This window comes from Corylus avellana, chromosome 2 (assembly GCF_965113065.1).
Source record: "Corylus avellana chromosome 2, dhCorAvel1.hap1.2, whole genome shotgun sequence".
NCBI lineage: Eukaryota > Viridiplantae > Streptophyta > Magnoliopsida > Fagales > Betulaceae > Corylus > Corylus avellana.
Window position 1 is genome coordinate 15,191,283 of NC_142491.1, and position 66,910 is coordinate 15,258,192.

Consider the following 66,910-nt stretch of genomic DNA (forward strand, 5'->3'; position numbering starts at 1 on the left):
TCATCACGTTCCATCTGACGATCTTGGTGATCAAGTCCTCTTCTGTGCTCCACCCAAGCTCTCTACCTTCTCAATCACGTGCCGCTAAAGTTTCTTGATCACGGAGCTGGACACACCATTCGATAGATTGGCCGCCGAACGTCTCAAATTTTCCCAAAACGCCACAAAAAAATGGTTCACGCGCCTCCTAGAATTTCTACCACAAACACCATGCGCTCCACGAGCCGCCGTCTTCTTCTGATCTACCAGGTTGCTGGACCGTTCCATAGATCAGCCGCCAGTCATCCCATATCCGCCAAGAACGCCGACATATCATCACCGACACACCTCCACGAGCCGCCTAGAGTTTCGGTTGTTCCGCCACTCCCACTCCGCCTTAGGCCGCCACAGTGGTCCGTTCACTTGGATTAGGTTGCCGTTCAACAAATCTCCTTCCCACGACTCCAGAATTGGCAAGAACGCCTCTGTCCAGTGCTGCACGCGCCCCTCACAGATGTGCATGTCAGATTCACGCGCTCAAGCACCGCCAGCCCTTCCGCGTGTGCACCACATGCGCCAGGGTCTTCAAACTACAACGTCAACCTTAGGGCCACGTCAGCATAGTACCACATCATCACATCTTCCACATCAGCATCCATGCCACGTCAGCACCACGGCCACGCAGTCTTGCGTTGACTGTTGACTTCTGCTAGAGTTGACTATTGACTTTTTAGTTGACTTTCAGAGTTGACTAGGTGTTTCCTACTCAATTTTTCGTCCTGATTTCAAATTTTTTGTCTGTTTTTGCTTTTGGCATCTCTATATGGCACAAAATGAGATTCTTAAAAAAAAAAAAATCCGAGTGACCACATCATGTGCGCCACGCACTGATCAAATTCGGTGCGCCAATTTGATAACCGCCCAAGTGGGCTCATTTTTCTTTTTATTTTTTGCCTAAGTCGGCCCTGGCCCATAGTCTGCCCTTTTTTATTTATTGTCACATTGACAGTCCTAGCCCGTTGTCGGCCCCTTTTTGGATTTTGGCCCATCGTCGTCCCCTTTTATTTTTGGCTCATTATAAGCCCTGGCTTGTTGTTGGCCCATTTTGGATTTTGGCCCGTCATCAGCCCATTTTGAAGTTTGGTTCATTGTCAGCCTTGGCCCATTGTCGGCACCTTTTGAAGTTTGGCTCATTGTCAGTCCTAACCCGTTGTTAGCCCTTTTGAATCTGTATTCACCAACCACTTGCCATCGTCGCTGGCCGCCTACCAGCCTCTATCTTCTCCGGCAGTCACCACCATCTACGGCTTGTTCTCGGCCTCCGCCACCGCTGTCATCATTGTTTCGAATTTCAAACTCAAGGTTTCAGAATATTATACCTTGAGTTTGAAGGGGGGATGTTGGAATATATGGAAAATATATAATATTTTGCGTATATTTCATATTTAGATTGATATTGAAATATTCTCTATTTATTGGTTGATTGTAATCATATATTAGAATTGTAATCAAATCAACGAGATTTGATTACTATACTTGTATTTAGACACTACCCTATAAATAGAGACCTTTGTATTGTAGACAAATAAAAGTTAATGAGCACAATGTAGCCATTAGGGGTATTCCGAGTGATGGACGTACGTGTCTAACACCGAACCACCCGTAAATTCTTTGTTCATTCTCTCTATTGCTTCCGCTCAATATTCCCACATCATCATTATTTCAACATGGTATCAAAGCTATATACTTAACACTTATAATCATGGTATTGAGCATTGGAATGCTATCTCTAAATTGTGGAGATACGTAAAAGGCACAACTAATTTTGATTTGTTATATTGTGATTATCCTTTTATATTGAAATGACATTGTGATGCTAACTAGATTTTTGATTCAGATGAACAATGCCTACTAATGGCTATTATGCGTTTACTCTAGTTGGAGAAACTATCTCTTGAAAGTCCTCAAAGTAGACTTGTATAGCAAGGTTTACTATGGAGTCAGAGTTAGTTGCCTTGGAGAAGGTAGGAACTGAAGATAAATGGCCGATGAGCCTATTGATAAATTAATTTGCTTTTATATGCTAATTTAGTTCCACCTGTGTTTTCATTGTGATTGACAGGCTGCCATAGCTTGAGCAAAGAGCAAAGCTTTATAGGAAAAAAGTGCACAATATTGTGAGACGGCTTATTGAGACTAGTGTAATGTCTATGGACTTTGTGAGGTCATAAAAGAATTTTACAGATTCTTTGACCAACCCACTAGCAAGAAGGCTAGTGAGAGAAGCATCGAGGGGGATAGGACTGATACTCAATTTATGACACTGTGATTGATACCCAACCTCTATGATTGGAGATCCCATGAATGAGGTTTAATGGGAAACGAAGTCACATGTGATTATATTTATTAACTATCTTGTTGAGAAGATTAGTGATGAGTCCATCCCTTTGGTGTAAGAGATGCAGAGTGTAAAGCTCTTCATGGGTCCATAGTCCCTACCTATTGGGATGGGGTGTTCCCTACACACACTCTTGATGGATACTACATATATGAGTGTAGATCTGCTATCTCCTATGAGACTTGGGTAGGTTTCTAGACCACTCATGAAAGCCATTTTATGGTAAAACAACAAAAGATGCAGAATGAGTAAGGATGAGTTTAAAACTAGTAATAGGTCCATAGTCTCTACTTGTTGGAATGAAGTGTTCTATACACACATTCTTGATGGACGCCACCTATGTGGGTGTAGAGGAGGTACTGCTTCCTATGAGACTTTGGCAAGTCTCTAGAACACTCATAAAACCCAGAGGCACATGACATGTATAAGGCGCCAACCCACTATAGAACAACCCAATTTTTTTTATTTGATTTGATTTGATTTTTTTTTTTTTTTTTTTTTTTTTTTTTAGAAAGTTATATGGGTGATAAGTTTGGTCAACTTGTGAATTTGGTTAAATTTGGTTAAAAGAGTTTAACTCTACCACGATGCATTAAGTTCCTATTAATTTATCCTAGGTGCGGTTAAAACCTTCAGGTACCACATCAATGCATACTTTCAATCTCATTTTATTTTAGTGTTTGTAACATGTGGGGGATTGTTGTAATATATGTGTTACAAACAATTGTTTTCTTTTCTTTTCTTTTCAAACCCTTTTATTATTTATTTAATATCCAACAAGTGGTTTTCTAGAAATAATTTTGTGACCGTTTGGTCATTAAGGAGCATTTAATTTTTTCATATGTTTTTACCATGAGTCATCAAATCCATTGATTTTCACTTTAACAGTTTAGGGCCGTTGGTCATTAAAATATTTTATAGCTTTTGATTCTTTAATTGATATGGTCATTATTTTGTCTTATTAATGACTTTTAAGAGAACCACATCATATTTATTTATATATATCACCAAAAGAGTATTATATAGAATTACTTCTTTGGTTCAAATGATTTGATATATTGGCTACGTACATTTGGTTTTGAGCTTTGTTTTGTTTCTCTGTTTTTGCCCCCACTAGCAATGATTTTTTTGCTGTTGCATTTTATAATTCACGTTAATCAAAAGAGTTGTTCTATTACTCTTTGTTATTGGAAGTGCGTCCATAACGAAGGTAGACGGGTCTAATCCTGATAAGGTTGCATGTCAAAGGATCCAATCGCACCAAGTTATATACTCTGGGAGGTACGAATCAACCTTTAAGGACAACGTTCTTGTGTGATTCTATAACATATTGTGAGATCTTTTTATACTCTTGTAACGACCTAGGGAAAAGCACTAGCCACATCTGCGCTATTACCTTAAAAGGACTAGTCAATTTAGAGCTTTCCTAGAATTCATTATAAAGCCCAGTTTCACCTAGTAACTAGGCAATGTGGGACTTAGCACCCATAACTATCTTTATAAACCATCAACTCTATGTGAGCTTCTTCTCATCTTCCCAATATGAGACTAGGGTGCTACAAACTCCATCTCTTAAATTCCTGACGTCCTCGTTAGGGTTACGTCATGCAGTGCTCCAGTACCACATGACCTGACGTTACTAGGTGGCTCTGATACCATTTGTAACAACCCAGGAAAAAGCGCTAGCCACATCTGGGCTATTACCCCAAAATGACTAGTCAATTTGGAGCTTTCCTACAATTCATTATAAAGCCCAGTTTCACCTAGTAACTAGGCAATATGGGACTTAGCACCAATAACTATCTTTATAAACCACACTCTATATGGGCTTCTTTTCATCTTCCCAATATGGGACTGGGGTGTTACAACTTTACTTTTCATCTCTTATATTTTATTTATTTTATTGTTAATTTTCAGAATGTAATTATTTTATATCAATGAGAATTTGTGTACTATCTAAAATTATTTCCAACAAATAGATGTCCTATAATGATTCAATCACAACCATGATCGAAGCCCATTCGAAAGAGGTTGTCATTGAGTGCCTGTTTCCTATTGCGTTTGTGGACCTCAAAAGTGCGTTTAACACCTTAAAAGTTTGTTTGAAATGAAAAAAAAAAAAATACTTGTTTGGTAAAAAAAATTCAAAGTGCTTCTGAAGGTCAAAAAGCCTAAAAATGGCCAAAACGCACTTTTGGCAAAAGCTTAAAAATGAAACTTTTGCCCAAAAACATTTTTATACTTAAATCTCTATTTCTCAAACACAATCTTAAATATGCACTGAATGCCTAAGACAATCCTAGAATACCTCTATTGCAAAATCACTCGCAAGCCATTTGAACGAGAGTATCACAGTATGCTCCAATCACAACTTCAATCGCAATTCATTTCAATGAAGCTGCTTAGAGTTTTAAAAATAGGTTTTTCTCGAGGAGATTGAGAGTTAAGGGTTTCAAAGGAATGGTTGAAGAAATTCGAGAGCCTAACTCATATCATAAAACCGTTTTTATAGGAGAGGGTTGTTCATTCCTTATAAACATGCCAAAGATCTTATCCACGGGTAATGTGAGATTATTCATCAACACCCTCCCTCACGTGCAAGCTAATATTTTTTTTAGTTCTTGTCATAGGGTAAGTAGTGTGGGCTCCATTCGTCTTGTGGTAGGCTCGAATACCATAAAGAAATTCGAGAGCCTAACTCATCTCATAAAACCGGTTTAATGGGAGAGGGTTGCTCATTCCTTATAAACATGCCAAAGATCTTATCCACATGCAATGTGAGATTACGCACTTAAATAACATACAATATATATATATATATATATATATATATATATATATATATATATATATATATATATATATATATATAAGGAAAATACACTTTACCCCCCAAACTTCCAAATTATTGCAATTCAACCATTCTGATTTTTTTTTTTCCCAAAATGCCCTCATCCCAAGTTTAAAAAAAAAAAAATTAAAAAATTAAGGGGTGGCTTCGGCCACCCCTAGGCCCAACTGGGGTGGGCGGCCACCCCTTAATTTAATTTAATTTTTTTTTTTTACTTTTAAATTTTTTGTTTTAACTTGGGATGGAGGAATTTTGGGGAAAAAAAAAAAAAAAAAGGTTAGAATTGTTGAATTGCAACAATTTGGAAGTTTTTTTTTTTTTGGGGGGGGGGGGAGGGGGAGTAAAGTGTCACTTTTTAAACATTGGGGTTAAAAGTGCAAATAGGTAGATAGTTCATGGGGTAAAATATATACACCCGGTATTTCCCGATTTTTATCGGGTGCCAAAAATCGGGACCAGAACTGGGGTCTCCGGTTTTTGCTTTTTTTGCAACCAGAATGGGAACCGGAACCGGATCCCCAATTCCCCGGTATTTTTTGACACCCCTAGGAGTGGTGGTGTCCTGATCCAACTTTCCCTCCGAGAGCTCATCCTCCCCTCCATTCTTAATAAAGCGAGAATGATTCTCTTTTATCTAGAGCTGTAACTAAGCATGCTCATTTTGCCAATGATGCTGAAAAAGCTATCTACATCGACCGCCTCATCACAGTCATCATTAATGCATCCTTGTTTTAGCAGTCCAACCATCAGATTGCATCACATACTGCTTTCAAGGCGACACTCTCTTCAACCTTTTGGTCAATAAATTATGATATCGGATTTGTTTCAATCCATTTCCAGCTTTATTTTTAGGTTTAATTTCATGCACTGTAATGACTATTTTGGAGGTGTTTGTTGCTGTCCCCACCCCCTCCTTTTGTAATTTTATTATTTTGCTCTGAAAAAAATAGTTATAAGCAAACTAACTCAATTAGACAAGCAAGTAAAAAGTTACATAAAAGCCCACCAAATACACACCTTTCCACACATTACAAAAGACAATAACATGGAATTGTCTATGATCAGTACCTTCCCAACATTAACTGAAAATTCAATATAATTCTCTTTGAAGAAGCCTATGATCAAATTAACCAGAAATGAAAAACCCACATCACACCATGCACAACAAATGCTTAAGCATCTCCTTTATTTCCCACTTGCACCTAAAAGTTTTTGCCTTCATTTTACTAATCTTCATTCTCGATATCCTCTTCTGCTTGATCTTCATTTTCTATATCCTCTGTGAATTTCAAATCTTCCTCAATGGGTGCTTTATCCTCTTCATCTCCTTCTTGATCAGCTAGTTTATTATCTTCTTCATCAGGGAAAAACACGTCATCAGGTTCAGCTGTCTTGGATTCTGTCGGTTTGACATCTACTTCTGTATTGGCCTGCTTTTCTTCAACAACAACAGGAGACTCCTGTGTTGTTTCTTCTTCTCTTTGGTTAGTCTCCTCTGGAACTGTTGCAGCGTTGGCCTAAAATATCACCATGTCATATAATTTATTAGGATCAAGAGCTTGTTGAAAAGGTCAGCCATTTGGAATAGAAATCCTATTACAAGAAAACTAATTAGTTTGAGAGCGTTATTTGACACTGCGATTTTACGAACTAAAAGTGTGGTTTTAAATCAAATCGTAGAAAATGTATTGTTTTGAGGGTACGTTTTTAAAAAAATTGCGATTTGAAAACATATACAAATCTGCGTTTTCATATTGCAAGCAAGTAGTATGTTGTTAAAAATATGCGATTTTGAAGGTCAGACTATAATTTTACCAAACGCTTAACAACATTTTTAAAAATCAAATTATTTTAAAAGTCGAGTTTTCAAAGCGCACGTTTTGAAATTGCAAACCTAAATAGACCATTTATGTGGCATATGAAGTTGTCTTTCATGCTATATTTTATGCTACCTAAGTAGAAAATATGTTTTTCAAAATGGATCCACATGTATCCATTCATCCCAACTCCAAGTCTCAAGTCTCAAATGGAGGTTCAAAATGGATCCACATGTTCATAATACACTCTCTACGATTATTTTAATGAGTCTTAATTAAAAACAAGATAGGTGCTACTTTCATAGTGAATCAAGGATTATTATGAAAATCATTTGAGGAAACGTTAATACTAACTTTCATTTAGGATTTCTTAGCGAAAAAAGAAAAAGAATAAAGAAAATACAACTTTTATTCATAACTTTGAAATATATAATTGTTAACGTTAATTTCTTTGTGTAACATGTAACATATATAGGGTATGCATTTACTGAATACCATGAAGTGGTCACTTGTTATCTTTTCTTTTATTTTTTGAAAGGACATTGACTTGTTATCTAAAATTTGGATTTTCTTCCGTTGAAATGAACTAGAGAAGATCATGCCCTTTAAAATGGAAGGGTAAAATTGTCCAAAAAAAGTGAAATGACAATTTTATTCTTCTATTTTAAAGGAATGACTCATCTCCAATTCATTATGATTCATGTTATATATATATATATATATATATATATATATAAAATAATAGCAATCCTTTTCAAAAAGCCTTTGCCGGACTAGCTAGTATATAAAAGCTAATCACTTTAGGTTCTTATGTGAAAATATGCTCATCAGCTTGCGTTATGAAATAATATATGTACTATTATATAGTGTTTGTTATTCGAAGAGATGAAATCTCTATCAACCAAATTCTGGAGAGAAGAGAGAGTCGTAAATAGAGGGAGAGAGAGAGAGAGAGAGCACCTGGAGGGAAGCCATGGGAGAGAGTTGAGGGAGAAAGATAGCAAAATAGAAAGGATAGCAGAGAGGAGAAAGTTGGAGGCACGTAGCTAAATAAAATGAATTAAGAAGGGTGATAGAGCGCCCTTTATATATTGCCCTAAAAGGGTTGATTATGTGGTCGAATCCTATATTCGACAAGTGTGTGTGGGTTCCATGGTTTCTTCATGCACACGCCTTCTCTCTCATAGTCTCTCCAATGTAAAAAGGAAGGAACAATTCATGAGCTTCGTAGACGACTTCTGGTGAGTTCCGGCTGTGGACAACTGATTCTGGCGAGCTCCGGCAAACGGCAGAGGTTTCCCAACTCTGGTGGCAACGAAAAATGAACCATGAGAGAAAGCATGCCAAAAAAAAAAAAAAGATAGAAGCTCAAATTTGAAAAATAGTTTACAGTCTAAAAAAAAAAAAGTAATATCATTTTAATTACCAAAATTAAAGGATGTTTTTCTAGTCATTTTAAAATGTTTTCAGTTTGACCATGATTTTCGGTCGTACCAAACACCGAAAAATAGAGAAAAAGATTTTTAGAAAACGTTTTACGTCGAATTCCCTAAATGAAATGATATAGTAAGAGATTTATTTGACGCATCAACATGTTTAATAGAGAAAACGATTTTCGGTTGTACCAAACACCGAAAAATAGAGAAAACGATTTTCCGAAAACGTTTTACATCGAATTCCCTAAATGAAATGATATAGTAAGAGATTTATTTGACACATCAACATGTTTAATTAATGGGAGCTGTACGTGTTTCATCAAGCCCTTCTCAAACTTAACCCTAATTATTATTATTATTATTTTAATAAGTAAACTGCTAATGCATAGTGAGAATACTACATACTACACCTCTGTCCCACCCTATCTTATTGGACAAATGTGACAGTACCTATCAATCCTTGAATCAACCTTTTGTTAAGAAAATTAACCAATAAAATAGGGGTATAATATATAGTATTATTCATTGACAACTATTCTCTTTAATAAAACAAAGATTTACTTTTTTTGAAAATATAAAGATTGTAAACGAAGAGAGAATAAAGAGGGTGGAAAAGCAACGGTAATGTTTGCCATCCCCTCCAACTCCATCATTGATTGCTTTAATCACTTGAAGAACCAATGCGAATCCACTTGCCAATAATCTAGTCGACATAATAGCAAAGCTGGAACAATTTCGTGGGTCCTGATGAGTTGAAAAATGCAAAGAAGAGGTGGTGGAGTTTCAGTGGAACCTTTTTATATGTCTAGGTTCTAATGCTAAAGTCTAAAAGAGATTTGTTCTCTTATAAGATGCATTGCCTGATGGAATGCCAACTTTTGCTGCTTTATGTACATTTCATAAAAACGATTGGATGCATGCTGCATGTGCAAATACATGGTCCATGGTTTCCTTTGCCACGTGGTTGGCCATAAATGGAACTAGTGTTGTTCATAATAAAATCAAGGCTACCCAAGTATATTGACTGTTCAAACTCGACTCGACAAATAAATATTTTAACTCAGGCTCGAATCAATCTTGACCACCCTTGTTTGAACTCGGCTTAGTAAAGTTTAGAAAGCTCGAGCTCGGTGAAAAAAAATTCAAACAAGTTGAGATCAAGCTTGAGTGACTTTACTTTTTAGCAATTCATGTGTTCATGATTTTAAATTAAAATAATAATAATAATAATAATAATAATAATAAAAAAAAAAAAAAAAAAAGGCAAATAACCGTTGTTTGAACTTGGCTTAGTAAAGTTTAGAAAGCTCGAGCTCAGTGAACAAAAAATTCAAACGAGTCGAGATCGAGCTTGAGCTAGTGACTTTACTTTTTAGCAATTCATTTGTTGATGATTTTAAATCAAAAAACAAAAAACAAAAAAAAAGGAGGGGGGGGAGGGGGGGAGGGGGTGCGCAAATAGGCAATTGTTCATTCTCAAAATTAATCTCAACATGCAAATGCTTAACCAAGCTTAAAAGAAAATAGAAAATAGATAAATCACAATGAACCAAGTTTTAAAATAACAAAAATCACATTCCATTAGAAAACAACATAATCTCAACATATGTGCATATAAAATTATAAAATCACAGCCCTAATTTTTTTTTTTTTTTTTAAATAAAAATTAAAGAGAGTAAAAATAACATGTTTTCAAGTCTAATTCACTAAGCGATGAGAAACATTAAAGTATAAGTCTTTGGCTTTAGCCTTTAGGCTTGTATATCGAATTTGAAGGTAACCCTTAAATAGGGTTGTAAACGAAAGCCAAGCTGAACTAAGTATTGGATGTTCGAACTTGGCTTGGTAGCATCATATGAGTGATCGAACCGACTAAATCTTGAGCCAAGTTTTTAAAAAATGGCCGAACTTGACTAGCCAAAAGCGTAGTTGTTCCCAATTGAGTTCGAGCAGCTAGAGCTTGATTGAGTTTTTTTTTTTTTTTTTTTTTTTAATTTCCAATTGCAAGATGAAAAAAGTTAAAATAAAAGTTAAATAGACTCATATAACAAATTTTATTAATTTATTATTGAAAATTATGAACTTTACTAATTGCCAACATTTTCTACATAAATGCACATTTTTAGTATCTTATTCATACAAATCACAATTTGCAAAGACAATCATTAAGGTTTTATGTAAATATCAACATCAACTTTGATGGTTGTCAAGACAATTTCCGGTACGGTGAATACAAGGGCAACTTTGTAATTTCCTTCTGCGCTTCTTCTTCAACTTGCAAGACAAAGGTTAAGAGAATTCACCGGGAATGTTCTGGTGGATCCTCCCCGATGATAAAGTTAGCTTCTCTCTTTACTTGTTCTAGAATCAGAAATGTATGGCGTACCTGATTCTTCATTGTGCAAGCATATTTATAGGCTAGGTTGCCTGGTGCTAACGATGGCAGCCGTGCTGAGAATCCGGGATTCTGGAGTAACCGACGAGTGAATTAATGATCTGATCTTCTGGCCGTTATGGGCTAATTATAACTGCCTTGATAATTAATGCGTATCCTGTGAATAGTTTGTAATCGCTTGGACAGTTAATGTGCATCCCATGAATGGTGCGTTAGTTTCTTGATGGGCAATGAATGTTCGACCCCTTCAATAAGCTCGGTTGTTTACTTGTCCCGAGCTTTCTTTCTACATACTTTATCTTATGTACCTGTGAATAGATGACATCCACCCCATTGTACTCTCCTCAGGCAATGCGAGTCCCGGATGGTACCGACCCCCTGTGGGTTTTGGGCTGCATAAATTATGTGTAACAGTTACCCCTCAAATTCCTGTTTTCTTAAGGACTAAGGAAAAAGAGAATTTATATGCCTCCTTCTTTCCTACCCAGGCTCTTTGTGTTCTTCTCAGGTCTTGGGATCCCTGAGAGAGCCCTACCCCATACTTCCATTGACCCGTTCTAAATATAGCTGTTACTCTTTTGACCGTTAACATTCTAATTCGACAGTTGTCTTCTAGAGATTCTTGCTTGCCCAGGATCTCTAAAGATCTTCTTGAATTCCTTCTTTTGGCGATACTTTAATGCTTTTGTTTGTTGCTCTTTAATGCGCTGCTGATTTCCCCACATGTCTTCTTCTAAGTGATCCGTGTACCTCTTTCTTTGGAACAATCGAGCGTGTGGGCTTCCGAGACAGGTGTAGGGAATTTGGTGGTTTCTCTTCCACGCCTTTTGCGGAAAATTTTAACGGTCATCTCGGTTCAACTCAAGTGCCTGCTTTTCATCATACCTCGAATAAAACGGTAGTTTGATTCACCCGAGGTCTCTTCCTTATAATTAAATACCTTTTCTCCTTCCTTCCTTCTGCCATTTCTCTTTTTTGCCTTCTGCGATTTCTGCAAGTTTTAGTCTTCCTTTGCCTGGAAACAATGTCTACCTCCAATCAACTAACTTTTTCAGATGAGCAAGTCTCCAGCGAACATTCCCCAGAGATTCCTCTGGTTTGCAAAGGAGCGAGTTCCTTGAAATCTCATTCCGCTGTTGAAGCACATCACTTGGACATTGGGTCTATTCTTTGTTTGGATCTCTCTCGCCGGCAACGATCCTGTTTTGGATAAACTTATCCTCAAACAAATATCTCAATAATGAGTAGTTAAAATAAGGGGCGCTACACTAGTGATTTGTGTCGTCAATGCGTCAGCGTGCCAATATCTTGAAAGTTGAAAGTTGAAGACTTGAGAAATGAAAAGTGTCTTCCACTCTTCTATTCCTTATGGCTTCTTCCTCTAAGTTTCGTTTCTAATAGCGTGAGTGTAGTGAAAATTTGAATATACTCACAAGTGCACAAATCGTTTCGAAATACAATGTTGCAAGTGCGAGGTCGATCACACAGGGAATTGTGTTTATGAAAACAAAATGTATCTAAACTACTTAAATCTTAACCTAGTTCCGAAAGGTGAGTGATTTTTTTCTTTTTCTTTTTTTTGAATCGAAAATAAAAAGCGTAAAATAGACAAATTGAAACTTATCAAATGACAAAGTAATAAGGTTTTGGAATGCACACTCACCAAATCATAGCTACATATCCTCATGATCATCTATACATCCAAAATTCTTTACATAACACTCTTGATTTTCATCAAGATTTTTATGAGCAATAAAAATCCTATGCATGTTCTACTTTGTGTAAAAGAATTAATTAAATTATCCAAAGTATCTGTCTTTTGTACAAATCACAATAGATATCCAATTTAAACTAAATCATCTATTGTATCCGTAAAATGGAACACAACGAAAATATCTAATATTTTGACAAAATAAAAATTCAAGCAATCAATTAAATGAAATTCCACTAATTGAATGGAAGTAGAACATTGGAAACATAAAACTTCAGAATGTATAAAATTACATGAAGATAAAGTAGCTATTCATTGGTAGGGCTTCATCCTCAACATTAGTTGACAGTTTAGCCTCTCATGGAAGTGAAAAAGATTACTAAAGCAATTGAAGCCATAGAGTTTGAAAAGTTTACATAATGAAACACCAAAATTGAGAGCATCCAATAACAAGAAAACCCTAAAAGCTTCTTCTATTTTTCTCTCTTTTTCATAGCCTCCAGCAGCTCCCTTTTTCTTTCTTTCTTTTTCCTTTTCTTTTTATAACCCTCTTCTAGGGCCTTTTTTCTTAAAAAACGTCGCTTTTGTGAAAAGGGCAGAAATTCTGGAACTGATGCATGTGCTCGATCGTTGGCTGAGTGCACTTGAGCGCACTTGTGCTTGTGGGATTCCTTCCTGCGGCACAGGCTCTCGATTGCCTGTCAGCTGGGCTCAAGTGCAGGTGCGCTCGAGCGTACAGTTGGGCGCTCGATCCCTTAACTTCTGGGTGGCTTTTTTTCTAGCATTTGTTTTTCTCACCTTAAATCCGCAATTTTTCCTTAACAACCTGCAAAACATCAAAATTACATAACTAACATAAAACATTATGTTATAATACAACTAAAGGATTAACAGATGCAAATTAAGGGGCTTAAATATGTAATATTTAGCACTTATCAGACCCACAAACTTACATATTGCTAGTCTCGTAGCAATTCAAAACTAAAAATAAAATGAAAACATGAAACAAAAATCCTTTGTCATGGGAGATGCGATTGCATTTGGCATATGCAACAAGCATTTTAAACCCCTAGGCATCCATAGTGAACGAGTGAAGTCTCGTGAGGGTTTATCATAAATGATACCCACAAACATTTTCAGTACTATGTTATTGAAAAGAATGAAGTTTCACATAAACAATGGTTCTTATTCATGAGCATGCTTAAAAAGGTCAACTCCATCTTCAAAATCTTTAAGACAACCAAAGTCAACTCACTTATAAATGGACAGTTGAGACATCATATGTTCTAATAGGTGCACAATGAAATTAGCGTACAATCATGAAGCTTCAATTTAATCTTAAGATAAATGGTTCAGTACCTCAAAATTCGTAGGACTTCTAATCAGATAAAACAACCAAGGCATTATGATTAAAAAGAAATGCACTTCTTTTTTTTTTTCTTTTGTGTAGGCTGTGCAATGCTTAGCTCCCTTAAGCTTTCTAATTGACCCGCATAATGAATGTTAGGCCAATGACTCCCAAGCCAAATGGCTTTAGGACACTAGATGTAGAAACATCCCTAAGGACTTTTTAACTCAAGTCAATAGGCCATCCAACACATCTCAAGACAAACATGATTAAGTTCAACTTTCATACCTCACAGACTATATGCTAATGTGCTAGTGATAATTCAACTCAAAACAGGTGAAGTCTCTCTTGCCCAAAAATAAGTCACAGGACTCAGATTCCTAATGAAATGACGATGTGTTCAAAACTTTAAGCTAGCCAATGAAGTGCAAATCACAGTTACAGCTTAACTCATATTCAACAACAACATAGCAACCTCCTTTTTTTTTTTTTTTTTTTTAAGAAATTGAAACAAACAATAAAAAGATAAAATAAATGGACAAAGGTGTCTTTCCATAATCCAAAACTTGAATCACACATTATCCTCAATGTGGCTAGAAATACAATACCGAGAGGAAAAGAAAACCTAGGTGTGAGGAGAGAGAATGTCCCCCAAACTTACACGTAAGAACACATGTCATGAAAATCACAAGAAATAAAAGGAAAAGGGGTTGCCTCCCACAAGAGCTAAGTTTACCGTCTTCAGCTAGACTCTCCACAGCGAATGATGATAATTCCTAATAAATAGGATCCTCCAAAAGCATCTCCTCAATTTTTGGGTTTTTCAGCTTCAAGAATGGTTTTAATTGTTGGCCATTCACCTTGAACACATTGCCATTCTTGGGATCCTCAATCTCAATGGCCCCATGGGTAAAAATAGTATGAACTTTGAAGGGTCTAGTCCATCGAGATTTGAGCTTGTCTGGAACAAATGCAGATGCGAATTGTACAGAAAAACTTTCTGACTAGTATGAGTTCGACACATTACATGTATGAGGTTACTACTCTATTCACATTATTACTGGTTTCTCATAGAGGATCGTTCATCAATTAGTTTGGCTATTTTGTGTCATCATAGGGATTTGTCCTCAAAATGCTCTGAATTGAACTAAAAAAAAAAAAAGAGAGGAGAAAATGAAGTGGGGACTCGTGCTTTTAGTTTTATGATAAGGATAATAGTTTTTACTCATTAGACTTTATTACGATTAGGGGAAAGTCCACGTATCCCCTCAAACTACCATTCAACTGACAATGTCCCCCGCAAACTTTTAATTGTAACAATGCTCACCCTAAACTATCAAAACATTATCAATGTACCCCTAAGGCTAGCAAAAATATAAAAATACCCCTGTAAATTTCTCAATACGACAAAAATACTTCTATAAATTCGAAAAATAAAAAATAAAAAATTTTAAAAAACTAAAATTTAGTTTTTTTTTTTAAAAAAAAAAAACAAAAAAATTAAATGAAAATTTGTATTTTTTTTTTTCACAAAAAATTTTATTTTTAAAAAAAGTTTTTTTAAAAAAATTATGTTTTAAAAAAAAAAAAGTTTTTTTTTAAAAAAAAATTATGTAAAAAAAAGTTTTTTAAATTTTTTTTTTTTTAAACCAAAATTTTTAAATTTTTTTAAATTGGAAATTTTAAATTTTTATTAAAACAATCTAATTTTTTTCATATAAAAATGAATTTTTTATTTTTAAATTTGACCACTCGTTGGATTTTTTTTTTTAGTTTTAAAATTTTTCTAGAAGTTTTAGTATTTTATGTTTTTATGTTTTTATTTTACTAATGGTAGTTTCGTCATTAAGGGGACATTGACAATGCTTTGATAGTTTAGAGAGGGATATTATCACAATTGAAAATTTGAAGAGGACATTATCAATTGGGTGGTAATTTGAGGGAAGTATGTAGACTTTACCATAAAATAAACCTATCAATGAGATAGTAGGCTTGAGACAAACGCGCAACATGAATTCTTTAAAACATTAAGCAAACTTTAGAAAGCATTAGCTTTAGCTTTTGCTGTTTTCATCATTTGCTTTAACACAAGTTTATCATAAGTTGATGCATCATATGATTTGGCAAAAACGACTCATGTTAGGCACAAAAGAGTTAAAATTGACAAATTCTCAACTGCTTAGAAAAAAAAAATTAATTAATTAATTAATTAAATTAAATCCTTATTTGTACTACAAATTTATTTTGTAGAAAGACCAAAATTTAATACTAAGATTAGAAATTGACGTGGTGCCCAATCTTTGTAGTTAAAAAGGACAGCAAGTGTAATCAGGCTTCAACAATCCAAGATGTGGACTCAGCTCTTGGATCCGTTTCTCTTGGTTCGGGTCACCGACTCAATTTACCCACCAATGCCACCATCCAGACATCCACTAGTTACTCATACGAATTCTTCTTCAACTTTATATAAAGTTCAAAAAATAAAAATAAATGAGAGGCAAATTAATAAAAATGGGCCTGGCTCTCTTCACTGGATCTTCATTTTTTTTTTTTTTTTTTTTTGACATGTTCGCACAAGGAGGAGGGAGGGAGATTCGAACTAGTGATCTCCGCTTCATTAAGTATGGTCCCAGCCGATTGAGCTACCTCTTGGGGACCTCTAGATCTTCATTTTGAACTCTATCCAACATGCTCTTCAACTTTCCAAGAACCTTAGATAAAGAGTTCTCTTGTTTATGTTAAAAAAATTGGGAAAAATATAAATTATTAAAAAAAAAAACTTTCAACTAACAGTCGTTTTTAAAAAGTTCAATATAGTTTAAAGTGTGCTAAAATAATACATTAAACTACTAAAAAATGTCATTTTTTATTTTAGTTTTTAAGAGAATAAGGATATTATAGGAATATAATTTTTTAAAAAATGGCATTTCTAACACTTTGGTAGCTTTTTTTTTTTTTTTTTTTTTTTTCAATGTAGGGGGAAGGGAAAGGGGAAATTACAAGAACACAAACAAAAACAACAAAAAAATCCTAATAACAGTCGGGAATGGGTCAAATAAATGACCCGGCCCATCAAGCGAACTAAAATGGCCAAAATAGGCTGTTATATATGGCAACATTCCGTAAGTGGAACAAAACCCCAAAGGGTTGCCGACACGGCCATCAATAGCCAAAAAATAAGAACAAAGCCGACCATCAGTAGTAGGAAAAGAGAGGAAAATCTCTATCAAAAATAGAAAAGATCAAATCAAGGATCTAGCCAAAACAAGAAACAAAGAGAACATAAAATTACATGGAAAAATAAAAAGACAACAAATACAATAAAGGGACAACAGCATAGGCAGAGGTGGGTGAAGGCAGCCAACCCTACGTGGATGCCGAGGGCCAAACAAGGTGAAGGAAGCTGCACACTAGTAGTGGTTGCCGAGAGGATGCCAAAGAGAAATAGAACAAGTTGTCGACCATGAGGACGAGCAGATGAAGGCTGCACTTGCTGCGCAAGGCGCTCCACGCGTCGGCTCGTGAGAGAGACGCGCCCGCGAGTAAGACCTACTCTCGCGCACGTATGGACCACGCGCCGACATGTGGTGATTGGATAGAGACAAGGCCGGTGGCATCTGGAAGCTAAGGGACCCAGAGTCGCGGTGGAGTGGCGCGTCTATGGGTATGGTTTCCTAAAAATGACATATGATTTTAAAAAAATCAAATAAAAAATCTTCAAAAAGGTTGCAAATTCGGGGCTGAGGAAGTCGAAGGAGACTAAAACCGAGCGACTAGCAGTTGAGGATGGGCTAATAGTGCTATTGGACAAAGATAAGGCCTCCAAAGAGGTGGATAAGACCTCTGAAGAGGCGGATGAGACATCCAAAGAGGTGGAAAAGACCCCCGTAGAGGTAAGAAAGGAAGGAAAAAGGGAGGGGGAGGAGAGAGCCATAACTCCCTCCTCCCTCAGTTGTCGGAAACTCAAGGGAAGGAGAAGGTTTTTTCAAGAGGGGAAAGAAGAGAGCGTATCTACTGCTAGCGAGCTTGACACTAACACTTTGGTAGCTTAGTGTACCACTTTAGCACACTTTAAACTTGATGAGGTTATTTCAAAAACGACTGTTAGGAGAGATTTTTTATATTTTTCCCTAAGAAATTTGTTGTTGTGATCAATAAATTCAAGATCTATATTATTTTGATAAACATACAAAAACTCTAAAGTCTCATAATGTCCTTCATTCAGAGAGTAAAAAGGAAAAAATACACATACTTCCCTCAAACTACCATCTCATTATCAATAATATACAATGTTGAAACACTTCTTTTCATGTAATTTTGGGCAATCACATAAAAAAATAAAAAAGATTATGCAGCTCCTAATATCCGATTAACTTCATATTTTGTGTGCGTGAAAGGGATTGAGAAGGGCGTGTAATCCAAATTGGATGTAGTGAAAAATGAAGCCCACAAAAAGTAAATTTAAAGGCATACTAATGACTACTTTTACAAATGGGTCTGCATGACAAGCTTGAGGAGGCCTTGTTAATCTAAATTGGATCTAATGAAAAATGGATCCTACAAAAAAAAAAAAAATTGAACAAAAAAAAAAAATGTAAGAATCACTACTTTTCACATTGTTGATTAATCCAGCTTCATCATAGCAAGAACAATATAACAAAATACAAAATGCAGTACTCATACCAGGCAATCAATCAATCCTCCTCCATCGGAACCTCTGGAATATCAAACCTGTCTTCTTCAATAGTTTTATTGATCACAGAAACAGGAGAGGGTATGGGAAGTCAAGGAAACAAGATTTTCTCGGGTCATTGAATCTAATGAAGAAAAAAACACTTAAACCAACAAAAGCAGCTCCACATTTGATGAATTCCTTGATGAATCATTACACTAAAAAAAGTTAGGCAAATCATGTTACCCCCTGTACGCTGTTCAACATTTTCACTTTTAACACCCCAGTATACAATTTGATAGATTTAAGACACAAATTTAGGTCCATTCTCTCTAACCAAGGTTGCCGCGAGTGAGTCACCGCCTCAGTTAGGTTGTGGTTCACAGCCAACCCCCTCAAGTAGGGGTGGCCGCAAGCCTGCCCTTAACAGAGGGCTGGCTCGCAAATGCACAAAACTAAAGGGTGGCTAAACCCCCCCTCTAACCGAGGTGATCACGAACCACTGTGGGCGGCTAGGAGCACGACTAGCTATGGCTGGGTTTCACCACCCATGACCACCACTGTGGCTAGCTTGGTCTGTGGCAGCACTAGGCAAACCCAACTTGTTTCTTTGGCATTTTTTTTTTATATAAGGGGCATAATTATTTTTTTAACAATCATTTATGACGACAATGCTGACTAAGGTCTCGAATTTAGAATGGACCCTAAACCTAAGTCTTAGTCTATCAAATTGAAAATGGGTCAAGGCCAAAATGGCAAAACAATTCAAGGGTTTTGTCACCTGATTTCCTCAAAAATTATTAGATAAAATTCAAACTTTAAGCAAAGCCTAGAAAAGACGAAAAAGGATATATATTGACATAAGATCATCCTCCTTTTCACCACGGTTGCGGCTATTATTTAGCTCCCAACGGATTTCAGGAGTAACCTACATTTGGAGAGGGCATACACATTTTATATGACATTAAATTAAATTAAGAGAATTTATGGAAGCAGCTACGACGTCAGGGACAATGTCCTTACTAGTTTGTGGTTTTGCATTTCAAGTAGATTTCTAAGGTTATCTTTATCCTCCTTCCGCAGGTCATTTTTGTACCTGCAAGGAATTTAGCAACAGTATATGAGAGGAAATGCAATTATGAATCAAACTAATACTATGACGTATATTATAAAAGCATAAAATGTAAATCCTAGTTACATGTTTCTCCTTTTCTATTTAAAGGACGGGTACATTTGATGTAGGGACAGATTTGATGTCAATGAATGGCTAATATGGTTATAGGGTTAGAAAGTTGTGGTTTTGGGGCTTGGGATGTTAGGAGAATCGGTACAGGGTTCAAACCCTAGCTATAACTAGAGAGAGAGATTGATTTTTCCTTCTTTTTTTCTCTATTGGGCAGACTGATTTGGAAGGCCTAGGGATGTTTTGCCTTCATTTCCCTCCCTTTCTCTCCTACCAAACAGATGCATTTTACCTATTCGTTCCTTCCCCAGCACCACCCAATCCTCTCCTTCCCTCCCTCCAAAAATAGTGGAAGTGAACCAAATGTATGTTCTATAGAACATATTATCCTAGGAAATAAAAATTCTTCTCGACACCCAATCAAGCAAGAGAAGACACTCTTTAGTAAAAGTTACTAACCTTTGCACAAATGCAAGTAGTGACTGGTGCCATATTACAGGCATTATCCTGGTATCTTCGAGGAATCTCATAAAATGAGCAACAGTAGCATCAAGTACACGATGTGGTAAAGCATATTTCTTCTCCAAAAGAAGCTTTATAAAATAGCTGCAATGGTTAAGAAGGAAACTTAGTCAAGTAGTTTCAAAAGCATTTGCAACCAAAAAGAGGTTGCCAACAAAAATCATAACTATTATATAATAAGTGAATTTTATTAATCAACCAATCAACATGAATACTAATCTCGAAGCAATATGATGATCTCAAAAATACCAATCACTTTGTTTCCGAAATTCATATTACCACTCTCTCCTTTCCTGATTAGTCATGTATCATAGAGAAATGTCAAAATAGGAAGTCAAACAGAATTATGTATTAAGTAAAAGGGATTTATCCCATGGACCTTCTACATCTTTTTACTAAATCAGCAGCCTTTAACATATATGGGTGTCTCCCCCTCTTAAGCCAATAAACCACATACTCTCAATGCATAGATAACCCTGTTCCATCACACAGTCTATCTGCTTGAAACTTCTAAGTAACAACATATTAAAAAGAGCTAGTGTTGTACATTTGACTGCATGCTGACAAGATATTACATTACAAACACATTGGGAACAAGCTTATGGCAAACCAGCTCTCTGCTGGACTTGATTTCTGTGTACCATGATTTCTAGATTGATCTTGTCGTCATTTCAGCTATTAGCATATCCAGATACCGACCATGTTAAACAAGGTTTTATCTGACACCTATTAATGCTTGTCTCTTCAAAAAACTTAATTTCTTACCAAGCATTATATCAAACTCCATTCCAGTACTCCGACAAAAGTGAAACAGATCCAAATAAGTGAAGGTTTGGAGTGCATATAAACATTAAAAATGCATAGTGCTGCCCAAACACCAATAAAGCATACCAAACATACATTGAACTTCTTTTTTATATAAGAAATCGAAATTTTATTAAAAATGAGAGGGCACAAAAAGAACACAAGAAGTATACAAGTGAAACGACTAATCACAAAAAGAAAATAGATCAAAAATATCATGATACCTAAAAATGTGTAGACAATCATAGGCAACTGTCCTGGTAAAGGAATTTAAAGGTCTTTAGTTCCACCACCAATCTGTTGAAATCCTCAAAATTACAATCATTTCTTTCTCTTTGAATACATCACATCAAGCAAGATGGGGATCATCTTCCACACTACTACCTTTGGAGAAGAAATTTGTTGCCCTCTCCAACATGCGAAGAGATCCACTACCCTCCTATTCATTTTTTTTTTTGATAAGTAAAGTAAAGACTATGAGTCAAAAAACTACCCCCCTATTCATAACCTACTTTTAACCCATATAGGTCAAAGATAGAACTCTGTAAGGCATAAGCAGTCTCACAGTGGAGTAGAAGGTAATCTACAAATTCCCCACTCTTCTTACATATGCAACACCAATTTACTACAATTAAATTCTATTTTTCCTCAAGTTGTCCATGGTGATGATCTTCCCTAAAGTGGCAAACCAAACAAAGAATGTGACTCTAGAGAGAACCTTATTGCTCCAAATACTCCTTCAGGGAAAAAGGTCACTATCATGGGTGGTAACGGCATTACATCAAACAACCCTCTCTTAAAAGGAGCTGAACACAACTTGTCTTCTCCACCCCGTCTTAGTTTGATGGAGTACAAAAGACCTAAGAACGTGGAGAAAAATTCACCTCCCAATCCAGCCGCTGTAATAAAATGGACATTCCATTGCCACAAAAGCATCTTTGAAGCAAGCTATACTGAATAACTCTGAAAAAGCTACCTCAAGGGTTTGTTTCCCACACCACACATATTGAAACCCATAAGAGACTCTCACTCTCTCTCTCTCACACCACCACCCCCACCCCCACCCCCCCTCTTAACACTCTACACATCCTTAAAGAGCAGAAACTACTAAAAAAAAGCATTATGACCCAGCTCTCTGCCCAACTTCCACAATTCCCCATAGTCCTCGAACCAAATCATGGAACACTCAAGTACTTGAGTGTCAAAAAGCCATTCAATTAAATACTCATAAAAATTCATTGCATCATTCATCCACAAAAAAAAAAAAAAAAAAAAAACACATGCCACGAATCATTAAGCTTCAAACATGTTCACATTCTTTGTAAATGAATAAATGTTACATCATTCACTACCTTGTTGTACCACCATATTCCATCTCTGCAAGCTTCAATAATGCAACACTGCAAATCCATTCAAAAATTGTGTTAGACATCTCCCAAGTGTTAGTGGTTGAACTATTCATCTAAAATAATTTCAACAGCTACCCAGACATGCACATAACATATCCACCATTCACAAGAACTTCATATATTCAAACAAATTATATCAACAGCTACAAACACAACGAAGAAACCAGCTGGAAAAAAACACAAGTGAACTTTAAATTGAAAAGCTAAAGGGGCAAACAAGGAATATGCTTAAAAACAGCAAGACATGTTTAAATTGTTGACAAATACAGCTAATTAGTCATCCACAGTTAAATGAAAGATACGCTAAATAGGGCTCTTGTGACAGCTAAGCAATACAAATGTTTGCCATAGATTTGTAGTCCTTGATAGTTAAATATGTATAATCAAATAAATCAACAAGGCCATATTTCTTGCAAAAACTTGCTAAAGGAATTTTGGAAAACTACACAAATGTTTTAAAACTTACGAAAAACATTCATCAAATGTCCAATGGATTTCTTTTTTTTCTTTTTTTTTGATAAATAGATGTTCAATGGATTTCTTACAAGTTAAAAGAGCAATGGGTTCATCATCAGACAAAAACAGGAGGGCACTTTTATTAATTAAAAATATAATATTATGTGAAGAGAATGCATTTTAAAAGAAAAGAATTATAGGACTGACCAAGTTTTTGCAAGAAACTCCATTGTTAAATTATGAATACCCTTTCGTTATTGACCGAGTAACAGATGAGTCTCATCTTGAATCTTTAGATCCAGGACAACCCCCCTCCCCCCACCTGTCCCACAAGGTAGAAAATACAGGCAGTATCCCCACACTTTATCAGTCCATTGATTAATATTTTGTGTCCATAGATCTCCACCATACCTTGAATGAAGTGGAGGAATGGAGACCTTCTGTATAATGCTCCCAATGATGACAGCTTCCCTAAGATTGCAAGTCCTTGACTGCATGTCAAGAAAAAATTGATAAGTAATTCAATCTTATTAAAGGGTCAAGGGGCACAATCCAAGTACACAAAGTATTCAAGAGAAACACCCACTTAGGGAGAAGAAAAGGAACACAAATCCAGAAATTCTACAAAGTTAGCAAAGCAGAAACTGTTGATAGCAACCATGACCCATAAAGAGCTTTGAACAAAATATATTTCAACTCTACCACCATTCTCTTAGAACCTTCAAAATTTCAGGAATTGTATTCTCTCTAAATGCACCGCATCACGCAATGGGAGCCATCCTCCAGGCTTCTAAATTACAGTCACTACCAAAACCGGTCACTCCAACTAGCCAATAACTCCACCACCCCCGACTGGGCACCCGCTCTATGTTGCAGAAAAAAAAATGATTAAAATCTAAACAGTGAAAATTTATGACTGTACAAAGGCTATTTCCCCTGCAGCTCACATAACCATGTGATTGTCCAAAGCTAAATTAATCAGCCTTCTCTACACTGGCCTTCCATTTCTAGATTAGTTTATAAAATGATTTTAAACTAGATTAGTAGAAATACATAAGTTTGAAACATGTGTACACTTTCTATAAATGAAGCTCAAACCCTAGGATACACGATTGATGGCAACCCTTCCCCCATCTCATAATCCACAAGCTTGATTAAGGTTTGATTTGACCCTAGAACTTTGGTACACCAGAGCAGAGACATAAAGAATGGTAAATGTACGTAATAACAATCACATACCAATATCTGAAACGCCAGAGACAGCAAAGAAACAAATTGCAACAGTACATATTCATCTTAATGGTCAAGGGAAGCAATAATTACTTATCAAAAAAGAAGCATCAATTAAGTAACAAAGTCTAAAGAGCACAAACATTGAAGTGAAAGACAACATGATACTAAGTATCCTCCAATTAATAAGTGGTCGTGAGGATTGAATTCTAAGAAAACAGAAGATTAGGTATCAGTGGAAATATCTATGCTTCAAAACGCAAGCTAGTTTTTATCATCTCGCACCTGATTCCCATTTTAAGGAATTAAAGTATTCAACCTCTAACACACTGCAATTATATGAAATAATACAGAGAAAGCCAAATTGCATGCATTCCCTTCACAAATAGCATGGCTAAGAGATTTCAAAATTTTCCTAATAGTAATGGTGATGGTGCAAATAAATAAATAAATAAAATGTACATCTTTATACAACCCATCAGACGCCGAGCATATCATAATTAATGTGTCTCTCTGTATCATGTCATAATTTTTCCTAATACCCATAACCTAACCATATACGTATAGTATCTTATCCGTGTCCCAGGGGCTTCCTAGGTGTTTATCAATAAACCCACACCACCGCTATACAAATCAGCATTGGTATCCTTAACTGCTCCGATATGAAAACTGAACTGACTGAAAATACCGTGTGGTCAACCGCTTATACTCTTCGGTGAGATAGACATCAAATGATTGCACTATAGCATGGGTAAATGCCGAAACAAAAAATTATGGATTAGCTGAAGATTTGCATCACAGAAGTGAAATATTCAAAGGTCGCAGGCACTATGAAGAACAAAGAAATAAAGGACTTCAAATAATTCCCTTTAGCATAAAGATATTCATACAAGATGGCTTTAAAATTACAGGAATATGCCTCTTAAACTAACAAGTATGCATGAAGACAAGAAGACAATTTTTCCATCAAAGGATAAAGTAACCACCATGGAAAAAAAAAGCAATGGAGAAAAGGCATTTCCTATAAAAGCCAAAAAATCCATTTCAAATTAACCATTAGCATGGAGAACAGATATTCACCCAACAAACTAACGGGTCAAGCTTCAGTGGAGGAGCCATGTCTCAAAAAAAAAACTATGCACAAGCGTCCACAGTTTGTACGCCAAGTTCAACAGTAAATCTTGAATAATGAAGCACATATATCAGCACATTCAACATAATTTTGGATAGCGAACTTTAAAGAACAGCAAAAATTCGTAAATATAGGTTAAAGATTGTGTACCTCACATAGAGGGAACAATATTCCTTTGAAGAATGCGGCAGGTTTGTAGAGTGACTTCTTCAATGCTTGATATAAAGCAAAATGAAGCCGCTGATTCTTCCGAATATCTTCTCTCACCCGTGGGAGTAAAACTAGTCTGTAGAAGCGTTCTGCCTTCTTTGCACCCAAATTAGAAGCAAAAATTCTTGTGGATTGATACAGAGCATTTGGTGACCAGTTCTCAGGCTCAGTCAGATATAGGACGTCCTCCCAAAGTTGCATTGAAGGGATGTGTTTGAATGCTTTGGGTATTTTGCCTGCTGTGTAACTACGAAGAAGCTTGCCAACTCTGCATAGTATGTGTACTCATGTTCAATAAATTTGTCATTTAGAATAAGATTTCTTTAAAAAATATATGTATTTCGACCACAGATTTCAGGCATGATAGCAACGGCACTTTTTATGAAAACAAAAACATTTTAAGATTTAAATAGTCAATAAAAATCAATATAAGTTAAACTCAAAAAGGGAACATAAATGAGCATTGCCCTTATCATATATAAGATATTTCGATGTGATGCAATCTTATAACAAGAAAATACATTGCTTACATACCCCTTGTATAAATCGATGATGGAGCTATCCAATTTAGGCAACGGTCGCATTTCTGCAATAAAATAAATAGAATGAGTAAAGAAGAAAATGACAACTGAACAATAATGGTAAATAAATCAAAAAAAAAAAAAAAAAAATCTGACCTCTAAACGACATTATTTATAAGATTCACTTAGGACACGTTTGGTACACAGGAATAGGCCCAGAAATGGAATAGCTATTCTTATGAAATACCTAATCCATTATTTGGTTGTGCCACCATTACTTGGAATAGTTAATTCCCCCCTAAAATGAGGAATAATCATTCCTCTCAAAAAGGTAGGAAATAGGTATTCCTCCAAGAATGGAATAGCGCTAAAAATAATATCCCAAAAAACCATTCGTCATTTTCATTCTGGTCTTCACAATGGGTGGTCGGTCACCCCAACCGAACCTCATGGGTAGCCAAGGCCACTCCCGGCATGCCATTCAGTGGCCACAACCATCAAAAGGCTTGGATCTGGTGCTCACAACCAACCCTGCGATGGTTGGGGGTGGCGCCAACCAGGAGAAGGAGAGTGTTATTCTTATATTATGTTTATTAGTCTCAGAAATTTGGTTGAAATATGATTCCATTTAGAAAATTTGGTCATTCTTGTGTTGTCACCAAACAAATGAATAGGAATGGTCATTCCATTCCAACTTCTTGTATTCCTCGTAATACGAATTCCTATTCTATAATAAGTACTCATCGTTACAGTGTATCAATCGAACCCTTAATCACTTATAGATGAACAATCCCCAAAAAAAAAAAAAAAAAAATTAAAAGAAATATATCAACCTGAAGCAGCCTTTGCATCTTTCTGTTTAATTTTTTCAACAATGATATCGGCAAGAGTACACTGGGGACCCGCATCCTTTCTTAAGAATGCCTCCAATACTCTCTCATCCTCTTCATCAATCTCCTGCATGACAAAAAAAAAAAAAAAAAAAAAAACAAGAGATTGAGGGCTTTAATATCAAATTGAAGACTCCTATAGAAACTTCCATGAGGGGAAAGAAAAATTGATCTTTAATGATGTAAGCTAGTGGTATCACTCACCCACAAGAGTATCAAATTATATGATGCCGTATTAATTATTCATATTCCTAGAATGATGATTGCCCAAGCCACAAAGAAAAACTTAAGGGAAAAAAATATAAGAGTTTAGATTCTTAAAGGGTAGTTTTCAAAAATTAATAACAACCAATACACCACTCTGGGGTCAGTGACGTAGTTTGGCCGTGAGACCTCAATGGACAAAAGCTCAAATTCAAACCCTCAATCTCCTCTTTTTTCATGCCATAGTTTCTCAATAGCAGAAACTGAAAATTAGAAAATAAAATATAATAACAATTTACAGAGGAAAATACAAGCTCGAATCTCACTCTACCTACAAAACTAGATTGTTCTTCCGTTCTGACACGAAAAAAAAACTTAAAATCCACAATCCAAAATTTCCACTTCTTTTTTCCAACAGATTCCCAGTAACCACACATTATAAACTAAAAGCACTCACATCATAGGCGCCAAATTGGCTCTGAGTTTCAGAGAACCCAGTAAACTCATCGATGTCATCTTGTACTTCCTCGGCCTCAGTGAATCCTTGAGCGAAAACCAATGAGTTGCTGTCGTTAGGGTCTCGCCCCTCCGCCTCGTCTTGAATCTCTCTCTGTTGAGTCAAGGCTTCTTTCAGTATCTTGGAGCTCATGCCCGACGATATCAGCTTCTCCTCCGCCTGGTGCTGCTTGGGCGCTTTCGACCGCTTCTTCGATGCCACGGAGGCATCGTCGTCTGCGAGGAATGGCTGCGGATTCAGTTGCCTGCTCCTCTTCTTCGCCATCCGATCGAACACAGCCAAAACCCTTATCACCTGATCAAAAACCCTAAAACGGCTATCTCTGTGTAAAACAAAACACTTTTGTTTTAGCGCATGGGAGTTGACACCACGTGCCAATATGGTGAATATTCTTCCAAATATTATCAATGTCTCTCTCAAGATTAGGAAAAAGATAGAAATGTCCTTTTAAATTTCTCACAAAAATACTCCCATAAATTTGAGAAAAAAAAATAATTTTAAATTATAAAAAAAAAAAAAAAACAAAAAACAAAACAAAACAAAAATTTAATTAAAAAAAAAAGATTTTTTATTTTAAATTTTTTTTAACTGACATTTTCATTTAAAAAAAGGAAAATTTTCAATTTTTATAAAAGAAAAATCGAATTTTTTTAATTTTTTTCTTATAAAATTGATTTCTTTTTCTAATTTTTAAACTTGGCCATCGTTTGGAATTTTTTTTTTTTTTTGTTAGTTTTAGGTTTTTTTTAAAAGTTTTAGTATTTATTTTTTTTATTTTATTAAGGGTAGTTTCGTTATTATGGAGAATATTGATAATTTTTGATAATTTAGAGAGGACATTGTCACAATTGAAAATTTAGAAGATATTGTCAATTAAGTCGTAATTTAAAGGGTATATGAACTTTACCCAAATTATATGAAACTAGATTGGCACTTGGCGTGTGCTAAAACAAAAGGGTTTTGTTATGGTTTTTGATTAGCCATCGGTAGTAAGGGTTTTGGCTGGTGTTCGATCAAAATGGCGAAGAAGAAGTGCAGGCAACAGAATCCACAGCCATTCCTCATCGACCACGATGCCTTCGTCTAATTATGGATTTATTGTCAGAATAAAGTGTAAGAGTATTTCAAACTTTAATTCTTTGACAATTAAATAAATGAAAAAAAAAAAAAAAAAAAACTAATTTCATATAGCAAATTCAATCAAATTAAATCACCAAAGCTCAATTAGATTATCTAAGTGATTAGACTGAGAAACCTGATCTATCTTTGCTCAAATCTATCTTGATATGGTGAGCATTGTGTTTTGCCAATTTTTTTAAAAAATTGTCATTATTATGAAAAAATATATATATATTTTTTAAAATACCAAATAAAAGAAGGACCAAAATAAAAATGATTGCTTCAGAAACTTTTTCAATTTTTTAATTTTGTTATTTTTTAAAATTAAAAAAATAAGAAAAAAGTTGACGCCAAGTTGGCCCCAAGTTGGGATTGTATCATTCCTCAGAGAAGAGATGTTAAAGGCCCAATTATTTTGCTCAACTTAGTGCCAACTTTTACCTTATTTTTTAATTTAAAAATAACAAAATAAAAAATAAAAAATTGTCTGAAACAATAATTTTTATTTTGGTTATTCTTTATTTTGTTTTTTTTTTTAAAAATAAAAATTGTACTTTGCTTCAGAAACTTTTTCCTTATTTTTTAATTTAAAAAATTGAAAAAGTTTATGAAGCAATAATTTTTATTTTGGTCATTCTTTTATTTGGTATTTAAAAAAAAATAAAAATTGTATTTTTGTTCATAATAATTGCCAATTATTTTTGTTAAAAAAATGGTCATTATTATGAAGAAATATATATATATATATTTTAAATACCAAATAAAAAAATGACCAAAATAAAAATTATTGCTTCAGAAACTTTTTCAATTTTTTTTTTATTTTTTAAATTGGGGCTATATCATTCCTCAATTTATAATAGGATTAGGATCCCTTAAAAAGGAAAAAATTTATAATAGGATAATTTTAATATTTCCTACTTTTAAAAAGTCTTAAATTTTTTATTTATTAAATCTTACTTAAGTAATAAATATTCAGATGATTTATTTTAAAAAAAATTAAAAAAAAAATTAAAAAAAAACCCATGATAATAATTTTAAGATTCTTACTATGGAATTGTTAGGATCCAAATCCTAGGTTTAGCCATCGTCCTCCTTATTTTTGAGATTAATATGAATTTAGTTATTAGATTTCCAAAATTCTCAAAAAAAAAAAAAAAAAGATTTGCATGCATATGGGTCAAAAATAAGGAATTTAAGGACAAAATTTTCTGTCAAACTGAGTTGGAAAAATTTTCTTAAACCTACTCTATAAAAGTGACATATGTCTCTTGAACCTGTGAGATGCACGAGAAAAACTTATATAGGATCTTGGTACAAACCAAGGCCTTTGTGCCCTCCAATAAGAAGGCGACACATCAGCGTGGAACACTATAACAAAAAAATGGTGTTCCACTTAATCTTTTTTCTAAAATACCTAAAACAAAACACCTTCGAAAATAATATTTTCATATTTTTCTCCAAAACCACCCCAACCACCAACCTACCGCCGGAGACGACAAAGAAAGCCGGAGATTGAAGTTATGATTAATTTTTCTGATCAGTAGCGAGATTTTTATGCACAAAGCTGTGTTATTTGCCGGAGATATTCCTATAACCAAAAATAAAAAAAGAATTATATTAATATATTTATTTCTCTTGTAGTTTTGGGCAAGAAAAAGAGAAAGAAAAGGAAAGGAGGGCAAGAGAAACGTGTGGCTGGAGAGATTTTTGAATATGCATATGATCAGCTATTGTTTCTAATTTTTTTTTTTTTTTTCTTTTTTTGTTTCCTTCTCCCTTCCCTTCCCTTCCCTTTCCTTTTTGCCAATACAGTGTGAATAAATAATGAAAAACAAATATAATAAATTTGGGTGTGAGTTCATTTTTAGTGATAATCAACCTTTAATATTCCTTTGTAGGAAGAATGAGAGCAAAATTAGCGTACCCGGCATCGTCTCTAGCATTGTCTCTGGCGGCGTCTCCGGCAGTAAGTTGGTCCCTAGGGTGGTTTTGGAGAAAAATATGAAAAAGTTAATTTAGAAGGTGTTTTATTTTAGGTATTCTAGAAAAAAGATTAAGTGGAACACCATATTTTTGTTATAGTGTTCCATGCTAATGTGTCGCCTTCTTATTAAAGGGCACAAAGGCCTTGGTTTATGCCAAAACCCTATAGAAGTTATTATCGAGATGCACTTGTTTTTTTAATAGCAGAAAAAAAAGTTAAAATAAATTTTAGGAATAAATGCAAAATTGGTCATTGTGGTTGGCCTAATTTACAAATCACTCTATGTGGTTTTGAAAAATAATTTATAGGTTCCTAGGGTAGGCCAAAATAACATTTTACTCCCTGAACTCATTTTTCGTTAAATGACTGAATAGAAACTGTTACATTGCCATATCACACCCAATAAAAATAAGACACGTGTTCTTTTTTATTTATGCTTAAAAAAATGACAAATAAGTTTTTTCACGTCATTTTGAGGCTCCAACACACCCTTCACGTTAAATTAAATAAACCTAATCTCTCTATATCCCTTTTGCCGCCCCCATCTTCATCTTCCCTAACAATTATTCCTGTCACCTTCATCTGCGTTTGAGATTTAGGCATCTGCGTTTTTTGACAGTGCTTTCTATGGAAACAATCTCTCCCTCTATGTGTGTCTGGGTTTTTTGTTTTTATTCTATGGCAAGTGATTTCTGGTTTGTGTTAAATAGATGTTGGAATATGGTGGCTTTAAAAAGTAAACCGTAGATTCATCTTTTAAAAAGTGATCTTTTTTTTGAGATATGCAATTGTTTTTTTCTTTTGTGGGGCTTGTTTTGTCCCTTAGTGTGCATGTGTAAGATGGTGCTTGTGCTTGTAGGAATATTCATGTGTGGATGTAAGTCTTAACGGAAAACGCAAATGAAGATGATGGTAAGAATTGTTGAGGAAGATGAAGACGGCAGCATAGGAGATATAGAGGGATTAGGTTTATTTAATTTGACGTGGAGTATATGTTAGAACCTCAAAATGACGTGAAAAAGCTTATTTGTTATTTTTTAAAAGCATAAATAAAAAAGAACACGTGTCTTACTTTTATTGGGGGTGATGTGGCAATATAACGGTTTCCGTTAAGTCATTTAACGGAAAATGAGTTTATGGAGTAAAATATTATTTTGGCCTATCCTAGGGACCTATAAATTATTTTTTAAACCATAAGGAGTGATTTGTAAATTAGGCCAACCAAAGGGATCAATTTTGCATTTATCCCAAAATTTTATTAAAAACTCACATGCATCTCACATGTTATCCCATGTTATTAATTATTAAAAAAATGAACATATGTCACTTTTATATAGTAGGTTAAAGGAAATTCCTGCAACCCAGTTTGACGGAAAACTTTGTCCATTATTTAATGGTCGAGCTTTTATTTTGTTGTACCTAATGGTATGCATGATGTCATATCGTGAATATGTTGACACATTTTTTTAAAATTTTTAAATGACATAATAGCATATACATTATTAAATACAACAAAATAAAATATTGACATTTTCTCTTACTAAATTTTAATTATGACACATTGCGTGCGTTTTATCGACCAGATTACTTGTAGGTACTATGAGGGAGTTTTATGTGTGGTAATAGAAGATCATTTGGTATCAAAGCTAACCACTATGTCGAGTATGGGATTGAACCAAATTCGTCGAGTATGGGATCAAATGAGTTGCGACTTTGTAGTCAAGTTATAGAGAAGGTGACCTATAGCGTCGGATTAAAATGCCTTGGTACTATGTATGAGCATAGTATTAAGTCATTGAATAATAATAGATAAGTGTAGCCACCAAAAAAGAAATGGTTACCATCAGGTTAGTGTCGATAGAGTGGGGGCTATGGATATTGGCTGTGAAACGTGGTGGCATGTTACAATCCTAGTGTCCCACATGGGTTAAGTCTAATCTTAACCATGTGTATATAAGCTCTTAGGAACCCTTCCATTGCAAGCCGATTTTCAATGGTGAGTTCTACCCAAGGTTTGTGTATGTAACTCTTTGTGGAAATCAATTAACTGGTAATTTACCCCATGGTCATTTCCTAGCCTACATCCCTCGCAGGATAAGACTTATGAATCTTAATCTCTCCTAAGTGAGAGAATACAGTGGAAGACTTTAAATTACAGGAATAGAAAGCAATAACTAAACACCATAAGCATAATCACCAAAGTAAAGATAGATAATTCCTCAAATGTATCTCAATCATTTCCACTCGTATGATTCCTCCATCATCCACATGAATTTCAGCCATACCGGGTCTATGTCCTCAAAAATGACTTGGATCAAGTCCTAGGCCACCACCATTATTCAGTCAGAAGACATCTTTCTCTATGCTAGCTAAACTGTAGACTTAGTGAGAAATAACGTACACAATACTCATGCCATTCTAGTGATGAATTCTATTTGAGTAATAATATAGGTTATGCGGCGTGTGTGAATAGTAACACACGCCGCTGACGTGGCATATGCCACGTCGTTTCCCCTCATTTAAAAAAAAAAGAAAAATCTAAATCTAAAAGACTAAAACACGTTCGTCCCAGACCCCACACCCCAAAAAATTTCCCCCCAAACCCATTTTCCCTCCATCCCATTCTCCCAAAAACTCTCTCCACCGGCACCGGCGCCAGCTCCATGATCCCACCGAAACCGGCGCCGTGATCTCCTCTCCCCCACCGTCACTGCCGCCGGCCGACCCCTTTCCTTTCTCCCTTTTTCTTCCCCAACCCATTTTATCCCCCCACAGGCACCGTGCATCCTCTCCCCTCCCCACCGTCACCGCCGCAGACGACCACCTCCACTTCCTTACATCAGCTCCAGCCGGAACCCATTCCCCCACGAGAGGTAGCTCTTCAGCTCTTCCCCCCAAACCCTAATTTTTCTGAAACCAAAATGCTCCCCAGTCCGCCATCTTCAAACGCCTGGAAGGCCACCGAAGCAGTTCATTCTGCAAGCCGCAGCTTGACAGATACAGCCACGCGTCCACCTGCTGCTACCCCCAGTCGTGGCCAATCCCCTTCGGTCACTCCTCCATCAGTTGTTGCCCGAAATTGTGGTAAGCTCACACTCCGCAAAATTTTTCACTTTGAACACTAATCCTCATAAATTGTAATTGTAATGGGTGGGTTGAGGTGAATGTGCTGTAAATGCAGAATTTACTCTGCTCCTTATGGACCTTGTATGAAAGTTTGTTTTGTTGATGATATGTTGCAGGTTTTTTGTGGTTTGTTTATGGTTTTGAGGATATTATGTTTCCTCTGTAAGAGTGTTGCTGTAGATTTTATATGTGGCTTGTTTGAGGATAGGGTCTTTTTCCTCTGTTTTGTTGGTTTTTGTTTCTGATTTGAGGCTATTGTTTAGCCCTCTGTAAGGGTTTGGTTTAATTGTTTTGGGGTGTTGGCTAGAGGTTTTCTGCTGTTTGTTGTTTTTTGGCCTCCTTCTGAATTTGGCTATTTTCAGTCTGTTAATCAGGCTTGTATTAGTTGTTGATGTGTTCTTGGTTTGTTTGTTAATGAAATTGCTTATTCAACCAAACCAAAAAAAAAAAAAAAAAAAAAAAAAAGAAGCAGAATTTACTGTTCATAGCATTGCTCATTTTATGTTTATAGAATTCTGAAAATAAAATTTGTTGCTGCCTCTGTACATGTTAATTTTAGTATTTTACCAATAAAAGAAAAGGCCAAGGTGGAGTCTCAAAATTCTAGTGCTTTGATCAGAAGAAAGGATTTTTGCTGGTTTCAAACACAAGCCCATGCAGCCTACCAAAAAAATTAAAACTCAACAATTTTGCTTAAAACATCAACAATGTTTAGAAGGCAGCTGTTTTGACACAGTGGTATCAAAGCAGTGGAAGAACCTGAAGAAGAAAGTGAATGAGTGGAAGGAAGAGAATGAAAAGCCTGACTAACAAAGAACCGGTCACAGAACTAAGATTGACTTGTTACAGAATTAAACAAAGACAGAAATTAAGACTATTCCAATGGGTTTTTGGGATAACTACATGCTTAGAAAAATAAAAAAATCTTGAACAAGTGAGTAAAGGAGAGAGGTGGAAGAATAAAGGTAATAAACCATTGGATTTAAATATATGTTGTTTGTGCAGAAAGTTTTATTGAAAAGATGCATAATTGGTGAGACCCATTTAAAGAATCTTCTAGTTTGTGTTCTTAAGAAATTAGGACTTCAAAATCTAATAAGATGTAACAAAAATGGTGGAGGTGGGGAAAGTGGTAGAGTGGTTTGGTGGTGCTTGATGTAATGTGGCAGAGGTGGTCGACACTAGTCAAATATATGATTTGTAAAAGTTCACGAACATAATTTAAGGTAAGAATAATTTTTAAAATCGCAAAATTTGATAATCAGGATTGCCAAAATCCCTTCTTTGTTAATGCGTAAGGAAATAAACATTCAGAAATGACATGTTATATCATATGAAATCAATATAGAAAAACACTGGAAATTCACTTAAATTGTTTCAAGAGATGTCAAAGCAGTGTAAAATTTGTACCATGAATTCAAACATTAATTTCGAAGATACATTAATGACTAATGTTGGAGGGTCTGAGTTGCAATAGGCTTTCATTTCCAACCAAGTTTTTCAATTAATATTGCTTCAAAGAACTTTGATGATTAAGATATTGATTTGAAATTATATTTATATTTTCAATGAAGTTAGCACTATACAACATAAAACTTGTGAGCAGATTGCCTATTAAACTCTAAACAAATTCCATTAATTCTTTGGTGAACGCTCAGCTACTCCTGACACCAAATACTTCCATCTACAACAACCATCCATCAAGACCACATAGGAATCTTGAACTAAGAAAAAATTCTAGAATTAAAGAACTCATCTACATGATATCAGTAAAACAAGTCCTGGTATAGATTTAAGATATTACACTTACTAGAAACAGAAGATAACAGAAAAGCTAGTAATAAAACCGAGGGAGCAAACCATGTAATGAAGGACTGCAAATGGTCAATGCAATCTAGTAGTAATAATAATAAAAGCAATTGACTACATACCCGAAGATTGGGACCCCTCAGAAGCAATGGAGTTACGGGTAGATTGGAACAACTCAGAACCGGCAGGGTTAGTGGTAGCTTGGGAGCATTTAGAACCACCTATGCGCTTAGAAGCAGCTCCATTTTGAGAAACCTTCAAAAATGCTCAAATAGTTAAACCTTAAGACATTAACTTAAACATCACAACTCGTTCAAAAGCTCAACAACAAATACTTACCACCTGAGCATCCTTGAACGAACTTGTTCCATTGGCATCTTTAAAACTTTCATAAGAGCTCTTTTGCTCAGCTTCTTCCGGAGAAACATCTACGAAAGCTGTTAGTACAAGTTGGATTAGAGTTCTAATATGAAAGCTCCTTCCAGGATCTTTTTCTATTTAAAGTCAAACTCTTTTTAATTTTATTGGCAAGTGACAAAAATCTAGTTGAACTCAATTTCGGTAGAACTTAAGGTATGGAGAAGAACTTTGAAAATTTTACAACCCAAATTGTTTGATATTGCAGTAGACAAAGCAGCTTGAATCTATTGAAAATCCTTTGATATTTTGAGGTATATGCATCAAATTAATTGTATATTTATTGCTAGACTTACTTGAATCTATTGAAAACTTTGATTTACTTGATGTGGTGCAAGTTACTGGGATGGGAACAAATTTTACATAAGATCTTATTATTGGTCATTGGAAGGAGGTCTAGGGGCTGATTTTTCGAAATTGGTTTAAATTTGTAGTGTCATGAAAGTTTTATAGCTATTTTTATAAGTCAATATTGAAATCATGCTAAAACCAGCCAAATTATTTTCATGAAAAAAAAATCCAGAAGGACATTAATCACCTTTCCAATATACTAAACAATGCAGCACATGACATGCACAAGCTATAACTGGAGAAATCAGCCTAAACCCTTCAAAGCTAGTGACACTACAAAGGACAATCAAGATTGGGTAAATAATACTACTATTGACAATAGTAAATACTAATATCAATAGTAACCAAGAAATTTCTCATTCATTGTTCCCATAAATCAATTTGAAGACAGTTCCTTTTTATAGTCGTGAACAACATGAACCCTAATTTCCTTTCTACTAGTCAAGAGCCATTTCTTTATCATAGGACTAAATTATTCTAACTTAGTCTAAGCAACGTCCTTCAAAATTATGTTTTCCTTCCAAAAACCCTTAACTCATACCAACTTTAGATAAGTGCGCTATCATTCTACAATGTAATTAAAGCTAATCTTAATCTCTTCATCATTCTTTTATATTTTATACCATCTTTCATAACTCCTCAAATTGTCCTCCGCCTTGACATCCTCATTATAACTATATCATTTCATAGTTTCCCAACATCTTGCTCAGTAAAGCTTCATTGGATGTACTTTTTTCTTTTTTACTTTGCAGTTATTGATAAGTTATTATGCACCCAACAGGTCTTGTATCTATGACCTCACCCTCCACCCCATTCTTATTGGGGAGGAGGGGCATTGAGCTAGGGATAGCACTTCTCATGATTGCTCTTAGATCATATAAAACCAGAAAAATGTCTCTACATTACTCTTAACTACAACGAAAAATATAATGCAAAAGATATTGATGTTTTTCAGCACATCAAGGAATGGTATTGTTTGAGCCTAACCACGGCAAGTAGACTGTAATTCAGAGAGCCTTTTGTTTGCTGGGCTGAAAGTTCTCTAATTCCTCTTTCAAATTCTGTACTTTCTTTGATTTCAGCCACCCTTTTGTTTGCTAGTTTTGAATTTCTCTAATTATCTTTTACATTTTGCTAATTTGAGATTGATTGATGTAGGATAGTGCAACATGCAGGTTCTTCAAAGGCAACTGCATCCCAGCCCCTAAGCTCCTCACAACCACCTGCATACCAAAGATTTGATGTTAGCGAGATGTAATAGCTGGGATAATTCAGTGTCGTGTTGATGTAATTGATTGGTTTATCTAGATGTTACTGAGAAAATTTTTGTAAAGCTGACAATTTTTACATTTTTTTTGTAATCATTTTTATTATAGAATTTGTCTTGTTTCAAGCTAATGGGTTGTTGGTGTATTTCATCTATTCTGACCACATGATTGCACAATTTCAGATTCTCTTATGCCGTGTACAGAAAATGGAAAAAAAAAACTAAATGAGCAGACATCAAGAAATTAGGTTCTTATTTCAACAAGAGATGAAATTCTTTCAATAGAAAGAACAAAGCTTTAAGCAAATATTTTTTGCAATTAGGTATCCGAGGCTTGTGACACAAACTTAATAAAATATGAAACAAACTTGTATAATGCAACCATAAAATGTACATAAATTATTCTTCTGTCATCATCCTCAAAGGTTCAAAGTACAACAAACAACCAAAAAAATTACAATTCAAGAGAATGCCGCAATAAAGTTCTACATCATTCAGGGGAACAATTCATGAGAAAGAGTAGCACAACCCATTTATGAACTAAGTTTCGTTTACATCAATTTCTCAAATCTACAAATTTCAACTTGAGTTTGAACTTAATAAGTGTGGAGGGCACCAATAGCTGTGATCATCTAATGTTGCAGCAGACTCCCCTGTAGCTGAAAAATGAGGGATCGCCCTTCGTTTGGCAACTACAAGATGTAATAACTCAAACTCCAAGCTTTTAGTGCTGATCTGACAAACTAATTTATAAGAAAGCTGAGATTTCCATGATACACATCAAATGACCAATTTAAGGTGGAAAAGGCATATTTCAAGGAGGATGTGGATCTCTTGTCATCAACATCGTGCGTCCGCCCAGCACACTTATCTGCAAAGAAGTTAAGATGGAATCAATTCTGACTCAAAGTAGATGGGCTAAGACTTTGCTTAGTTGGGTTAACAAATTGGAAAACCAATAGAAGCTCTACAAAACTCTGCCCTATCAACTGCTGAAAACAAAACCAAATTTCATTTCAAACCAAATTTCGTCTCTTAAAAAACAAAACAAAACCAAATTTCGTTTCAAATTCATAACTTCAAAGCCCTAAAATTTTACCCATTTTGGAAATCAAACAAAACAACCACCACTATATCTTAACAATACACAGATTAAATAGATCCCATCATCTAAGAAATTTGAGCAGGCAATGGGCAAAAACTCAAAGATCGGAAAAGAGTGAAAATGCAAACCGTGTTTTTTGTTTTTTTATGGCTGTAATTATAACAGACAATGAAAAATATATAGAATAGTGCAGATTGTAATTGGAAAAGACAATGACAATGAAGATATTTATTATAGAACTGAATGGTTACAATAGATATATGAAGATAAATGATAAAATATTTAGCCAGGCCTCATTAACACAAGAATATTAAATAGATAAATATTAAATAGATGAACATTAATGGCAGGAAATATTTATGGTTGATTCGAGGTAGCCAGGCCTCCCAACATGGAAATAATTCCAAATAAGATTCAGCTTCCTTTCTCCTCATGTGATTTCTCTTTAAATAAACAAATTTTCTCATTTGAATTCGACCAAATCCGACTCCTCATAACTGCCCAAGATTGACGCCCATTTAAGCAAGTTTCTAAATTTAAATTTCACCAAATCAAATTTATCTTATTTGCCCAAGATTGAAGCGCCACTCAATCAATCTCAAATTAGCAAAATGTAAAAGATAATTAGAGAAATTCAAAACCAGCAAACAAAAGGGTGGCTGAAATCAAAGAAAGTACAGAATTTGAAAGAGGAATTAGAGAACTTTCAACCTAGCAAACAAAAGGCTCTCTGAATTTAAAAAAAAAAAAAAAAAAAAAAAAAATCTATATTTGAACCAAAATAGCATATCACCCATGTGTTAAATCTATTTGTCATGAAGAATGCTCAAGATTTTTTGTTCATTCTATCCTGGAAACAATCGAATTGACACCAAAAACCAACCACCAAAGAGAAAACACATAAAAAAAAAAATTAAAAAAAAAACCGAAAATAGAAACATCTCCACAAACCGATCTGGTAAAAAAAACTCTTTGGAAACTAGTTTAAAAAAAAAAAAAAAAAAAAAAAAAAAAAAATTGCTAGTGGTTCTCTTCGAGAACAAGTTGAAGTTTAAAAAAAGAAAAAGAAAGAGAAAGGCAGAAATGCTTCACATTCTTCCTCCATATCTGCAGAACTCTGCCCTATCAACAGCTGAAAACAAAACCAAATTTCGTTTCAAATTCATAACTTCAAAGCTCTAAAATTTTACCCATTTTGGAAATCAAACAAAACAACCACCACTATATCTTAAAAATACACAGATTAAATAGATCCCATCATCTAAGAAATTTGAGCAAGCAATGGGCAAAAAATCAAAGATCGGAAAAGAGTGAAAATGCAAACCGTGTTGTTTAGCGGGTGTTGCCGAGAGAGAGAGAAGAGCGTGGGGAGAGAAGCACCGGATGTTTGACGGCGGCTCCTTAGGCAACTCCGGATTTCCACCGGATCGTTCCCTTGCGCCAAGCATTACTCGATTTTGAGAGAGGGGTATGCGATTTTGAATGGGTTTGGGGAAAAATTTGGGGGAAAATGGCCGTGGGAATGCTTTTTGTTGGGGAATGGGCTTTGACGCGTTTTTAATTTTTTTTTTAAATGTGGGGAAATGACGTGGCATATGCCACGTCAGCGGTGTGCATTACTGTTCACGCACGCCGCGTAACCTGTATCATTACTCATTCTATTTAGTAAAGTATGCAACATTTTAAGCATGACAGTTATCCATGAATGCAATATAGATATAGTACATGTTTATAATCATGAGAAATAGTGATAGTTCAATAATATGGTTTACCCGAAATATTACCCATTCTCAACAGGGTTGGCACTGTCCTAAGGGACTTGTAATACAATGTTGGTGCCCCAACCATTGTACAATATTGTCCATAACACTAGCAGCCCAACCAAGTCCGACCTCGGGTGGCCCATGCTACTAATGATATTGTCTTGTAGTGACCAACCATTAGGCAATGGCTGCGCCGATCACGAATAATTATTGGATCCAAGGCCCTTATAACACACACACATTTGACCATAAGGTTAACATGTATAGTAAGCCCATGGCCGTTATCCCGCATATACCGATGTACCATGTCATACGATGCAATTAATCTTATCCGTATTTTACATGCATGCTTTTACAAATCTCAATGTCATTATCTTGTTAAGTAGCACATTTTCATAAATAATAGAGTTCATGGTGCAGCAAAGTGTATATTGTAAGAGTTGAAAATATGCATGTTTTGGTACACAAAATAGTTGTGCAATGCTGGAAAATAAATGGCAAGCATTATGTGAGTTAGAACTCACCTCAGTCATACAAATACTCCGAAAAGTCCTCCAAAGGTTTCGGGTTCTCCAAATCTGTGGAAAACCTAACATTAGTCCTAAGTCCAAACTGGAACAAACCTAAGACATGAAAACAGGAGCTATGGAACGACTGGCCCAAGTGGCGTTCTCCTGGAGCACTTTTGGGCGAGCGTTCGGTCTCTTGGCCGAATGTTCGACCAGAAGGTTTAAGTGGAACCTCATTTGGTCCAAACATCCTCCTAGACCTCCTAAACTGTCCTAGGGCTATTAAAAAGATTTCTAGCACCTCCTATCCCAAAAACAATGTCTCTATGTATAAGAAAATACGCTCAACGAGAATGAGATGCTTAGGCCAAGATTAAAAACATAACCTTGCTAGAAGTTCAAACCAATAGCTAAGTTTAACTAGAAAAGCATGATAACAACTATAAAGATAAACTTAGGTGTTGAAGGTTACCTCATTGAAGTAAGGCCTCCAAGAAACCATTTCTTCTCCTCCAAGAACTCACAAAATGCACAAAAACACTCACACATGGATTCTAGAGGACACAAGAGCGAAAATACGGCTTAAGGGTCGATAGGGGTAGGGTATTTATAGGTGGAAAAAGCTATGAGCGCTGCAGGGGTAGTTTTGAAAAGCAGCGAACGTTCGCGTACTGTTTACCCAGCTGTTTAAAGGTTGCATCGTACGTTCGGGCGTTATCCAGTGGTCAACCAAAAGTCAACGAACGTTCGGCCGGTCCCCACGCGTACATTCGTGTACTATATGCAGGCAAACGTTTGTGTGGTCCCCCTTGCAAATGTTCAGTCAAAAAGTCCAAAATTTTCAAAATGCCCTTTCAACTGTTCCTAGTGACTCAAAGTTCAAATTAACACTCTTACTAAGCTACCCAAGCTTAATTAATTGTTTGAGTCACTACAGTATCATTTAGAACCAGTTGTAAGAGCCATTTATGTGGATATTGCCGCGAGAGAGGCCCAACTACTGAAACGAATGGGCATTGCTGCATGAGATTTTAAACTGGGCTTGAAATTGTTGATACAGCATGAGTTTGCAAAACTTAAAGACAAATAATAATAATAAATAAATAAATAAAAGAGAGAAATGGAAGAAGAAGGATTGACCTGCATAATGCACATGGCTCTTACAGTTAGGAATTCTACATTTTTTCAGACTATAAAACTTCCAATTGATAAATAATTTTTTTTCTTTATAAATAGTTGGTATAACAAAAAGAAATGATAAAAATGATTTTTTTAAAAAAAATTTTTAATTTATTTTATTTTATTATTATTATTATTATTTTTTATCAAATTAAGTACTCATAGGAGAAGTGAGTTATAATGAAGCATTAAAGTATGAATTAAATAATTAATTTTTTTTTTTTATTGGCGTAAGTGTTTTTTTTTTTTTTTTTTGTAAAAAAAAAAAAAAATTAGGATAATTGTGGCACATAATCATTAGTTGAAGTTGAACATGTTCAGATGATATAGAGTGGTGCTTTGTTTTGTTTTCTTTTTTTTTTTTTGAGTTGAGAGTGGTGTTTTGAATCCTCCTATTAGATGGGCAGATGTTAAATCATTGGAAGAAGAAAACTTTAGAAGCTAATACTTGTGGACTTGGTTTTGGGTCTACAATTTACAACTTGTGGAGGAACAGAAATGAAATCAGACATGCTGGTCATCCTCGTACAGAAGAGCAAATTTTGCAGCAAATTCATTGGGAGTTAAGCATTGGACAAAAGGCAAGTTTCGGTTTACTGCTAGAAATGCTGAGCTTTGCTGTTCTTGGGGGTATTAATAAGGATAAAAATTACTCAATCATCCAATAAAAAAGAAAGAAAAAAAGAACACGTTCAGATGAATAGTAGAGCCACACATAAAATTGAAGTTAACATTCAGATCACATAATAGATTCTTCTCAGTTGGTTAGCCATGACATAATTAAAATTTGAATTTTTCATAACACAATCAAATTAGAATCAAAGTGATACCAGTAATTCATATGCAAGAGATGGATGTTTCCTGTGGAATACAAAATAATAGTTAATGTGATGAAGGGAGCATGTCATTCATTTTTCTTAGCAGTCTAACCAGAAGAGTTGGACAGAATTACTGGACTTATAACCCTTTCTCTGCTCTTCATAGGAGAAGATATTCGGTCTTTTGACCATTCTTCTAGGGCCTCACGATGGAGTGCGTTCATCCGAATATAAGGGCGTCTTTCTTGGATTAGCCTTTCGGCCTTTTTCCAATCTTCCACCACGCCTAGAGCCACTAATAGAGCACACATGACAGCAACACTTCTTCCATGGCCTAAAACAGAAAGAAATAACAAGGGCAAAGAAAAAGTCAACTACAACACCTTGCTACTTGAACTTATCAAACCAGATTAGGCCAGAAAAGAAATACATGTAATGAATAGCAGCAGATCTGAATAACAAATAAATAATTCTTATGTCATTTCATCTCAACGCTATAATTTAGTTTATATAGAAACTCTTAGGATATAGGTTCAACTAGTCCTAGTTGTAATATGCCTTTATTCTCTCATTAAGAAAAATGATCATATGGCTCCTTGCTAGCAACCTAGTGCTTATAAAAGTTCTAGATATGAATTGCAACAATCACTATGCAGGCAACCTAAAAATGAAATCCCATGCCATCAAACATGTTCTACTACTGTCAGAATGCTAGAAATTTTATGAGAGAACCTGAGACCCATGCCAACCTATTCACCATTTACCTCACAGAAGTTGAAGAAAAGAAGAAACTCACAGAAGGTGTAAGGAAAAACACTGATGTGATTATTGAGGAAGAAAAGGATAATACCTATTGGGGGGGGGGGGGGGGGGGGGGGGGGGGGGAAGTTCCTATTACTGCCTAGTAAAGGAGATAATGGCAGTGGTGATATACTACTGAAGTTCTTGAGGGCTAGAGAGTTCAATGCCAATGAAGCTTTTGAAATATTAAGGAATGCCCTTCAATGGAGGAAAGAAAAACAACATCGATTCGATCCTGAAGGAGAATTTTGATGCTAATCTTGACGCCAAGGCAACCCAGTATGCTACAACAATTTTGACTTGTTTGGGGATAATGAGATGTATAACAGCATACTTGGGACCGAAGAGAACTTTTACCCTCTATCTAGGCTGAGGCATTCTTGGTAAAAAATTCACTTTTGAATTTAAAACTTTGCATGCATAAATTGATTCAATTGATACCGATTTCTCAATGGACATCCTAGTAATGAACTCTTCCACAATCTGCACTAAATTTATCCTGTGGAATTTTAAAAAGGCCAAAGCCCTGGACATGCAAGGAGTGTGTGTGTGTGTGTGTGCTTGGCATTTGGGGGGGGGGGGGGGTCGCTCAAAAGGCTCCTTGCAAAGAAAAAAGATAAAAATAAATAAAAAGGAAAAAAAAAAGGAATGAAAAATATGCCAGTCAATATAAAAATAAATATAAGAAAACATTTTGCTCTCATATTACATTTCCTGTTTTCAATAACTTTTCTATTTCTCTCCATTCAAACGCATTTGAATATGGAAATTAATTTATGGCCAACTTGCATTGTGAAGGAACAGTATTATTTTGTTCCTGTACCTACTCTACATTACACACCAGCAAAAGAAATTTTGTCCAGAATTTGCACTGAAGTCGGGAATCTCAATTGTGGTCAGCTATAGAACTTTCTAAATCTGGTTACTGTCAGGCTACCCTGTGTCAGCTGATACATGAAGATTAGAGCCAATAGTCCAATACAGACCCATGTGCACCCTTCATAGGACAACTCAACCCCGCCCCTCCCACACCAAACCAAACTTTTGAATTTTGAAAACACCAGCAGTAGAAACATCCATTTTCTTATTTCTCTGCTCCAGATATCCACTCATTGCCAAAGTCGACTATCCGATTCAAAGAAAATAAAAATGAAATAAAGTGGCAGCAAACTCCATCTATAACGAAAACCACACACATTCAAAGATTTTAGTTCATAATGATTTTATTTGAAGCGGCAACAGTACGGCACATGACGCAGGATCCTATAGTTTAGCACCTAACAACAAAGAATCTAAGAATTCTGGAGTTGATTTAGAGGATACTGATGGGTCTTATCCAGATCAGTACAGATTAGGTCCATAGGTCATGTTTGGGCTGGGATTTTAGTATTTAGGGCTGGAAGAATCTGAGTAAAAGGGTTGGAACAACATAAACGGAAAGTAGAAAGAAAAATTTTTTTGGAAAAAAAGAAGAAGATCAACCTAGAATCATACTAAGGTTTTTTAGCATCACCCCTATGAGAAGATGCATGATGCATTAAACAAGCAGCTGTGTTTCTCCATATCTTTAATTGCCCTGTGAAAATATCAGTACATAACGTACATAGGTCTCAACCTACGCTGCTTCTCACTGACTTCTGAAAACATTAATGCATGCCTTATATAAGCCTCTACCTACAAAAATTTTTTGTGACTTCAGGAAAAATTAATGATGTCTTATATAGATCTCGGATATTAAAGCCCAACTAAACAGCTGCTGGGAACAGCGCGGAAAGACTGAAATACCTAACTTGTAAAATTAGGATCTCGCTTTGGTGCGGTAGGTAGCCCAAAACGACCTAGTTTGGGGTTGTTTTGGGCAATAAAAAAATAATTTTTTTAAAGTAATAATATAATATTTATTAAATATTATCAATAATTAAAAAATAAAAATATTAAAAAACTAAAAGTATTAAAAAAATAAAAATGAAAGGGGTGGTTGGAGCCGCCCCCATGGCCGGTCTGGGGGTGGATGAACCAACCCCATGGCCAAGGGGGTGGTTCAGCTCCCAAAAGGCCAAAAGAAAAAAATAAAAAATAAAAAAAGATTTGGGTTTTGGCCCTTTAGGGGTGGCTGAACCACCCCCAAGGGCCTGGGGGTGGTTTTGGCCACCCCCATACCGGCCTTGGGGGTGGCCGGAACCACCCCCAGGACCTTGGGGGTGGTCCAACCACCCCCAAAGGACCAAAACCCAAACTTTTTTTTTAAATTTTTTTTTTTTTTTTTCTTTTGGCCTTTTGGGGGTGGTTCCGGCCACCCCCAAAGGACCAAAACCTAAACTTTTTTTTTTTTAATTTTTTTTTTCTTTTGGCCTTTTGGGGGTGGCCGGACCACCCCTTTGGCCAGGGGGTGGTTGGTCCACCCCCAGACCGGCCATGGAGCCACCCCTTTCATTTTTTTTAATATTTTTCTTTTTCTTTAGTTTTTTAATATTTTTCTTTTTCTTTAAAAAAATTATTTTTTTATTGCCAAAACGACCCCAAACTAGGTCGTTTTGGGCTACCGCATGGTGCGGTAGTTTTGCACTACTGCCCCTAAGCCAGATCCGTAAAATTAAATCAAACTCAGTTAAAATAAAACCATCTTATTGCTGCCTGCACCATTCTTCCCTGGCTGCAGAAACTGTCTTCAAGTTTTGAAGAATTCAATTAATATCATTTCCAATTTCTTAAAGGGTTAAATACTCCATACCCCCCTGGGGTTTCACAACTTTATTTTTTCTCCCCTGGGGTTTCATTTTTATCACAGGAGGTCCCTGTGGTTTTGATAAGTGACCAAATTAGTCCATCCGTTAGTTGACCGTTAGTTGACTGTACGGACTGACACGTGGACCAATCAGACGTCGACACGTGGCACATATATTAATTTTTTTTTTTAAAAAAAAGAAAAACCGGAAAAAACTGGGGGTGGCTCGGCCACCACCTTTGGCCATGGGGGTGGCCTGGCCACCCCCATGGCCAAAGGCCACCCCCAAATTGCCAAGGGGGTGGCCGAGCCACCCCCAGTTCGTCCGTTTTTTCTTTTTTCTTTTTTTTTTTAATTTAAAAAGAAAAAACATTTTTTTTTAATTAAAAAAAAAATTAATATATGTGCCACGTGTCGACGTCTGATTGGTCCACGTGTCAGTTTAACGGTCAACTAACGGATGGACTAATTTGGTCACTTATCAAAACCACAGGGACCTCCTGTAATAAAAATGAAACCCCAGGGGGGAAAAAATAAAGTTGGGAAACCCCAGGGGGTTTTGGAGTATTTAACCCTTTCTTAAATTTGATCCTTGACATAGGATAAAAGGCCTTCAGTTTGAATGTTCTCTCTCCTTTGTTAGTAGCAACCACAATGATACCAGAGTATCCTTTCCAATCCGAGTGTCAATTTTTTCAGGAATCAAATCAATAATGGGAACCATCAGTATAGGTCGTGTGGCCTTAACTTGATGCCGCATGTGGAACTATCAAAGTTTGCTTTTCCATCTCTTTTATTTTCCTCGTTCCATGCTCCAGTCTATCAATTCCTCTCAGGAACTCCTTGTAGCAACAACAGGAGTGGAACTTAGATCTTTCAATTCTTTATTCCACAAAGTGTCTTCCTTTACTTCAACTTTATCCTATTCAAGAACAATCTTGCATATCGTCGAGGTGTATTTGACACAGTTGAACTTTTAATTTCCTTTGCTCGAACAACCTGTTTGACCTGGTTCCCTTGCCTTCACGCTTGATGTCCTCTCAGTCAATCAATTTAATAGCTTCCATTTTGTTGAGAGTTTCCTCTATACCATTCAGGTTGCCGATCTGACTCACCTACAAATTGTCTAGGCGTTTTATATTGCTGATTAGGCTCTTTGCCTGTTCCTGGTCTTTGGCTGTATTGCATATTGGTCCAACTCTTGAGCTTATAGTTTAGGTTCACCTAGTTGCTCTCCTTGGTATCCTAGCTTTCCAGCAACCTGTTCTAATTCTTTTTATTTATTTATTTTTCCTGAGCTACAAGGGAAAGGGAAAGTTATACGGAGGGTCTTTCCCACTCTTGATATGATAGAAGAGAGAATGAAAGAAAAACTGGGAATGCTTCCAAACACAAGGTGGAAAAGGGCCCACTTCGCAACCTAATGTGCTCGAGTATTTGCAGTTCTAGAGATCTTTGAAGCTGTCCAACTTTAGAGGAGATGGAGCTGTTGGTGGATATTTGCCATGATAGGTGAGAAGATCTAATCTGAGAAAAATATAGCTTTGTTGATGGCAAAGATAATGATAAGAGTCCCTTTCTAGCAAAAGGAAGTCACACCGATAAGAGGCAGCTAACTTTACCGCCAGCAGGGCAGTATGAGCCTCCCCTCCGTTGACTTCCACTGGAGGAAGGCAGCGAGTGGCTACTGAGATGGTGCTGCCTTTAGAGTCACTAAGGACTGCTGCTGCAACTGCTAAGAGTTCATAGTGGGGACCTCTGGCTTGACTGCTTTATGGATAAGTTGATTTCTTGCAAACCAAATATGATCCATGGTGACTGATGCCATGATTTGGAACTCATGAGTATCCCTTTTGGGGATGGCAAGCAGCCTTGATCCACTATTCAATGGACTGGTTACTGAACACAGAAGTGTCCAAGAGGGTCATTTAGAGCTTCTCCAAATAATTCTTGCTAAAGGGCAGTCCAGAAAAATGTGTTGGATGGATTCTGGATGTCCTTTGCAAATAGGGCAATTCCAAGCTTCCAGATCTCTAGATTCAATGAATTTGCCAATGTTTGATCTCACAGGCAAAGAGTTCCAAACAATTTTCCAGAGTAAGTGCTTTAATCTATGTTGGAGTTTTAAACTTCACAGTCAGTCTTCAGAATCTAAAGGGGAGGGTCTGGTGGGTTGAGGTTGTTCTGTGCTAGATGAATGTTTTGAATTTGCTGGACAGTGATGGGATCAAAAATGTGATGCAACAGAGCAGTATTCTAGGATCAGCTAGAGGGGTTTACTATATTAGCTACTTGAAGTGGGTTCAAAAGGTTGGGGTTAGTATTTGGTTTGAAACTAAGGAGAGAATGGATCCAAGGGGAAGACAAGATATTGATTTTCTGCCCATTTGATATAGCCCGACAAGCACCTTTTTCTACTACTTGTCCATTCTTTAGAGTTCCTTTGCAAAGCCAAGAAGCCCAAGGTTGATCGGAAATTTAAGAAAAGCATCATTCTTCAGGTACTTCGCTTTTAGAGCATCAACCCACAACAAAGATAATTGGTCATCATGTTCCAGCCCAAGTTTGCAAGGAGAGTCGTATTAAGATATTCTTTTAAAAACATGGTTCTACGGCTGAGCCCTCCAACATATATATATATATATATATATTCTTTTATTTTTAGGGGCTGGGACATGAGTGTTTAAGGCTGGAAAAGTCTGAGTAAGGGGCTGAAACACAGCAAAAAACAAGTAACAAGAAAGGAAAATAGAAAGAAAAATGAAAAAGGTAACCTAGCATCACACTAGGTTCTTGAGCATCACTATTCACACCGAAGAGAAAGATGCATCACACGTCCAACCAGCAGTGTTTTCCATATATTTCGTTGCCCCCTGAAAATATCAATACATGCCTTACATAGGCCTCTGTCCATCATTCTTTTTAAGGGCTTCTAGAAAGAGTAATGCATGCCTTCCATAGACCTCACACATAATCAAGCCCAACTAAACAGCTTCTGGGAACAATATGGAAAAACCAAAATACCCCTGATTTCTAAAAACAAGAAGACCTAAATTAAATTAAAACCATCTCATTCTTGCCTGCACCATCCTCATTGAAAAAATATTTCTAGTAAAATAAGACACCACTCTCGGCGCGTCTCAACATAAATTCTGAAGCCTAATCAAGCACTAGAAAGCATGCAACCTACAAACTGAGAAAATAAAACTAAAGAGCTAGCCCATTTGTAGTTTCAATTGAACTCAGTCCTCAGTCCTAGTTTACTTACACAGCCTCAAGATTAGCAGCATATTAATCTAGGACACCCACCAAATTTCATGAGATCTTAATGAAAATCGTAATAGTTGCACCCACAAGAAACAGGGTAGCTGAAATTTAAATATAAACACCATTCTCAGATTATAAACCTTTAGAGGAGGGAAACAAAAAGAACTACAAAAGCAATAATGAGAATTATGCTCCCTCTTGGCTTGTTAATTGTCTTAGGGAATAAACTTCAATCCTAGGCATTAAAGTAAAGACTGGCGTCATTTGCACATGCAAAGGACATATAAGTCATTATTATGCTCACCATTTGCATGTAAAAGCACGTGCAAAGTAATCATGTCTGAGGCATGCACAAAACCAACATGAATTGTATCCAGCATTTCCATTTCACAAGCCAAGATTGGATGCTATGCTATCTAGCCTTAAAAATCAACTATCTATTAGAGTAGTTTTTCCAGGAAAGAATAAGTAGGAAACTTAACACACTAGCAAGATTTTGATTTGAAATTTCACTAGCACGTAAGTGATGCAATGCATAGGTGATTTTCTGTACACTTATATTTAAATTTTGATTGGTTATTTGTTTGTGAGATGTGATTTCTCATGGCAATAGCTAAAAAAAGTTTACAAAACCATGTTTTTCATTACTTCTGAAAATAAAATAATATTGGAAGTATCTTCAAACAAATCATAAGGGATATTGCTATATATGGCTTTAAACTTAGAACATAATAAACCCTAATTCTTATCCTTGCATATAATTAGCAACTACAATTACATGTAACAACACAACTTTAAACCCCACTGATTTAAGTCAGCAATAGTAGTCATAATTATTCATTTCAAATTACAACTAAATCCATCATCGTAGACCATCAAGCATGATCATCTCTCGTATTTATAGCTACATAACACCATCACCAACGTAAAGCTACTTATCACCCAAGAACACCGCCTATCGGTATAGATTCGTAAAAAGTATTACACACCTCACTTATCCCTTCATTTACCTTATTGCCATATATCTCACCATAATTTTCTTATAATGATGTTATATTCTGAGCAACGACTATGAGAAATTGTTAAAGTTCAGAGTTTGAATCCAAAATAAAACTAAGAGGATAATAATTTTATTTTTCTGTAAAAAAAATTATAAAGAAAAACGAATTTGGCTACTATGAGAAAGTCTTAAAAATATAAATGCCAACTATTAAAGATAGTAGATTCATTATATGATAAAAGAGCTACAAAAAAGGAGAAAAAGAAGAACTTTGTTAACACACATCTCTCTGAAAGAAAGGGGGAAAGAAAAAACAACTATCAAGACAAATCTTAGGCCTCCATAGACAGATGACAACACCCACTACGGCAATTCTTACAAGGAAAAGGGAAATGCACAGAGGTGTCTTTGAGGCAATTACAGAAAGCACGACGGACCAATATTAAACAGAGATGGTAGATCAAACTATGGAAAAGAATAACAAAATATCATTATTTGATCAAACTATATTCCAAGTGAAATTAATTAAACGGTTTGAAAGTTGAGTAACATACCATATGCACAGTGGATGAACACAGGCCTGTTCTGAGCTCTCTTTCGACAAGCCCACTGAACAGCAGCCTCGATAGCAGCCGGCTGAGGACTCCTCGTATCCCAAGTTGGGATACACAAATAGGCATGCCCCGAGAATTCCAGCCTTCTTGGCAATTCACAAGTACAATCGACGACAGCTGGGTTACCGGGCGGCAATTTATCCGGCGAAGAAGGCCATCCGCCAACGTATAATCCCTCACAAATTTCAGTATAAGGGGCTTCCCCACTTCCCAATCTCCGCAATGCTGAGAAAGCTCGAACGAAGTTCAAGTAAGGGCTGAACATAATTATGGACCAAATGGAGAAGCTCCCATCTGGGTTCTTGCCCAAGAGCATGGGAAGATCAACAGAAGGATGCGAAGCAATAGAAATTAACAAAGATATCAAAGAGGTATACAAGAATGGCATTGATAACAATGTAAAACCCAAGCTTCTAAGGTGTGCAAAGAACAGGAACATAACAGCTGCCTTGAATCCTATCAAAACTGAAATACCCAAACCCATCTTTTCTTTGCTGCTCAAACTACAATATTGGAACCAAAACTTTCAAATCACCAATTCAAATCATTAAACTTTCAGATTCAAAGATTCAAAGACCCAAAAACCCACCACCAATATTAGAGCAAACACTAAACTCCAATCACCAAGTTAAGCTAAAAACGTGTTCGAGAGTACTACTCTCCTAACAAGCAAAGAAGCTGAACAAGAGAGAATAGGAAGAAGCTGTCAGTGTCACATTAAAGACTCCGAAAGTACTTGAGGAAAGAAGGATCCGGGTTGTGAAAAAAATAAATGGAGGGCTCAGATTGTGTTGGGTATTATTGTAAATGAAACTGTGTCGTTTTCGTGAAATGCGAAAGCAAACGTCATGTGAGTTGACGCCGCCGTTTTAAGGGTCTTTTGCTTCCCAACAAACGCCACCACTGGCCCCCACCGGCACCACCACACCAAACGATGATGGCTCAAGATTGCCGACTTGGGGCTTTGTCAAGGAAGGCCGAGACTATAAAGAAGAAATGGGATTTTGGAGGTTCAAGTTTCGGGGGCACCCGTTTGTTTTTACATGTCTCCGGTGTCGGTTGCTTTTGGTTAGAGATACTTCCAAGCTTGATGCCCTTCTATTTGGATTCTTGGTATACTAGCGCGCACTAAAAACGAGCCTAAGTGCAATCAACGCGCGCGCGCATATATATATATATATATATATAGAAAAATTACAGGTTATTCTCTTAAAGTTGTCAGTGATTTGTAATTTCGCCTCTAAAGTTTCAATTTTTGCAATTCAGGCATTCTGTCAATTAAACCTGCTTTGACTGACGGAACAGTGATCACGTGCGACGCACGTGATTACTTTATGCAGTTTAGTGCCCAAAATACCCCCATCAACATTCTCACCCTCACTCACTCCCTAAACCGGCTGACCCACGCCTTAACTCAGCTCACCCACGCCCCAACCCTGCTGACCCAACCCAACCCAGACTTAGTTACTACAACAAATAAACAAAAGGGAAAGTCTCAGGCATTCCGTCACGCACGAGGTGAATACCTTACTAACTCACGAGCGAAAGGGACGCGACAGAGGGAACCCACCTCCTCGACAACCACTCGACAATCTACCTGACACCCACTCGAGATCAACCCAAAGTTCCAACTTTTGCGCATTTGTGTATGACGAAGTAAGTTTTTGCCTTTATTTGATTCGTAAATTTACACCAAACTGTGTAGTAGCGTTATAGGGTTTTTCGTTAATTGGGGTTTTCTTGAGGGGGTTTTGAAGAGAGAGTAAACTTGGTTGTTTATGTTGGAACAAAAGTGGTCCCCAAAGTGCATAATCTTGTCATGTGAACAAAAGTGGTCCCAAAAGTGTATAATTTTGTTGGATATAGAATTTTAACTGACTTACCATGAAAGTAGGGTTTTCAGTAAATTGGGGTTTTTGTGAGATGATAAATGAGTTATTAATTTTGTAATAATTTTTTAGTTTTGTTCATCTTTTTTCCAATAAACCATTAGAGTTTGGCATGGGGTTTGGTGGTTATGGATGAAGGTTGTCTCTTTCCTTTTTCTTTTTATTAATCAAGTGAGATATTTGGAGTTGAAAGTAAAAGGAAATAATAACATGTTTGAAAAAAAATTAAAAAATGGTTTGGTTTGATTACAATGACCCTACGCAAATAATCCCTCATCAATTTCTCTTTCTTCGCACTTCACTCTTAGGGCTTTTTATTTCTCTTACTTTCTCTACAAGTGGTATTAACATACGTCTGGCTTAAAAAATTATAGAGGCCTTCTTAGTTCTTAAATTCTTTTCTTATGTTCGTCCTAATTTCAAGTATGATATTGTATATATTTAACTTATGCTCTAGAATATGAGTAATTAATATTATACCTTTATCTTACTATGCCTACATGGCAGGGCCTAGTAGTCATTATATATGTATATGTATGTCTATAGAAATACTACTTGAAAATTATGTAGTTTGAGGTAATTAAGAGTTTTGAGACCCTCTATTAGAAGAACCATTTAAAAGGAAATAATAACATGTTTGAAAAAAAATTAAAAAATGATTTGGTTTGTTCAGGTTTAGTTGGAGATTAGTGTGTTGGTTGATCAAATTGGGGGACGATTAGCATCAACTTAGCATAAATCGGTTTCTAGTGACGGTTTTATTTCTGTAGCTTATAGTCTATTGAATAAGACATTTTGTTAATGTTGCCTACATGTATCATGCTGACCACTTGAATTCTCTATATACTTCTTCTTCTTTTTTCTTTATTCTTTTTTGTTCCCTGCCAAATTTTAAAGACAAACTTCACTTAAGCTATAGGTCGATATCTCAATAATCTTTTCCTTCTAATTTGACTTTATTTTAAAAAATATATATATTAAAATTGGGTAATGTTGTCATATATTTAATCCCACACATGCATGTTTGCAAGTGAGATAATTGTTTGCAATGGAGATAGTTGGGTAATTTTGTTCATCTGTTCATCTGTTTCCCAGTAATGTTTCCCAGTAAAAGAATTCTCCCTCCTTCCTATATTGTTTGATCCTGTTTAGAAAATCCAACTTTTTGGGAGGATATCATTTAATGCACTATTATTATTATTATTATTTTAAGAAAGGGATGCACATCTTTTCTTACGTTTAGATCTAGTCTTCTTGTTCATATTTCTACCTAATCGAATCATGCCATGCAAAATGCATCAATTTGCATCATCTGCAGCATTCGGTATAAACTACACAAATAGATACAAAAATTGCAGATATTCAAATCTCAATTATTATTTTAAAATTAAATGATAGGCATTTTGGATTCAACAATATTTAGTATTTCATTAATAAATAGTGATAAATAATAAGGTAAAATCTATAACATTTAGGTCTTTTGAGCTAGAGATTTCAATAAGTGCAATTTAGGGGTATTGGTTAAAATCATTTAATTAGCCAAGTTTCCTCCTTCTTCTTTTTTCTCCTTTTCTTTCTAATGTAATTGACTAAGCTTGACTATTCTATTACGCATGTCTATATTTTTACAGATTTGGCTTTAATTAGTAATCAGCTACATAATGAAATCAGATTCCATGCAAAGTTGAAAATCATTTACTCTAACAGTCAATGTAATATTATAACTCATATTATTGATGGGACACTCCATCTTATGTCATGTGCACACAAGACACCACGCTACACATTCCTCTCAAATATTAAGAAACCTAAACCCTAAATCCTAACCCTAACAAATATTTGAATTATCACCTGGTTGTCTTGCTTTCAAAATATTTGCATGTATTTTTAGGGTTTGAGCTTAGATTTGCATAACTTCATTCTTAAGCAATAATTATATTTGTAAACTTATTTAAAGCTGCTTCTCATACATTTTATTCATTAATTTTGTAGGATGTCTTTGAATCTAGTGTTCGAGGTTAGGTATGGCGGTAGATTCAACAGAAGTTGTGGTTGCAATTACGTGGGGGGAAAAGTTACTGTTCATGGTGAAGGGTATGATCCTAACAACTTGTCTTTTTTTGAGCTTAAAGATATTTGTAAAGACTACGGGTACAAGCCAGGGGATCTAATATACTTAAGAGAACTTGATAAGACGTTAATGGGGGGTTTGCATTTAATCAACTCTGATGCCGGCGTATTGTTCATGGTTGGCTGCCATAAAGGGCAATATATTGTGCATTTGTATGTTGTGTGTTTTGGGGAGGGTCAGGGTGATGTTCAGGATTACGAAGGAGAAGATGATGATGAAGAGGAGGGAAGGGTTGCTTACAATGACCCTTGGTGGAAAGACAAACTCAGTGATGATGAGGATTTATTTGATGTAGATGTTGATGAAGGCGATACTGGAACTGGAGCAGGAACTAGTGAAGCTGGAACCATTGGTGATGGTGATGGTGGTTATGACAATGAGGGTGAGGAGGAAGAAACATGTGATGAAGAAGATGGGAACCATGGTGAGGCCCGCATAACTGATGCTTCTATTAGGTCCGAAAGTGGGCGTAAGAAAAATAAAAATTTGAAGAAGTAGATGATGATGACACAAACTTTGAAATGGCTAGAAGTGACATATTGGAGTCACCACCCCATAGTGATGAGGAAGCTGAAGGGACATCTACAAAAAGGCCCGAATTTCAGCGAATGGACCTAGTTAACCCAGAGCTGCATCTCTACATGACTTTCCCAGGCATACAAACATTTAGAGAAGCTGTTAAAGAGTACAATCTTTTGAGGGACAAGGAAATTAGGTTCAAAAAGAATGAAAGAAGAAAGTCTATTGTTGTGTGTAGGGATGACAAGTGTCGGTACCGAGTATATGCAAGGCAGGTTTCTGATGAACAAACACTTCAGATAAGATCTATGCAGCCTAAACATGTGTGTGGTAGGCAATACAAGAACTCCATTGTGAACTCAACTTGGATATCGAACAAGTTGATTGAGAAGTTTCGAATTCAGCCGAATATGCCCTTGAATGTCATACAACATGAAGTGAAGGAAAAGTGGAAAGTGGATGTGAGTCCAAGTATGATGTACAGGGCTAGGGCCCAGGCATGTCAAAAAATATACGGGAAGCTTGAAGACCAATATGGTCACCTGTGGGATTATTGCGAGACATTGAGACAAACGAATAGGGGAAGCAGTATGATAATGAAGGTTGACAGGCCAAACCCAAATGTGCTCCCAAAGTTTGGAAGATTGTATTTTTCTCTTATTGCAATGAAGAAGGGGTTTCTGGATGGTTGTAGGCCTGTCATAGGGGTGGATGGATGCTTTCTGAAAGGGCCATTCAAGAGACAACTGTTAGCTGTAGTTGGAAGGGATGTGAATAATAATATGTACCCAATCGCATTTGCTGTTGTCGAAGCTAAGACCAAAGACTCTTGGACATGATTTTTGGAAACCTTAGTGTCCGATCTTGGAGTTCATGAACGGGGCTGCAGACCAACATTTATTTTGGATAGATAAAAGGTAAGTTATGTTACATTTAATTTTTGCTCATAATTTTCAAATCACATCTAAAAAAATTTGTTAAATAATTTTATTATTTTGGTAATTTTTTTATGCATTATGAATTTGTTGTGCAGGGTCTCATGCCAGCTTTAGAGTCTGTGCTTCCAACAGCGGATCATCAAATTTGTGTTAGGCATCTGTATGCCAACTTTAGAGACTTGGAGGGCCATAAAGGATTGACATTGAAAGAGCAGTTGTGGGCTGCAGCAACTGTATACACTGAACATGAGTTTACAACTCATATGGAAGAATTGAAGAAACTTAGTAAGGATGCATACGATTACTTGAACAAGATTGACCCCAGTGGGTGGTCTCAGGCTTGGTTTAATGAATCTCCAATGTGTGAGTTGCTAGTGAACAATATCTGTGAGTGTTTCAACTCATACATCCTCGACGCTCGTGACAAGCCTATTTTGACAATGTTGGAAATGATAAGAAAAAAGTTGTTGAAGAGATATCAGGCTAAGAGGGAAGGGATTGCGAAGTTGACGGGAAGGTTGTGCCCTAGGATTGTGCAAAAGTTGGAGGCAATTAGGTTGGACGCAATGGACTGCATTGCAACCTATGCTGGTGATGGAATGTTTGAGGTTTCTACTCCCAACAACAAACAGTATGTTGTAAACCTAAGTAGAAGACGATGTGGTTGCAGGCAATGGGAAATCACTAGAATCTCCTGTCCACATGCATTTGCTGTTGTACTCTATGATTGTGGGAATCCGAAGGACTATGTTGATGAATGGTACACAATCGAGATGTACAAGAAGGCATATGCACCAATAATTTACCCAATGTCTAGTGAGGAACAATGGATAAAGACCAGACATGATCAGTTGGAACCACCTACAATTAGAGTGGCCCCCGGGAGACCAAAGAGGTTAAGAAAGAGGGCTCTTAATGAGAGTAGGGACCCCAAAAATCCAAACCGAATTAGGAAATGTGGAGCAAGGATGAGATGTGCGAAGTGTACTAGTTTGGGTCACAATAAGAGGAGATGTCCACTTAATCAATCTTCAGGAAGTCAGCTTAATACCCCCTGCAGCAAGTGTAAGTGTTATTGAACCCTATTAAATCATCCTTAATATATAACCTGGTTTTAACTGGCTTGTTTTAGACTTTGTATGACATGCTAATATTTGTTTCCAATTTTTTATGCAGTCACAAAGTGTTGAGTCCAATACTCGAACAACTGGTAAAAGCAAGGCACGTGTTGTGGGCAAGGTAGACATTTTTATGCGCTTGTACTGCCATTTTTTTAGGGTTTGTAGGCAAATGTAGTCACTTGACAATTGTTACATTTTATGTTAGCATAAAGCTAAGGCGGTGAAAAGTAGTGGCAGTGGTGGTCCCAGCCAGTCATCAAATGCAGTAAAGGTACTTACAAATGATGTTGTTTTAGTAGTAGGTTTTCTCATACCCAACACATTTGCTAGTTTTTATTAGTTCATAATTTGTTCTTACTTTGTATGGTCTTGTTTAGAATAAAGAGGACTTGAACAAGAACAATACAGCATCTGGGTCAACCACTGGTCCACAAGCATCCACCATACTCAAGATACTTAACTATATGATAGTCGTCTTTACTTTGTACATTTATTCACCTAAACCCTAATATGACATATAACATCTTTGCTACCATCTAGTACTTATTTATTTTGTATTATATATATATATATATATATATATATATATATATATATTTTCATTTGTTGTTTTTGCAGAAGGGTAAGGGGAAAGTTCAGCCTACACATGCTCCACGTGGATTTCTAATCCCCAGACTTGCTGATGAAAGATAGCACACACCTCCCCCTGGATATGGAGCTGAAAGAGGAGCAACACCTCCACCTGTTGAAGACCAATATACCGATCTTGCCCCCTTTGAACCTGGGGCAGGAATTACCTTACTTCCAGCATGGGGCATGGTGGAAGGTACAGAAGATGCCCTTCAAATTCTTGTAATGGTCACAGGAGGTCCTGCATCAAGGACTTGTACATCTGATAGGATTAGAGGTATTTTTCGTAGTACACCTACAAGGGCTCCTATACATATTGACCTCACTGAAGAGGTCCCCGCTACAACTCAACCTTCACGTACAGGGCCTAGAACTAGAGATGGTGGAACTGGACGAAAAACTATGGGTGGTGGACCTGAAGGGCTAAAATGGGGAGGGGATTTGTAGTTCGAGGTGGTGGAGGCAAAGGTGGTGTAGGCATTGAAGTTGCAGGCAGAGGTGGTGTAGGCATAAGTGTTGCAGGCAGAAGTGGTGCAGCTACACCTACTACTACTGCACCTCCTAATGCTGCTGGTATTGGAGCAAAGTCTGATACTATTGCAAAGTTGAAAGGAAAACGCATTGCAACAACAGTTGAAAAGGGTATTGAAATTATGGAAGCCAAGAGGAAACGGCTCAATCCACAATGGAAGCCATAAAGTCATGGACAATTAGCCTTATGTCTTTTATGTGGTTTTGATATGTTTCATTTTTTGGTTCAATTGTTAATGTCTTTTGAAGTTGGTAATGTGTATGTATAATAATATATGTGATTTTCATTTGTAATGTGTATGGATAACAATATATGTGATTTTCATTTGTAATGTGTATGGATAACAATATATGTGGTTGGTTGTTAGATATATGTATGGATAACAGTATATGTGGTAGGAAGTTGGTAATGTGAGCATATAAGTTTTTACCTTGTTGGAAGTGGGTCGGAAATATGAGCATATTTTTTTATGGAAATTGTGAATGTGTTGCAGGCTTAGTTATTTGTTGGAGATTGATCTTGGTTTAAGATGTGAAAGTACATAGTTTTGAAAATGTTGGAAGCAGATGAAAGAAGAAATGTTGACATTTTTTTGGGAAATTGTTTATGTATTGTATGCATGTAATTACTTGCTGCAGATTTTTTTTGTTTAATATATGGAGGTACATAGTTTTTACTTGGTTGGAAGTATGTTGGAAATGTGGACATTTTTTTTATGAAAATTGTGAATGTATTGCATGCTTAGTTACCTGTTGGAGATTGATATTGGTTTAAGATGTGAAAGTACATAGTAGTGAAAATGTTGGAAGTAGATGAAAGAAGAAATGTTGACATTTTTTTTGCAAATTGTTCATGTATTGTATGCATGTAATTACTTGTTGCAGATTTATTTTTGTTTAATATGTGAAAGTACATAGTTTTTACCTGCTTGGAAGTAGGTTGGAAATGTGGACATTTTTATGAAAATTGTGAATGTATTGTAGGCTTAATTATTTGTTGAAGATTATTTTATGTTTAAGCTGTTTTCCTTTTCTGTTTGCATGATTTATAGTGTTATTGGGACTCGTTTTAAGTCATTTTAGCTTTAGATTTGGGTATTTGAAATGATTATTTGTAGGGTTATGCACAAGGTTGGGGTTGGGGTTGGGGTTGGTTTGGTGTGGTTTGATTGGTTGATGGTCTATCTCACGCTAACTCATAACAATATTCGCTTTGCATTTGGTGGTTTGAAATGATTCTATTATTGAATTTTCATAATATATGCCTGCAAGATCCGTGTGTGTATTGTGTGATTATGTTGGCCCATGAACTAGAATATCTTAAAAGACTACAAAATTACTGCTTGCTTACCAAATTGTACACTAATAAACTAAGATAAATTATCGAAGGCTTTTTTTTTGTTGCTGTTTTTGTACCTCTAAGATGTGGTGAAGTTGATTTGTATCTCATGTCTTTCATAATGGGTATAGATTTTCATAATTCTCAACTCGGTTGTGGAATTAAAGGTTTTCCTTTTCGATAATTTGCAAGTCGGTAGTGGAATTGTTAAGCACGTGCATTATAATTATCTAGTCAATCGTCATTATAACAACCATTTAAATTATAAAGGCCGAGGATAATTTTTTTAATAAGGTGCACCACTTGTAATGATAAATGTTATTTTAAAAAAGTAAAAAATCAAACTCAAAATACCCAAGTGACTTTATGGTCAAATGCATGGCATACACGCAATTCATATTTACGTAAAACATGAAATTATAGTCATATAGCAACTAATAAATTCAATAAAAACTACATTACATTTCATATAAACTTCCAAAATTACATGGCTCTAAAACGTGCGGCATTGTCCTCCCACAATTAGTTATTTTACAAAATACCACATTATGCTCCCAAAATGACACAAACATAAAAAAACACAATGTCATCTGAAAATTACATAGACCTCAGTTCAACTTCAAACGGCCAAGCTTGCATTCATACGGACCACTTGAAGTGTATCCAAACAACAAAACGAAAATGACACTTAAACAAATTACCCAGGAACACGCAAGAATTGCTTGGTAATTCTTCTTAACTGTATGGAGTTTGATCTCCCCAATCTCTACTTCCTTCTGATGCCGGGCAATTTCTTTATCCATTTATACCTTCAAACACAGATTTTCTCTCTCCATTTCTACCTTCTCCTTACTGTTCAACTTGAACCATGTCTTCACACCGCTTTTCTTCTGACAACAATTTTTGGTGCTTTCGCCAGAACCAAGTTCCAACCCTTTTACATTTCGCACACAACTCAGGATCAATCCATTCAAAGTAACCACAATCTCGGTTGATCTATAAAATAGTAAACAAATATTAATCACCAATCTAAACACATACAATATTTCTTTATAATGACAAAAGCAATTAATGGCATTCCCCTTTAATTAGGGTTTTCACTCAAAATTAAACTAGTGAGTACATAATAGTTAGAACGAAATGGTGAAGTGTTTTTCACAACCCATTTTTTATAGTTACATATAAAATAGCTAAATGGTGAAGTTTTTTTCACAATCAATTTTTTTTTTTGGCTACACTATCGAATATGATAAAATTTGATAGTGTAGTTGAAAAACCATTACACATATAATTCGATAGCTAAATGGTTTTCAACCATTACACAAGCATCACGCCTAAACATGGAAGCCCTAATTTTTCCTAAAAAATGCTTGCATTTCATTCAATTACCTTAACCAATAGATTTTCCCCTATACTTTCATAACTAGTGATCATCATGCAATTCCTAGTTAAAATAAAATAAGTTGTTGTGGTTATAAACTTGTCCAAAGATCTCCAAATTGTCTTCTTTACTTATATATCTTTTGATCTATCAAAAAAAAAAAAAACTTGTCCAAAGATTAATATTGAAACAAGTCAACTGGTTGATTACAATGAGTAGCTGCAGATTCTATAATTAATCATGAAAAGCATAATTTTCTAATATACATTATAATAGGCACAATATGCATCTGCAGTTCTACAGTTTCTATTTGACGCAAACATTTGGAAGCCCTGCAGATTATGACCTGCTCTAAAAACCGAAGCATTCTCAAAATGGCAACAAGTATGAGCCAAAAGCAAATATCAAGCAACTTCTCCCAACACACAAAATCTTATAGCAGAATACTCATTGCAGTTAAATCTAATGGCACTTAAATGCTCAAATTTGGACCATAGATGGTAAGAACAGATGCTACCTGGTCAATAATCTAAAAATAAAATTCAATCAAAGCTCAACTGAGCTAAGCTAGCAATAGCTGAGCACTTCTAAGATTCCTAGGCGTGATGCTTGTGTAATGGTTGAAAACCATTACACAAGCATCACGCCTAAACCATTACACATAAAATTTTAAAATGCATAAACCTTCTGGATGCTCTTATGTATTGACACTAAAAGCCATGCGCGAGAAGTATGGCATGTTCAAACCTTAAACCCTAAACAAATTATAACAAATAACTAAACAAATAACTTAACAAAGAACCCACAACTATAACCATAAACCCTAATTATCAGTACTCAACTTAAACACACATAACCAACAATGAAAATTAAAACCATAAACAAGAAATTCAAACAACAAATTATCAATACTTATCCTAAATCCTAAAGAACCCACTACGAAAATTACAACCATAAACAAGAAATTACGTGTTTGAAGAACTTGCCCAAATTTTCGCAACACTTATCATAAACATAAAACATGCCTTGTAATTTTTGCAACCCACAAATCTCCTCCCGAAATTGTGCTCTGTTTGAGCTATTTTGACAACTATCGGCCGCTCACAGTAGCAAAGCCTCTGCGGTGAAGATGAAGCTCCAGAACTTGAGGTATACTCCATCGTTTCTCTCTCTCTTCACAATAAATCAATATACAATAGAAAACAAAAATTTGTTAACAATAAATCAACATCACAGAGTTAGGGATAACCAAATTAAAAACCCCCTCAAGAAAACCCCAATTAACGAAAAACCCTAGAACGCTACTACACAGTTCGGTGTAAATTTACGAATCAAATAAGGGCAAAAACTTACCTCGTCGTACACAAATGCGCAAAAGTTGGAACTTTGGGTTGATCTTGAGTGGGTGTCGGGTAGATTGTCGAGTGGCTGTCGAGGAGGTGGGTTCCCTCTGTCGCGTCCCTTTCGCTCGTGAGTCAGCAAGGTATTCACCTCGTGCGTGACGGAATGCCTGAGACTTTCACTTTTGTTTATTTGTTGTAGTAACTAAGTCTGGGTTGGGTTGGGTTGGGTTGGGGGTTGGGTCAGCAGGGTTAGGGCGTGGGTGAGCTGGGTTAAGGCGTGGGTCAGCCGGGTTAGGAAGTGAGTGAGGGTGGGAATGTTGATGGGGGTATTTTGGGCACTAAACCACATAAAGTGATCACGTGCGTCACTGTTCCGTCAGTCAAACCCGCTTTGATTGACAGAATGCCTGAATTGCAAAAAATTGAAACTTTGGAAGCGGAATTACAAATCACTGATAACTTTGAGGAGATAAACTATAATTTTCTTTATATATATAAAATAAAAGCTATTAATGTTGGTCAGCAGACTGAGCTCTGTGGGTAACAGTTATGGAGAAGGGAGTACGGAGATGGGTGGTTGACATATCAAAGTGGGACCCATCTCCCCAAGAGTTCTCATCTGCCCTCTCTATCCTCCCTCAACATGAACACCCCTCCATCTCCAGGTCAGCTAACCTTTCCTCTTTTCTCTCCTTCTGTTTGCTTGCCGAGAAACGAAATAACAAGAAAACCACAAAACTAAAAAAGGGTTGAACCAGAATTTGCCTAGGCAAGGTTGAATAGAGTTGTAGGGAATTGTTTAATGACTATTATGATGGCTGTTTCAGAATTTTGCATAAAAGTTCTGTTTGGTTACTGAGAAATTTTAAGAGGAGAAAACAGTTGAGAATTTGAATATATATATATATATATATATATATTCACGAACTAGAATTGCATTTTTTTTTTATCTGAGAGTTACTTTGGCATCTTTTCTTTGCTATTTCAGCAACCAAACATGTCATATAAGGTGTAACTTTCCTGTCAATACCATATAGATATAGTGGTCAGTTTTGTTTAGTTTTTTTTCAAGTTGGTATATTAGATTGTTGGCTGTTTCAATGTTGTCAAATTGGTAGATTTGTTGTGTAAGATTCGATGACCTTTAAATGTGCCTTCACATTGGTAGATTTTTTAGAATGGAGGACAGAATACGGGCACTTGTGAGCCGATTGCTTCAATACTCTCTTGTACATGAAGTGTTGGGAATCCCATTTGATGAAATCACCATCAATCGCACGGTGGAGGGAAAGCCATATCTGGTATAGACAAAGTTAACGATTTTTATGTGTTTTTCTTTTAGTGTTAATTAGGGCCAAAGTTAGGGGTGCTTGCATATGATAGGTGTGTATACGTGTTTCTTGGTGATTATGTTGCTAAGTTCAAATTCAAATTTAATTTCAAGTCAAACGGACTTATATATGTTCAAGGCATCAGACCATTCCAAGGAAAAAGAAATGGAAACATTCAGAAAAGTGAAACATCTATTAGAATATGGTGAAAAACAGAAAAATATTTGGAAAATTTAATTAGCTTTGGTTGCTAATTCTGTAGTCAATGAAAGTATGATTTAGAGATAAGAAAGCAGATCTTCATATTGAAAGCCCTATGTTAAAATCATGCAGTTGGTTTTTGGTTTCTCACCATCAAGGTATTCTGTGACTTGTATGATATTTAAACGTGGCTCTCAAACATATAATACGTATGGATGGAGATGGGTTTCTGGGTATCTTGACTGGAGATGGTTGTTACTTGTGATGACTCTATGCATCATGCAGTTTCTTTTGTGCATCTTTGTATCCTCTGGTCGTGTGTTGACTATGTAATTATTAGGCAGGAGATGGTTAGTTTTAAATTGGGTGCTATTATAGTTAGTTTTAAATCTTTTTCTTATGGTAATGGATTTAGTTTTTACACACTCTCTCTCTCTCTCTCTCTCTCTCTCTTTGCATTCGTGGTCTGAGAAGGTGTTTATAAAGGTTCTCAATCTAGGTTGTTCATGTAAATGTGTTTAGTAGGCCAATAAATTCTCTTTCTGAACCCCAACTCCCCCTTCCTGGTTCATGTGCAAGTGTGAAGTGTGCAATTATAACTGCAAAGCATCTACTTGACTTGGGTCTTTGCAATCTTTACAACCTTGACAGTATTGAGAATCACAGATTTTCTTGTATTAGTGAAAACTATCAAGTATAGTATCTGGAAGCATGTAATGAAGTGATCATGTATTATATTAGTGGGTTAAATCCATTTTTAGTGCCTGTGGTTTGGATTGTTATCAAATGGCTACCTAGGGTTTAAAAATTGCGAAATTGGTACACACAATTGTCTTACTAGCTTTTTTAATTCCTTAGTCCGTTTTCCTTAAAAAAAACTTAATAGCCCGCCACGTAAAGCCTATCCATGACTACCATGTGTCCCATATGCCATATCACCATTTATTTAACAATTAAAATAAATAAATGAAAATTAAGTTTTTTTTTTTAGAAAAAAAATGGTGAGGACGCCCCCATCCACACATGCGGGTCGGATCACCCACCAATTGGTGGCGGGGCGGATCCAACCCCGTGGTGGGTGCAGGGGAGATCCCTTGCCGGTGGTTATTGCTTTGTCTTTTTTATGTCATATATTTCTATGACACACCGTGCTTACATCATACCCTTTCTCATCCTTATAACTACCACGCCTCAATAATTATGAAGTGTCAAAATATTTCTAGCGAAGAAAGTTTACCATATGAAAAAAGCCAAAAAAAAAAAAAAAAAGAAAGAAAAAAACAGAAAATACATTGGACAAATTAGACACTTATGCATCATCTCCTAATTTTCTTGACATGAATATTGTTCATCATCAAATTGTAGTAAATATCAAAAGGAAAAGCAACTTTTTTTAATTATAAGTTACAAGTGAGGTTTTAGTTCATGACCTTACCTACCATTTTGCTCTTACAAGAAGAAGTATAGTTTTAGTTAGAGCTTTTTTTGCCCAAGATCAGTCCAGCCTGTGATTTTCATTCTTTCCCTCTCATCATATCCCGCATGCTTGGAACCGTTCTCTCTATTATTTTTGGATTGCTAATTTCTTAGTCATGTTAAGACTTTCACTGTTCTGAAGAGTGAAAAAGAGTACAAGAATAAAGTATATATTTGGAAGAAAATAATTGTAGAGAGTAAAGGTAAATTGTAGTGGAAACATTTATCTCTTGATGTGAGCAGCAGTTGAAATTCTTCTATGTTTGTAATGGTCTTCTGGTGGGAAACATCTATTATTCAATTTACTGTTTTATCCTCATTATTTAGTGTTTTTTTATTCAGTGTGTTGAACCATTTTCTATTGTAGCATAGATTTTATGCCTACTTGATGGTACTTGGGCTTCTTAGCAATCAGCATCAAGAACTGAACTGAAAAAAAAAAAAAAAATCAACATCAAGAAAATTCACTGTAAAATGTTGTTGAAAACAAGCAATCTCATTTATGATATACATGAAGTAGAATACCAGAAAAAATTCTGGG

At 35.9% G+C, this 66,910-nt stretch overlaps 6 protein-coding genes across 8 annotated transcripts in view; 3 read left to right on the top strand and 3 right to left on the bottom strand.

The window, feature by feature from the left end:
• Positions 1-6,234: 6,234 nt before the first annotated feature.
• Positions 6,235-8,080, bottom strand: LOC132167975 (uncharacterized). Its single transcript, XM_059579032.2, has 2 exons — positions 8,006-8,080; positions 6,235-6,745 (listed from the first exon to the last, which is right to left on the bottom strand). Exons 1-2 carry the CDS (start codon positions 8,018-8,020, stop codon positions 6,455-6,457), a joined length of 306 nt encoding a protein of 101 aa, XP_059435015.1. The 5' UTR covers positions 8,021-8,080; the 3' UTR covers positions 6,235-6,454.
• Positions 8,081-12,793: 4,713 nt separating this feature from the next.
• LOC132167876 (bystin) lies at positions 12,794-28,058 on the bottom strand. 3 transcript variants are annotated; one of them, XM_088512700.1, is made up of 11 exons: positions 27,626-28,058; positions 26,908-27,031; positions 26,088-26,139; positions 25,494-25,821; positions 23,393-23,472; positions 22,469-22,516; positions 20,250-20,396; positions 19,631-19,703; positions 19,460-19,535; positions 18,619-18,709; positions 12,794-13,413 (listed from the first exon to the last, which is right to left on the bottom strand). In XM_088512700.1, the coding sequence occupies exons 1-10, from the start codon at positions 27,947-27,949 to the stop codon at positions 18,630-18,632; spliced, it is 1,332 nt and encodes a 443-aa protein (XP_088368826.1). In that variant the 5' UTR covers positions 27,950-28,058; the 3' UTR covers positions 12,794-13,413; positions 18,619-18,629. The 3 variants fall into 3 exon arrangements, with proteins under 3 accessions (XP_088368826.1, XP_088368827.1, XP_059434896.2); XM_088512701.1 differs by lacking the exon at positions 12,794-13,413 and adding an exon at positions 17,220-17,609; XM_059578913.2 differs by lacking the exon at positions 12,794-13,413 and adding an exon at positions 18,134-18,492 and having other exon boundaries at positions 27,626-28,057.
• A 15,033-nt stretch (positions 28,059-43,091) lies between these two features.
• LOC132161721 (uncharacterized) lies at positions 43,092-52,582 on the bottom strand. The gene is made up of 2 exons (XM_059571906.2): positions 51,480-52,582; positions 43,092-43,466 (listed from the first exon to the last, which is right to left on the bottom strand). The coding sequence occupies exons 1-2, from the start codon at positions 52,021-52,023 to the stop codon at positions 43,240-43,242; spliced, it is 771 nt and encodes a 256-aa protein (XP_059427889.1). The 5' UTR covers positions 52,024-52,582; the 3' UTR covers positions 43,092-43,239.
• A 3,498-nt stretch (positions 52,583-56,080) lies between these two features.
• Positions 56,081-56,917, top strand: LOC148587399 (uncharacterized). Its single transcript, XM_088512590.1, has one exon. The coding sequence runs from the start codon at positions 56,081-56,083 to the stop codon at positions 56,915-56,917; it is 837 nt and encodes a 278-aa protein (XP_088368716.1).
• Positions 56,918-57,144: 227 nt separating this feature from the next.
• LOC148587400 (uncharacterized) lies at positions 57,145-59,465 on the top strand. Its single transcript, XM_088512591.1, has 5 exons — positions 57,145-58,079; positions 58,193-58,226; positions 58,343-58,408; positions 58,831-59,044; positions 59,215-59,465. Exons 1-5 carry the CDS (start codon positions 57,280-57,282, stop codon positions 59,463-59,465), a joined length of 1,365 nt encoding a protein of 454 aa, XP_088368717.1. The 5' UTR covers positions 57,145-57,279.
• Positions 59,466-63,888: 4,423 nt separating this feature from the next.
• LOC132167752 (uncharacterized) overlaps positions 63,889-66,910 on the top strand; it is a 5,295-nt gene continuing 2,273 nt past the window's right edge. Inside the window, 2 exon segments of the mRNA XM_059578776.2 lie at positions 63,889-64,026; positions 64,530-64,662. Of these exon segments, the coding sequence (XP_059434759.2) occupies positions 63,911-64,026; positions 64,530-64,662 (249 nt within the window). The 5' untranslated portion in view covers positions 63,889-63,910.

Excerpts from the sequence above, each read along its gene's own strand:
- LOC132167876 (XM_088512700.1), bottom strand. The coding sequence starts at position 27,949 with ATGGCGAAGAAGAGGAGCAGGCAACTGAATCCGCAGCCATTCCTCGCA. Across the intron at positions 19,704-20,249 it reads CTACTTGCATTTGTGCAAAG|GTACAAAAATGACCTGCGGA; the intron begins GTTAGTAACTTT and ends AATTCCTTGCAG. Across the intron at positions 19,536-19,630 it reads AAATGCAAAACCACAAACTA|GTTACTCCTGAAATCCGTTG; the intron begins GTAAGGACATTG and ends CTCCAAATGTAG.
- LOC132161721 (XM_059571906.2), bottom strand. The coding sequence starts at position 52,023 with ATGGGTTTGGGTATTTCAGTTTTGATAGGATTCAAGGCAGCTGTTATG. Across the intron at positions 43,467-51,479 it reads GTTCATCCACTGTGCATATG|GCCATGGAAGAAGTGTTGCT; the intron begins GTATGTTACTCA and ends TTTCTGTTTTAG.
- LOC148587399 (XM_088512590.1), top strand. The coding sequence starts at position 56,081 with ATGGCTAGAAGTGACATATTGGAGTCACCACCCCATAGTGATGAGGAA.
- LOC148587400 (XM_088512591.1), top strand. The coding sequence starts at position 57,280 with ATGGAAGAATTGAAGAAACTTAGTAAGGATGCATACGATTACTTGAAC. Across the intron at positions 58,227-58,342 it reads GTCCAATACTCGAACAACTG|CATAAAGCTAAGGCGGTGAA; the intron begins GTAAAAGCAAGG and ends ATTTTATGTTAG. Across the intron at positions 59,045-59,214 it reads TACATCTGATAGGATTAGAG|TTCGAGGTGGTGGAGGCAAA; the intron begins GTATTTTTCGTA and ends GGGGATTTGTAG.